Source organism: Melanerpes formicivorus, unplaced genomic scaffold, assembly GCF_026170545.1.
Source record: "Melanerpes formicivorus ecotype bairdi unplaced genomic scaffold, bMelFor1.0.p_v2 SCAF_3, whole genome shotgun sequence".
NCBI classification, from domain to species: Eukaryota; Metazoa; Chordata; class Aves; order Piciformes; family Picidae; genus Melanerpes; species Melanerpes formicivorus.
The window spans coordinates 643,641-715,398 of record NW_027142355.1 but is presented as its reverse complement, the minus strand read 5'-3'; positions in this window follow the sequence as shown (position 1 = coordinate 715,398).

Here is a 71,758-nt window from a genome sequence, read left to right as displayed (position 1 = left end):
ACCCTCCCAGTCAAGAAGTTCCTCCTCATGTTGAGGTGGAACCTCCTGTGCTGGAGTTTCCATCCATTGTCCCTTGTCCTATCCCAGGACACAAGTGAGCAGAGGCTGTCCCTGTCCCTTCCCTCCTGACCCCCAGCCCTCAGCTACTGATAGACATTGATCAGATCCCTCTCAGTCTTCTCCTCTCCAGACTAAACAGCCCCAGGGCTCTCAGCCTCTCCTCCCCAGGCAGTGCTGCAGTCCCTTCAGCATCCTTGGAGCCCTCCCTTGGACTCTCTCCAGCAGATCCCTGTCCCTCCTGAACTGGGGAGCCCAGAACTGGAGGCAATATTCCAGGTGAGGTCTCAGCAGGGCAGAGTAGAGGGGGAGGAGAACCTCCCTGGCTCTGCTGGACACACTCCTCTGAATGCAGCCCAGGATCCCTTTGGCCTTCTTGGCCCCCAGGGCACATTGCTGTCCCATGCAGAACTTGCTGCCCACCAGCACTCCCAGGTCCTTCTCCTTGGGGCTGCCCTCCAGCAGATCCCCTCCCAGCCTGCCCACCTGCAGGACTTTGCACTCATCCTTGCTGAACCTCATCAGGTTCCTGCTGGCACAGTTCCATCATTTGACTCTGTAGTTTCTTTTCCAGATCCTCTGTCTTCCTGCAGAGCCTGGATTCCCTCTGCAGACAAACTGATCCTCTATATGACTTCTTTGTTTGTTTTTCACTCTCCTGCTTATTTTAAAGTGGCCCCTATTAGTTCTGCATTTGTGGTGAAGTTATGATTCCTTCCCAACTCCCTTTATGGTGCTATCATTTTGTGGGCCTATTTCCTCTGATTCATAGAGTTGCTGTTTCTTTTGTTTCCTCATACTTAATATTCTCTGTGCAGATACTGTCAGTGGTGCAATCTGTGCCAGTCAGGCATTGCAGTGAGGACACAGATAGATGCCAGTCATTGAAATTGAATATCTATATAAAATGACAACTGATAAAGAACAGAAATGGAGCAGATGACACCTAAAGAAGTGAAGACAAACTTGGCTCAAGACTAGCAGTGTTTGGAAGTTACTTTGCTGAAGAAAAACAGGCTGTGAAATAGGAGGAAAAAACTGAAGTGTGTCTCAGTTTATGGTCATTTTATCCAGACTTCTGTGTTTGGCTGTGCATGCACAGTCCTTAGAAATACATCAAAATGTTCTCCATTACAATGAAATGTTCCTAATCTTGCGTAGAGCAAATGCAGTAAAAGTCCTTTGTAATCCTGGATGGTTTAGACTTTACTTCTGAAATGTAGCTAGGCTTAAACCCAGCAGTGTTAACGCAGTGGGTTTCATGCTGTCCTCTGGTACAGCAGGGAAAGCTACCTAGAGTTCATAGAATCACAGAACTGGCAGGGGTGGAAGGGACCTCAAGGCTCAGCCAGTCCCAAGCCCCCTGCCATGGGCAGGGACACCTCACACTGCAGCAGGTTGCTCACAGCCACAGCCAGCCTGGCTGCAAACACCTCCAAGGATGTGGCTTCCACCACCTCCCTGGGCAACCTGTGCCAGTCTCTCACCACCCTCATGGGGAACAACTTCTTCCACACATCCAATCTCAATCTCCCCACTTCTAGTTTTGCTCCAAGTTCTCACTGACTGAAAGAAGATAAAGATTTCTGGTTTCTAAACAGAGAGATCTGCCTTCAGTGGAGCAGGATTCCCAGCTTCAACTGAAAAGCAAGTGCCAAACATTGTCAGGTATGTGGAGAGGTGATCCTAATGGGAACTGTTCAGCTGGAGGGGAGGAAGGATGAGATTCTGACCCTGTCTTACTGGAAAGATTTGATTTTAAAGTAACAGCTGGATACAAATTGATAACTCAGCCTCAGCCTCATCAACAGCACACAGCCTGCTCTTAAGGCTGTGCTTTCTTTTCTGCCACTCTGAGCCTGTGACTTGCCTTGCAGTCGCTGCCTGCTCTTAAGAGCTGATTTGCATCTTAGGCCAATGCAATCTGACTCTGCAAATGTCAAAGGGCTAAACCCCCCAAAGGTCAATGATCATTTTCTGAATCCCTTTCTAAATATCAAATAAAGTTCCCTGGAGTCAGCTGTGCCAAGCATTATTCCCTTGTCTTAGGGAAGAATTTCTTGGAAGGAGGCAAGCTCTTAACAGGAATCTCTGGGAGGAAGGGACATTTTATCAGAGACCAAGAAAAAGGCTTTCAGCATAAGGGAGATTAATCAATCACACATGCAGCTCAACAACAGAAAAGCAAAACACACAAAGTGGCAGGCAGACTAGACAAGAGCTGGATGAGTCCTGCTCCTTCCAATATCTGGATAATATGTAATAGAAGGGCAAAATTCCTTCAAGGAAGCACACAAACTGTTTCCAGGTGGTAAAGCCCATAGCAGTAAAATCTAGACAGCCAAAGCCTGCACCATTTCCTTTTTGGCAGGGTTTGGTAGTTAATTAGCACAGAATTGTCAGGGTTGGAAGGGACCTCAAGGATCAGCCAGTTCCAACCTCCCTGCCATGGGCAGGGACACCTCACACTACATAGAATCATAGAATCAATAATGTTAGAAAAGACCTCAAAGATCATTAAGTCCAACCTGTCACCACAGACCTCATGACTACTCAACCATGGCACCAAGTGCCACATCCAATCCCTTTTTGAACACCTCCAGGGATGGTGACTCCACCACCTCCCTGGGCAGCACATTCCAATGGCCAATCTCTCTGTCTGGGAAGAGCTTTCTCCTCACCTCCAGACTAAACTTCCCCTGGCACAGCTTGAGACTGTGTCCTCTTGTTCTGGTGCTGGTTGCCAGGAAGAAGAGACCAACCCCTACCTGGCTACAATCTCCCTTCAGGTAGTTGTAGATCAGGTTGCTCACAGCCACATCGAGCCTGGCCTTCAAAACCTCCAGGGATGAGGCTTCCATCACCTCCAGGGGCAACCTGTGCCAGGTTCTCACCACCCTCATGGGGAACAACTTCTTCCTGACATCCAATCTCAATCTCCCCATTTCTAGTTTTGCTCCATCCCCCCCAGTCCTATCACTCCCTGACACCCCAAAAGTCCCTCCCCAGCTTTCTTGGAGCCCCCTTCAGATACTGGAAGGCCACAATTAGGTCTCCTCAGAGCCTTCTCCTCTCCAGCCTGCACAGCCCCAAGCCCTGTACACAGTGAGGGGTTTTGATTTTGCAGAGCAGGTTGCACTGAATCTGCAATGCTGTGGGAGGCTGCAGCAGGCAAGTTATTTCTCCAGCTGCAGGGTGTCTCTGTGCTCTTGACTTCCTCCCAGACTCCCTCCCATCTGCTGGAAGCACTGTAAGCAGAAGTGGAAGGGCCTGGGGATTGGGTGGTTCTCAGCTCCTCTGCAAGGAAACCACAGAGCCTGGGAGAGGTCTGTGGGCAGATCAGTCAGGCAAAGGCTTAGGTAAACCACTTCCAGGAAATCAATCTGATGGGGCCTATCACCATTTCAGGTTATTTAAAGCAGAGCCAGCTTATCCAAAAGCCTTAATTGCCCTGACAAATGAAAGGAGCGGCAGATTAATCAATATGAGACCTGCTCTGCATTCTGGGCAGCAGTCTTTTATTAGCTTGGGGAGCGTGGAAGGAAGCAGCCCTCAGCCTGCAAATAATTACCGAGAGACTTCTTGCTTACTGCTTTCATTTCTCAGTTTTTTTATTCAAACTCATTTTATATCCCTTTAAAGTTTGATAAAACTGTGTTTGGTGCTTTATCTAAATATTGATCAGGGTGTTTGTAGGGAAATGGCTGTGCTTCCAGCTCCCACAGCCTCAAGTCATCAATTAAGCATTAAAAACACCCAAAACAATTAGATGATGAGAGTCCCATTTTATTTCATGATCTATAATCATTGACTCTGTTACCATTCATTTGCCTAAATGTGCCCAGTAGTTTGATATCATTTATGTGCAGTGCTGCTGGAGCCTGATTCAAGTTATACATATATATATATATATTTGAGTAGATAAGCAAAATAAGAGCAGCAATTACTGTACATTAATCTGATAGGAACCAGCAATAGGGAGGGCTCTGCCTAGTTCAGTGAAAGCCAAGCCTGATATAACTCAGAGAAAGTGGACTTGACATTTTTAGTCCAGTAACTAATGTCAGGACTGAGTAGAGGTTGCATGGTAGTTAGTCTTCATCCCACAGCTTTATTCCTACGTTCCTGTTAATGTCGGTTGAGAAAGCATCACTCACCCACAAAACCAAACAAAAAAGCAGCACCACTCACCTCAACATCTTTTCTTTCTTCCTTCAGAGTAAAGGGTGGGTGAGAAAAGGTATTCAGGATCTTGTATAAGCTCAGTTTCTAGCACTGAGCACACCTGGCTCACAAATACATTGGTTGATTTTGCTACAACTTACCTGCAGCCGCACAACCTTCTCCCAGGAATGTAAGGGATGGGTTTGGAGTTGTAGGGTGTCAGGGAGTGATAGGCCTGGGGGGGATGGAGCCAAACTAGAAACGGGGAGATTCAGATTGGATGTGAGGAAGAAGTTGTTCCCCATGAGGGTGGTGAGAGCCTGGCGCAGGTTGCCCAGGGAGGTGGTGGAAGCCTCATCCCTGGAGGTTTTGAAGGCCAGGCTGGATGTGGCTGTGAGCAACCTGCTGTAGTGTGAGGTGTCCCTGCCCATGGCAGGGGTGTTGGGACTAGCTGATCCTTCCAGTCCTGACAATTCTGTGATTCTATGATCTTAGGAATGGAGATACTAACTTTTGATTTAAATAGAGATCTCTTATTATTTACCAGATTTCTGATTATTTACTACAATAAAACCTCATTGTTAATCCAGTTAAAATCTTCAGCACTTAACTATGTTCCCCGCTGCACATGATGCCCATTCTATGATTCTGTGTCCTCTTGTTCTGCTGCTGGGTGCCTGGGAGAAGAGACCAACCCCCACCTGGCTACAACCTCCCTTCAGGGAGTTTGAGAGAGCAAGAAGGTCTCCCCTGAGCCTCCTCTTCTCCAGGCTAAGCAACCCCAGCTCCCTCAGCCTCTCCTCACAGGGCTGTGCTCCAGACCCCTCCCCAGCCTTGTTGCCCTTCTCTGGACACCTTCCAGCATCTCAATATCTTTCTTGAATTGAGGGCCCCAGAACTGGACACAGGATTCAAAGTGTGACCTAACCAGTGCTGAGCACAGGGCAGAATGACTTCCCTGCTCCTGCTGGCCACACTCTTCCTGATACAGGCCAGGATGCCATTGGCCTTCTTAGCCACCTGGGCACATGCTGGCTCATGTTCAGCCTACTATCAACCAGTACCCCCAGGTCCCTCTCTGCCTGGCCCCTCTCAGCCACTCTGACCCCAGCCTGTAGCTCTGCATGGGGTTGTTGTCACCAAAGTGTAGAACTTGTCATAGAATCATAGAATCATAGATGTGTTCAATCTCATGCCCTTGGACTCTGCCCATGTGTCCAGCCTGTTGAGGTCCCTCTGCAGAGACCTTCTACCCTCTAACAAATCAGCTCCTGCCCCCAGTGTCATCTGCAAACATACTGATGACTGTCTCAATCCCCACCTCCAGATCATATATTGAACAGGATGGGGCCCAACACTGATCCCTGAGGGACACCACTAGTGCCTGGCTGCCAGCTGGATGTGGCACCATTACCCTTGTAGATCCTTCAGTGCTGAACTTCTAGTGCAAATGAATACCACTGCTGAGGTCATTGCTGTATTAAATAGTTAAGTGATGCAGCCTACAATTTCACAGAATCCAGAACAAAGAGCATGAAGAGCATGGTAAGACATCCTCTGCACACCAATTGGGCTGTTTGAACACCTGTGGGTTTGGCTACTTAAAGCAGTAACAGTTTATGGCCCCTCTCTGTCAGCAAAATGAGTCATGGCCAGAAAGAAGCCTTGAGAAAGATTTTTTACTCCAAGGTTGTTTAAACATAAAGGTAAACAAAATAATCTCAGGAAGGTTGGTGCAAACTCTTCTACTAATCTGGCTAAAAGCTGTTGGCATTTTGAGTCTCCTACTCTTGTAGGCATTGTCTTTTGCATCTAAAAACTACATCACTTGACTCATTTGCTCCTGACAAGGCTTATTCTACTCTATGGTTCTTTGGGGCAGTGCTGGTCGTGTGGAGGTGCTGTGTGTTTCCTCCTTGGAGACTACTAAGCTATTCTTCTTCCCTTACTCACTTGTTGCAGGCATGTTGGCTATGTCATGCAGCCAATATTTCACCTGACCTCAAAACCAAAGCACAGGCAGCAGTTTTGACTAGGCATACGAAGGTGCAGGTAGACATCCTGTTTGCCTTTCTGCTCGTGGATTGGAGAAGCCAGTCAGGTGAATCTTTGAAGTCCTCACAGCATTGTTGTCCAATTTGTGCAGACTCATAAAGCTAGAAGGAACCAGAGGCGACCTTCTGGACTGACCTCCTACTTAAGCAGCTGTTGCATTGCAGTAGAGTCTGACAGTGCATGACCCATGCTGGCTAATGCAGTTCTAAGCAGTGTTCCTCCCCTGACACCAAGAGGCCTCAACTTTCTATCTCTTCACCACTGATGAATTGACCACCCTGACTTTTAAATGTGAGTGCTTTAGTCCTAATACATTTTTTTTCCTTCTTCAATTGCTACCCATCATTTCCTGTTTTCCTCAGCTCTATTAAAGAGCCTTCTGTATATTCTTACGCTGGAGGCACCCCTGGTTGAGTTATCCAAGTCATTTTCACAGGAAACTAAACAGAGTGAGTTCTCTAAGGCACCTCTCTAACTTGTGAACCATTCTTCTGGCACTGTCCTATATATGTCCTCTATATATGTCAGTAAAGTGTTTTCCTGTGAGGGTTTAATTCAGTGAACCAGTCAGCCCTGGGATAGGACAAGGGGCAATGGATGGAAACTCCAGCACAGGAGGCTCCACCTCAATGTGAGGAGGAAGTTTTTTACTGTAAGGCTCCCAGAGCCCTGGAGCAGGCTGCCCAGAGAGGTTGTGGAGTCTCCTTCTCTGGAGTCTTTCCAGCCCTGTCTGGATGTGTTCCTGTATGACCTGTGCTGGATTCTACGCTCCTGCTCAGGCAGGAGGTTGGACTGGAAGATCTCCAGAGGTCCCTTTGATGCCCTAATATCCTGGGATCCTGGGATCCAGTGGACACCAAACCAAAAGAGATCTTCAGTCACATCAACCTTGAGTCCCAACAAAGCTAAGAGAGGGCTGCAGAGGCAGAGGAGAAGCACAAGGAGCCATTGGGATGCTCAGCCCTGCACCAGAACCAGTTATCTCACACACTCAGAGATTAGCTGTGGACAAGTTTTTTGCTGGCACCCTGACAAAGAAGAGCTTAACGGAGGGATTTAAAGGAGGGCAATGCTGTAGCTTGACAGCTGTTTACTGGGAGATTCACCCCACTAAGTAATTAGCACTGCTGACTCTTCCTGCCTGCGATGGGCTGGCTGGAGGTTGCGGAGGGTGTCTGAAGGAGCTGACTGTAGTACCCTGGGCAACAGGCAGGTAGGAGTGTGACAGTGCACGGCTACAAACATGCCCAGCTCCTCCCCAGGGCTCATCAGCCGGGCCTCGGCAGCACGCCGCCGCGGTTCCCGTCCTGAGCAGCCCTGTGCAGCGGGAGCGGAGCCGCCTCCCTGCGGGGCAGCGCGCCGGCGCCCGGCAGCCGCTCCCTGAGCTGCCTGCCCAGCTTCTGGACAGTGAAATACAGGCAGGTGGTTTTATTTACTTGCCTCTGAGTCTGGAAGCTTCTTCATAATCCATTGCCCTTTCTGGGTCATATTTAAGAAGTGGAAATAGCATATTGATTTTGTCATGCCCGAGAAGAAATGTGAACCTGTCAACGTCTATGGTCACTCCGTCCAGCAGCCTGATCCTCCATCTCTCTGCCAGCTCTGATGTGCTGACAGAAGAGTTTTATTGGAGGGACAGGGGGGAAAACCCACATAATATTTGGGACAATTAATCAACATTCACTCTGGCTGTAACAGGGGGGTAATAAAATGGCTTTTTCTTTTCACCCAGAAATCTTCTCTTCTAGTCTGAAACTGAACTCTTTTGGCAGCGAGCTCTGGGCAGCTACGTAGCTCAAATCAGTTCAAGGCAGCACAAAAACCTTAAGCAAATAAAATTGTGAAACTGTCTTATTGGATTATGTATATATTATTATTTTTTCCTAATGAAACATTTTGGATTGATCTGTGTCCAGTCTCAGTCTTCATGTCCAAATGTCACAGCTCATGTTTCATTCTGCCTGCTGACCGTGAACTATATCAAAATTCAGCCACCAAACAGCACAGCCCTCAGAAAAAGAAATCACATAAAGGCCTGGGTGCCCTGTTGCAGCCCTCTCTCATGGCTACATTAAAATGTGATATTTCAGAGCTGAGTGTTGCCCCTGCTGTGCCTGCAGAGTTCTTCAAGGTATTGAGAGACCTATGTAGACAAGAGCCAATCTTAGCTTTTGTCCCTAGAGGCTTACTCTTTGCATTCACAGTGTTTGCACACCCAAGCTCAGAACCTCCTAAGAGCTTCTCAGACTTTTCTTGTCAAGGGCAGAGGCCTGGGCCTGAGCCCACAGCAGGAAGAGAAGAGGCAGAAGGAAGAGCTTTATAACAACTGGTGAACTGCTCTTGTGCCACAGAGGAGTGAAGGGAGAGGAGGAAACAAAACATTGATTCTGGGATATCCCTCCCTTACTTTGCAGCAGTTCAAAGCAGCACAACCCCTCTTCAAAGGGCAATATCTGTTGCATGCATGGCTCCATCAGAAATGGCCAAGAAATAGTCTTGTGGGTATGCTGCCACCGTCAGAAAGCTTCCTGCCCTCAGCAACTCCCTTCAGCCAGCTCTGCCTACATACATCAGCAGGACAATGTTATCTTTTATCCATGTCACTGAAACTCTTGCCAGACACCAGTCTGAACCTGGGGAGATAAGAGGAAGCACTACCAAACTCTAATGGGAAAGGCTCACTTCAAAGCCCTCAAGTGGAGTTCAGGTCTGTTGGAAATCAAGGTCTGAGCTGGCAGCAGGGATTTTCCAAGGCAGCAGAATCACAGAATCAGCCAGCTTGGAAAAGACCTTGGAGATCATCCAGTCCAACCTATCACCCAACACCATCTCATCAACTAAACCATGGCACCAAGGGCCTCATCCAGTCTTATTTTAAATGTTCCCAGGGATGGTGACTCCGCCACCTCCCTGGGCAGCACACTCCAATGGCCAATCTCTCTTGCTGGGAAGAATTTCTACCTAACATCCAGCCTGAACCTCCCCTGGTGCAGCTTGAGACTGTGTCTTCTCTTTCTGTCACTGGGTGCCTGGGAGAAGAGACCTCCTATATGCAACAAAATTTCATCCTCCCTTGAAACGCAGTGGCCTTGTGCTCAGAGAGCTTTACCTTTTGTACTGCTGTTGAATAGTTTTGCCTCCTGAACCTCATCAGCCAAACAGAGGCAGCAAGAGGCAGCCATCAGCGGCACTTTGAGGGCAAGGCAGCTTGTGAGATATTTCACCTTAATAGGAACAGTTTTAAAGTCTTTGAGCATGTAAAGAAAAACATTAAATAAATAAATAAATAAATACAGTGATTTGAAAGTAATTAGTGATTGCCCCTTGGAATGGGCTGCCTGGGGAGGTGGTGGAGTCACCATCACTGGAGGTGCTCAGGAGGAGACTTGATGGGGTGCTTGGTGCCATGGTTTAGTTGTTTATGTGGTGTTGGATTGGTTGATGGGTTGGACGCGATGATCTTGAAGGTCACTTCCAACCTGGTTTATTCTATTCTATTCTAATCTAATCTAATCTTACCTGTCTTAACTTTTCTATCCTTAAAGATTAGCTGTTTACTTTTTGACTACATCCTCCCCCTGACTCAGGAATGGCCACTGTCACCACACTGTTCTGCCCTCATTTCCTGAGCTGCAGAGGCTGGTGAGAGATAAGGCAAAAAGATTGGAGTAAGCTATTAAAACATGAAGAATGAAACTAACTCTTTAATGAAACTAACAGAACAATAGTCTGTCTCTCTGCATGACCATCATGCTGAGCAAATCATGGATTGATTTCTAGAAGCAAATAACCAGCAATCTTTGCAGTGCCTTAGGTCATCAGATGTTTCTGAATTACAGCTGGTCCCTGGCGAGAGTTTCCTTGGCCCATATTGCCCAATCATACAGCAAGAGATTGCCTTTCAGCAGATGATTGTCTCTGTATATGATCTGCTACCCACTTATGGTCATTGTCCCATGTTTGCTGATGGAAATAAACAGTAAAGAACAGGCTCTGAACTTCCTCCAGCTAAGGAATAGACTTAAAGGATGTGCTGAGGGTATGGCTCTGGCCAGAGCATCTAATATCAGGCACATGTTCACAAAACACACAGAACTGTCAGGGTTGGAAGGGACCTCAAGGATCAGCCAGTTCCACCTCCCCTGCCATGGGCAGGGACACCTCACACTACAGCAGGTTGCTCATAGCCACATCCAGTCTGGCTGCAAACACCTCCAGGGATGAGGCTTCCACCACCTCCCTGGGCAACCTGTGCCAGTCTCTCACCACCCTCATGGGGAACAACTTCTTCCTAGCATCCAATCTGAATCTCCCCATTTCTAGCTTTGCTCCATTCCCCCCCGTCCTATCACTCCCTGACACCCTAAGAGTCCACCGTGTCCTGCATTGTACACAGCACCTACAGATGGACATTTCCTACCACTCCCTCTGAACTTGCAGAACTTAGATAGTAATGAAGAGAAAATACACAGAAACCTCTGGAACTGATGTAGGGAATTACAGATGGGGTGCTGAGGGACATGGTTTAGTGATGGCTTGACAGTGGTAATGATTGAACTTAAGCTCTCTCTCACCCCAAATGATTCTATGGTTTCATAATTGCAGCCCCTTGGATTTAACCACCTCAGAGGGCTGCTTTCTTTCACTTACTCCTTGAAAACATTTGACATTGTGCTATTTTTCCCCCCCTGCTATCAGCATAAGAAACAAATCTATTTCATCCCTGGTGGTTCTGTACTTTTATTTGAAACAACTTCATATCAGACATTTTTGAGTCTAGAGCATATGTTTTGGTTTGCGGTTGGGGTTTTTTTTCCCCTTCAAGCTCAAGCTGAATTTAGAAAGCTGGCAGAAAGCATTGCAGTGCCTTTCCTTCATGGGAAGCTGACTGACTGCAAACAGAAATTGTAATAAGTTTGGGGGGGGGGGGGGAAAGAATCTTTTTCTAAATCAAATTCACTTTCCTCAAAAGTGTGTTTGGAAACTGAAGGGGAAAAGCTTTTACTTTGTCATGTAAAACTCTGCTGTTGTCTTCAATCAGCTATGACTTTCCCCGAAGGAAAAGTCCCAGCTTACACTGCCTGTAATCGTTCAGTCTTCAGCCCCTCCTGTACCAGCATGAGTTGAAGAGCCAAGCAGGTAGGAATTGTTTCCTTTTTGCTGAAGGACTTGCAATAACTTTGTCTCTTCTTGCAACACCTTGAAGAGAAAGTCTTTTCCCTCTGCTGTCTTCAAGGCAAGAAAAGATCTTAGAAAACCCCAGCAAGAAGGATGCCAGCAGCAAGGGGGAAGGCAGAAAAGAGGGTAGGAACTCGGGGAACAAGCAAGCCAGCAGCCAGGCCTTATGCTTGACTGCCCTTAGCAAGACATTAAATGGGGGCATTAAGACTGCTTCTCCTGTGATCAGAACCTTAGGTTCTACACAAGGCTTGGTTGGGATGCAAACCAGACAAGCTGGAGGAAAGACAAGAAACCAGCATCTGCGAGAGGTGAGAATTGCCACTCACCTGCAAAGGTTAAGCTGATGGTGACAGGATGTTGGCACTGTCTCACTCACATTTCAAAGGAAAGCAGAAACCTGCTAGTGTTGCTCTCATGTCCCTCCTAATTAGGTATGGAACACTGCAAGATCATTTCTTAGGTGGTTTTGTTTTTCCTGCAAGGATATAATTCTATCAAAGGTAATAAAGAATTCTAACTTCACAAACCCAGAGCCCTAATGTGCTCCTTGATACAGGGTTATATGAGGGATGAAATTGTTCTCCTTAATTTGAAGATGGATCAAATCTGTTCACTTTTATGTCTGGTTTTTCTTCCACTTCTGACACTTAAAGCTGTTGCCTACAGAAAGCTTTCTGCTTCCTCAGAGAAATTTAATTTTAAATTCACTATATGCTCACCAGGGAAAAATTACACAGCCTAATAGAGCTCTCTCTGTTCAGCTCTTATAATCCCCTCTCTGTATTAGCAAGTCAATAGCTGTATATGATGTTGTTCCCTTGTGCAGGCTGCATTCTTACTTCAGTGTTCTTCACACTTAGAGTTCAGCATCTTCAGAACACAAATCACAGAACCATCAGGGTTGGAAGGGGCCTCAAGGACCAGTCAGCTCCAACCCCCCTGCCATGGGCAGGGACACCTCACACTACAGCAGGTTGCCCACAGCCACAGCCAGCCTGGCTGCAAACACCTCCAGGCAGGAGGCTTCCACGACCTCCCTGGGCAACCTGTACCAGTCTCTCACCACCCTCATGGGGAACAACTTCTTCCTCACATCCAATCTCAATCTCCCCATTTCTAGTTTTGCTCCATTCCCCCCAGTGCTATCACTCCCTGACACCTCCGAAAGCCTCTCCCCAGCTTTCTTGTAGCCCCCTTTCAGATCCTGGAAGGCCACAATCAGGTCTCCTTGGAGCCTTCTCTTCTCCAGACTGAACAGCCAGTGAAGTGCATCATGATGTTGCAGTCTTCCTAAATGACTTCCAGCTTTCCCTCTCACCATGATGCTGAGGCCAAGGTAATGGGGCTGATCTTGTCAACATTCTACTCAGCATCAGAAGATAAAAAAGCCTGAAAATCCTCAGACAAGAAGGGGATTGGGAAAAGAACTCTCTCTGGAGCTGGGTGGCTCTCCCAATAGGCTTTCTAGAATAGGATTAAAGGGAGGTAGCTGCATGCTGCTGACATTAAAAGCAAGCAGAGAGTCTTGGCCATCAGCTCCTGCTAATTAGCTGCAATTTCATTAGAGATTTATTGGATTTGCTTAGTAAACAGTGCAGGTAATTTTAAAAGATTGTGAGAAAACTGTAGAAATCAATGCAAGTTCTGACATCAGATCGAGGTGCTGGAGAAATCTGGAGCCCCAGGCACAAGGAAGACATAGACCTGTTGGAGTGAGCCTAGAAGAGGGCCACAAACATGGTCAGAAGGCTAGAGAACCTCCCTGGTGATGGTCAGAAGGCCAGAGGCTAGAGAGCCACCCTGGTGATGGTCAGAAGGCTAGAGGCTAGAGAACCTCCCTGGTGATGGTCAGAAGGCTAGAGGCTAGAGAACCTCCCTGGTGATGGTCAGAAGGCTAGAGGATAGAGAACCTCCCTGGTGATGGTCAGAAGGCTAGAGGCTAGAGAGCCTCCCTGGTGAGGCAAGGCTGAGCGAGTTGCAATTGTTCAGCCTGGAAAAGAGAAGGCTCAGGGAGCCATCCTGGTGGCCTTTTGGTACTTTCAAGGGGTCCTACAGGAAAGACAGGGGAAGACTCTTTAACAAGGCAGGTAGTGGTAGGAGGGGTGGTAGTAGTTTCATTGTGAAAAAGAGTAGATTTAGATTAGATATTAGGAGGAAATTCTTTACAGTGAGAGTAGTGAGGCACTGGAAGAGGTTGCCCAGACAAGTTGTGAGTGCCCCCTCCTTGAAAGAACTCAAGGCCAGGTTGGATGGGACTTGGAGCAAGCAGATCTAATGGGAGGGGTTCCTGCCTATGGCAGAAGGCTTGAAACTAGAAGATCTTTAAGGTCTTTTCCAGCCCAAACCATTCTATGAATAGAAAAAGAATAACTGGATGACGTGGAGCATGAAGTGAAACATCTGAAGAGGTTGAAACTCTGCAGGAGTACAGCAGGCGACTGATAAAGGTTGAAGCAAGAGAGCTGTGTCTTTGTGACACCAAAGGGAAACCCTGAAAATAGAAATGGAACAAGGCAGGAGTTTCATTGCAGAGCTGGAGAGTGTGAGATAAATTTGGGAGTCAACAGCAAAATGAGACAGAGGAAGAGAGCTAACATGTGACCCGCCTGAAGTTTTGCAAGCATTGTAACCCAAGAAGAGGATTCCTGTAGTGCATATTTGAGAGTGTTGAGTCAAACACAATGCTCTGAAAGCTCTGACTAATTCTTAGCCTGGAGCTGGTACCAGAATCCTGTCAAAACCTGTAAGGAATCCACAACTAAGGGGAAGGGGGAAAAACAAAACCAAAAGCAAAGAAACAAACAAACAAATTTGAATTACATCCTGGATTCCATTTAGAAAAACAATGTGATGGTGCCAGGCTGCATAACAAACTGATGAGATTAGAATGTCAGAGGGAAAACATCTTCTTGCTGGTATGGCTGTCGTTAGTAGGTGGAGAGAGGTTCTCCTCCCCCTCTGCTCTGCCCTGCTGAGGCCACATCTGGAGTATTGTGTCCAGTTCTGGACCCCTCAGGTCAAGAAGGTCCTCAGGGAACTGCTTGAAAGAGTCCAGCACAGAGCCACAAAAATGATGCAGGGAGTGGAAGATCTTCCTCATGAGGAGAGCCTGAGGGAGCTGAGGGCTCTGTAGCTTGGAGAGGAGGAGCCTGAGGGTGACCTCATTGCTGTTGATGAAGATGTGCAGGGTGAGCCCCCAGAGGCTGGAGCTACAGATGGGCAGATGTAATGCAGAGGTTCTGGGTAAGGATCCTTCATAACAATTATCTGGGCTTGGTTTACTTTCTCAGAGCACACCATCATCATGTAGCAATGGGTGAGAGCTGGGCAGCTGTAGTTAAGGGCTGACTGAAGCCATTCCTGCCTCCAGGTAAGCCTCAATAAAGCACAGGAACACAAACCCCTTTCCTTAGCAAGCCAAGTAGTTATATAAATAAAATTCTACCACAATGGGAGCAATTTTAAAGCATGGCATTTGCAGCAGAGTGGGGCTCAGGACTGCTGCACACACTGCATCTAAGAACAAGAGAGGTTTGTAAATGGTCCCCAGTTCACAGAGGCTGTTTGATGCACTGGGAAGTACAGATCGATCCTGGATGATGATCCCCACTTAGCAGCAGGGTAACGAATCAGGAGCACAACCACTGTACATTTGGTTTCATCTACAAATCAATACTTGCACGATGTGACACGAGCCACAGCAATGACATCTAAGGAGCAAGTTCTAACACATGGCAAAGGTCTATTATTTTAGGGATTATTCTTTCAGGGCCGAGCCAGATGCAGCCACATGGAAACAAACAGCTAGCAGAATCGTTTGAAGGAGGCTTCAGGGCCTGCTCTATTAGCTCAGACCTCCACTTGGCCCTGCTAAGCTGCAGGAGCTCTTGAATCTAAATTCTCAAACACTAAGATGGAAAGATTTGCACCAGTGCTATTTAAAGTAGGAGCATTGAGAATCCTTTTTCTGGGCCCCTCAGTTTAGGAAGGAGGTTGACTTGCTGGAACGAGTCCAGAGAAGGGCAACAAAGTTGGTGAGGGGTTTGGAGCACAGCCCTGTGAGGAGAGGCTGAGGGAGCTGGGGTTGCTTAGCCTGGAGCAGAGGAGGCTCAGGGGAGACCTTATCACTCTCTACAACTACCTGAAGGGAGGTTGTAGACAGGCAGAGGTTGGTCTCTTCTCCAAGGCAACCAGCACCAGAACAAGAGGACACAGTCTCAGGCTGTGCCAGGGGAGGTTTAGGCTGGAGGTTAGGAAGAAGTTCTCCACAGAGAGAGTGATTGCCCATTGGAATGGGCTGCCTGGGGAGGTGGTGGAGTCACCATCACTGGAGGTGTTCAGGAGGAGACTTGATGGGATGCTTGGTGCCATGGGTTAGTTGTTTAGGTAGTGTTGGATTGGTGGATGGGTTGGACACGATGATCTTGAAGGTCTCTTCCAACCTGGTCTGGTCTGGTCTGGTCTATTCTATTCTATTCTATTCTACTCTACTCTACTCTACTCTACTCCTATTCTATTCTATTCTATTCTATTCTATTCTATTCTATTCTATTCTATTCTATTCAGCATGGCAAAAGCAACACCAGACAAGTCCAAAGGTTAAATGTGTCATGACACAACCATCTGCCAATGTCACCTGAAACATGTACCTGTTCCCCACCAAGCCACCTCTTGTGGAAGTGGTTAGACACCAGTGCTTGCTGTCAGAGCAGAACAGAAAGACCAGAGCCAAAGGGAAATCCAGGAAGAAGAGCAGCAGCTGGACTAGGTGTTACCAAGGGAAAGGCCTAAGCAGAGAAATGCAGGGATTGAGCATAGCTCTGTACAGACTGAAATACATGGAACACCTTAGAAAGCTCAAGGACATAAGGAATCAAGTCAAAGACTGGCTGAAAATGCAGGAGTCTGCTGTATTACACATGAGGTGTAGGCAGCAGATGTATTGCATGTGTGCATTTCTTTCCTCTGGAAGGGGCAGTTCTGAGAACATGTTCCCCTTAAAGAGCTCTGAGCATTTTGATACACAGGCTGGAAGAGGCCTCTAAGATCACCAAGTCCAGCTGATCACCCAACCCAACTAGACCATGGCATTAAGTGCCTCACGCAGTCTCTTCTTAAATACCTCCAGGGATGCTGACTCCACCACCTCCCTGGGCAGCACATTCCAATGGCCAATCTCTCTGTCTGGGAAGAACTTCCTTCTAAGATCAAGCCTAAACCTCCCCTGGCACAGCTTCAGACTGTGTCCTCTTGTTCTGGTGCTGGTTGCCTGGGAGAGGAGACCAACCTCCACCTGGCTGCAACCTCCTTTCAGGTAGTTGTGGAGAGCAGTGAGGTCTCCTCTGGGCCTCCTCTTCTCTAGGCTGAACGGCCCCAGCTCCCTCAGCCTCTCCTCACAGGGCTGTGCTCCAGGCCCCTCCCCAACTTTGTTGCCCTGCTTTGTGCCAGGGGAAGTTTATGCTAGAGGTGAAGAGAAAGTTCTTCCCAGAGAGAGTTGTTGGCCCTTGGAGTGTGCTGCCCGGGGAGGTGGTGGAGTCACCATCCCTGGAGGTGTTCAAAGGGGATTGGATGTGGCACTTGGTGTGATAGTTTAGTTAGTCATGAGGTGTTGGGTGACAGGTTGGACTTGATGATCTTTGAGGTCTCTTCCAACATTATTGATTCTATGATTCTATGGTTGCCTGGGAGAAGAGACCAACCCCCACCTGGCTATAACCTCCCTTCAGGGAGAGTTGAAGCCCTGCAGCCTGCAAGGTTGGGACACAAAGCTGTCTCTCTATCTCACACAAAAATTTATTCATCAAAACATCCTTAGCCTCCAAGATCTCAGTTATTACCCCCAGAAGACTCTCTTTGTGACTGCATCACCTTCTGGTGTGATGGTGCCTGTGCCGATGTGTAGCCTTGTGCAGAACCTCTCTGCCTGCCTTGTCCACCAGACCACAATCAGGAAATCAGATGAATACTTCCAAGGAGAGAGCAGAGTTGCTTTTAATTTTCAACTTGAATTCCTCTCTCTTAATCAGGTTTATATGGAAATGATATTTTCATTAATAAAACATCACTGAGATGTTAAGCAGCTCTTTTTCTAATTGTCTGCAGAGTAGTCACTTTTTAACAATGAGTGTAAAATCAAAGAGAGTACAGGAGAACTATCAGCACTTGATTGTAGCTGCAATGAAAGGATTTCAGAGACTTAAAACAGATGCAAACAATACATGGAGCAGGAGTGCAGATCCCAGACACAGTCATCAGGCTGGATCAAAGTGGACCTAGAGGGCTGCAGCACAAGCACAGAACCCTGCCAGCACCCATGTGGTGCAGCCATCCTCCCCAGGGATTTGGTGTTCACTGTGATACTTTATGGTCTCTGTTTCAGCATCAAAGTGCTCAGAGCTGGGTGTTCAGAACTCCAGCCAGAGCAGGGGAGTTTCACATTTGCACTTACAGCACCCATGTGGGGCTGCCCACCTCTGCAGTCGTTCGTCATTGGAATGTGCTACCCAGGGAGGTGGTGGAGTCACCAACCCTGGAGGTGTTCAAGAGGGGATTGGATGTGGCACTTGGTGCCATGGTCTAGTCATGAGGTCTGTGGTGACAGGTTGGACTCGATGATCCTCGAGGTCATTTCCAACCTTAGTGATGCTGTGAGACTGTGATACTGTGGCACAATGACTTCCCTGCTCCCTCCTCCGTCCCTTCTGGCTCAGGATCCATGGCCCTTCAGCCAAGCCCTTGCTAAGTGGAGTACTCAGAGCCAGCCCAGAGAAGCATGCAGAATGAATGATGCTTCCAAGGCTGAAAGCTGAGCCCAGAGTCAGCTGTGCATCATCTCCTGAGGTACTGGATTATTTCTGAGTAACATTGATCTCACAGTGGGAGAGGTCAAGACTTGGAAAGCTCTGAATAGCTTAAATTACCTGCTGGCAAGTGGAGTTTTCCCTGAAGTGGCAGCAAGGGTTGTACGAAGGCGGCAGGAGCCGCAGGGGCCTCCAGCCTTCACACACTGCAACCTGCTGGAAGGGAGAACCAGCCAAACATCCACAGACAGGGAGAATTCCCTTAATCTCTTTGAAAGTCCCATTGTCAGACCAGAAATAGTTCAGCAAGGCTTCTCCTTTAAGCAATTTCTGAGGGTTGTCACTATGATTTAAAGTCTTCCACAGACTCTCTCACGCAAGGAATGCCTGCCCAAATTACTTGGGACCTAATTTCAGATAAACTGCTATGGAGAGTGCTGAATAAATGCATGAGCAAGCAAAGAAAAGCCAAACAGATATCTAACACTTGTGGCTGTTGTTATCTTTGCAGAGTAGTTGAATAGAAGTGGTTTAGGTTTGTTAATTGGGGTTCCACACACACAAAAAATTGCGTTTGGAGACACTGCATTGCATTCATCATCTCTCTGAAAGACTTCTCACTGCTCTGCCACTGGCAAAAGGGCACAGCCTGACACCCAGCAGTGCCAGCTGCACTCCTCTGGAGTATACATTCTTAACCCTTGGCACAACAATGGCACTTGGGAGGGGAAATCCTAGGGCGAGCACACAGAATCCCAGAATCAATAATTGAGGCTGGAACAGACCTCTGAGACCAAGAGCAGCCTACGACCAAACACCACCTCTGGTGTAGGTGCCTCTAAGAGCATGGTAAGAGTTAGGAGCACTTGCACTTTCTATTTAGAAAATGTAAGGGGGAAAGTGAAGTTAAATAGGGACAATGTGCACTAAAGGGAAGAAGCCATGGAAAGAAAAACAAGATGCTATTGTCACCATAAGCCAAGTTTGTTCTGGTCTTCCATTGCACATCACAAAAGGCAGTTTGAGGTTTGGGCCCAGTCTTTGCCTTGAGGGAAGCCAGAAAGCTGTCTGTGCTGGCATAAGGGAGTTAGAGATCCTGGCACAGGTAGTGCAGAGTCACTCCAAAGCAGGAGAGCATTGTCACTGTCCATAGGCTCCAACCCGTCCTGTGCTTGCTGTTCAGATCTCTGCTCAGTAAAGCAAATTCCATCCCAAGCCTGAAAAGCAAACTGTAGAGGTTGACAGAGTCACAGAATGATTGAGGCTGGGACAGAGCTCTGAGCTCCTCCAGCCCAGCCTGGGACCTAACCCCACCACACCAACCAGCCCATGGCACTGAGTGCCACATCCAATCTTGCCTTAAACACCTCCAGGGACAGCAACTCCACCACCTCGCTGGGCAGCCCATCCCAGTCTCTCATTCCCCTTTCCATCAGGAAGTGCTTCCTGATATCCAACCTAACCCTCCCCTGGCACAGCTTCAGGAAATGCCCTCTTGTGCTGTCACAAGTTGCCTGGCACAAGAATCTGACCCCCAGCTGACTACAGCTTCCCTTCAGGGACTTGTAGGGAGTGATTAGGCGGTGTTGGATGATAGTTTGGATGCGATGATCTTGAAGACCTCTTCCAACCTGGTTTATTCTGTTCTATAAGGTCCCCCCTGAGTCTCCTCTTCTCCAGGCTGAAACCCCCCCCCCAGCTCCCTCAGCCTCTCCTCATCACTTTCCCTCCAGTCCCTTCCCCAGGCTGGTTGCTCTCCTCTGGACATGCTCCAGCACCTCAAGATCTCTCTTGCAGGGAGGGCCCAGAGCTGCACACAGTGCTCCAGGTGAGGCCTCACCAGTGTCCAGCACACAGCAGAACTCCATCCCTGGTCCTGCTGCCCACACTATTCCTGATGCAAATCCCCTGGGCTCACTGCATCATTTTACTGGGGAGGGGAAATCTCACTCAGATAAAAAAGATGCAGTGTTAGAACAATGTAATTACTGCATCGTGTGTGTGTTGAGACTGCCCTTGTGAGGTGTTCTCTGGTGGTCTTCTTGTTAGTAAAACTTTGAGCAGACTGTTCTGTGACAGCTGTTTATCAATGCCTTTGAACTTAAAAGAAAATAGATTGAAAGTGACAAACAAATTTCTGCTCTTGCATCTTTTAATATGAGAAATGATGTGCAGAATCAAGCAAGGACAGAGACACCCTGGGCCCTGAGGTCTTTGCACACACAGGCTCCATAACTGGAACCCTCACTTAGGGGAGCAGGGACTCAGCTCAAGGCTCCCATGGCACTGGAAAAGGACATTCCTAGACCAAACACCTATGCCCTAAAAGGGAACTATGAAGGACTCGGCTTCAGTTACAGGGTCCCAGAGAGATATTATTCCTCTTACTTTCATTGTCAGTTTGATTTCAACCCTTTTTTACCCAGTCCAGGCTTAACAATCCCATTGTTTGTACTGGAAATCATAGAACTGCTTCAGTCGGGAGAGACCTCTCCCTAAGGTCCCCAAGTCCAGTGTTGGATGGTAGGTTGGATTTGATGATCTCAAAGGTCTTTTCCAACCTGGTCTGGTCTATTCTATTCTACTCCACTCTACTCTACTCTACTCTACTCTACTCTACTCTACTCTACTCTACTCTACTCTACTCTACTCTACTCTACTCTACCACATCCCAAGTGCCATGCCTGCATGCTTTTTTGACTGTCTCCAGGGACAGCAGCTCTACTGCCTCTCTGGGCAGCCTGTTCCAGTGCCTGACCACTCTTTCTGTCAATCAGTGTTTCCTAGTATCCAACCTAACCCTCCTCTGGCACAGCTTCAGGCCATTTCCTCTCATTCTATCACCTGATGCTAGGGAGAAGACCCTGACCTCCATCTCCCTCCAACCTCCTTTCAGGGAGCTGTGGAGAGCAGTGAGATCTCCCCTCAGCCTCCTCTTCTCCAGACTAAACAATCCCAGTTCCCTCAGATCTTTCTCATAAGACATGTTTCCCAGGCCCTTCAACAGCTTTGTTGCCCTTCCCTGGACATGCTCCAGCACCTCAAAGTCTTTCTTGCAGTGAGGGAGGCCAAAACTGAACACAGTATTTGAGGTGTGGCCCTACCAGTGCCAAATAGATGGAGGCAATCACATCCATACTCCTGCTCACCACACTGCTCCTCATACAAGCCAAGACCCTGGTGGCCTTCTGGGCCACCTGAGCACACTGATGGCTCATGTTCAGCCAGCTGTCACCCAGCATCCTTCAGGTCTTTTCCTGCTGGGCAGCTTTCCAGCCTCTCCCCCAAGCCTGTAACATTGTGTGGGGTGGTTGTGACCCAAGTGCAGGATCCAGCACCTGGCCTTGCTCAGGCTCATACCACTGACCTCAGTCCCTTCATCCAGCCTGTCCAGATGCCTCTGCAGAGCCTTCCTGGCTTCCAGCAGATCAACACTCCCACCCTATTTAGCATCATCTGCAAGCTTACTGAGGGAGCCCTCAACCCCCTCATTCAAATCATTGATAGAGATATTGAACGAGGCTGGCTCACAAACTGATCCCTGGGGACCACACAACCACACAGCATCTGACTTCATCTAACTTTTGCCAGCCACTGCAAACTGTTTTTAGAGCTATCCTTCTGCCCAGCCAAATCCCTTTGAAATCATTGGGATTTCCAGAGCAGCATGATTGACAGGTGGAGCCCCTAATCAATAGGGAGGGTAAAGTCTGAATACAGACTGCAGATACAAACATCACAGGCCACAAGATAAACAAGATTAAAGACTCTGCTGCAAGCATTTATTTCATGTATAATACGTTCCCCCAAGATCAATGAAGTGCAGCAAGGGCTGCCTCTGCTCTCTGAGCCACGGCTCTCCTTTGGCTGAGCCGAGCTGCAGCTCAGCTCACATTGTGCAGACACCTGTGGGTCATGGGAATGATACAGACCTCCCCTCCTGACTCCTTGTCAGGAGCCTGTTTCTGATCATTATCAATTTAAGCCTCCCCAGAGCTGCTGTGATGCTGGCTGCCTGTGCCTGCACAGCTTCTAATGACAACCCCGGATCAGCAAGCCTGGGGGGAGCTCCATCCCTGGCCTTGCAGCCTGGCTTGTGAGGAGAGCAGTGGATAAGGAAGGAAATGACTCAGCAGGGCAGAAGTGAGCTCTGCACTGAGAGAAGATTGCTTTCATCCACATCCTCTTGTCACAGTGCCCCTGTAAGTACCCCTAGTGCCAAACAGTGTCCCAGAAGCACTGTTTGTCCTTTGGAGTGTTTTCCTGGCTGTCCTGAGTGCACTTCAGTGGGGACTGAAGTCTGACTGGCAGGATACCTCCCTTCTGTGGGTGACCAGCATCAGCAACAGCATAGCTCAGAGCAGCCAAGCTCAGGCAACCCACACTCCACAACACCATGGGGATGACATGCCCCAGTGACCCACTCATGGATACCCTGAGGCCATGGGGATGACATGCCCCAGTCACCCACTCATGGGTACCCTGAGGCCATGGGGATGACATGCCTCAGTCACCCACTCATGGGTACCCTGAGGCCATGGGGATGACATGCCTCAGTCACCCACTCATGGATACCCTGAGGCCATGGGGATGACATGCCTCAGTCACCCACTCATGGATACCCTGAGGCCATGGGGATGACATGCCTCAGTCACCCACTCATGGATACCCTGAGGCCATGGGGATGACATGCCCCAGTGACCCACTCATGGGTACCCTGAGGCCTTTGGGGCCATACCCAAACTCAACAGACCCTAATCAAGGCTCAGCTGGGGGGACCAGTCTTCTGCAGCCTCCCTGCCTGGAACATTATTACTGCTCTTGCTCATAGTGAAACATACCAATGAGACAACCATGTAACCATCTAGCTGGGAATTCCTGTGCCACTCAAAAGGCAATGGAGATCAGCCTGCTGAGTGATCAGTGATGTGCAGCTGGTTTTGCACAATCAGGGAGATGACGGTTTTGCCAACACTAGCCTCAATCGGACAGCAATGTGCCCTGGTGGCCAAGAGAGCCAAGGGGGTCCTGGGTTGCAGCAAGCAAAGTGTGGCCAGCAGGGCTGGGGAGGTTCTGCTCCCCCTCTGCTCTGCCCTGCTCAGACCACTCCTGCAATCCTGGGTCCAGTTCTGGGCTCCCCAGGTCAAGACAGACAGAGACCTGATGGAGAGAGTCCAAGGCAGAGCCAGGAGGATGCTTAGGGGACTTGAGCATCTCCCCTGGGAAGAGAGACTGAGAGCCCTGGGGCTGTTGAGTCTGGAGAAGAGAAGGCTGAGAGGGATCTGATCAATGCCTATCAATAGCTGAGGGCTGGGGGTCAAGTGGAGGGGGCCAAGCTCTTGTGGGTGGTGCACAGCAATAAGACAAGGAGCAATGCAGACAAACTTGACCAGAGAAGGTTTCAGCTCAGCATGAGGAGAAACTTCTTTGGTGTGAGGGTGTTGGAGCCCTGGAGCAAGCTGCCCAGAGAGGTTGTGGAGTCTCCTTCTCTGGAGCCTTTCCAACCCCACCTGGATGCATTCCTGTGTGGACTCCCTGGGTGCTGCTGCTCTGGCAGGGGGTTGGCCTGGATGATCTCTGGAGGTCCCTTCCAACCTCTACTGTACTGTGGTACTTTGTCCTCTTTAATTACAAACCATTGAGATTACCTGGATGTGCATAGTGGACAAGAAACACGTGTCCTGGGAAAAGCATTCATCTCCCAGGCATGCATCAGGCTGAACAAATATCCTTTGGTGCACAAAAGCTCCATTTACCACAGCCACTGACCTGTAGATTTCACTTGCTATGCTATGATCTATAGCAAGCCGTTTTTTCCAGCTCCAGGGGAAGAGCACTACCAACCTCTGAACCAAGGTGCAGCCTCCCTGCCAGACTGATACAAGCTCCTAATAGCACAACCAAAGCAGCCTCTTGCTTCTTGCAAATAACTGCCACGAGAGCTGGGATGACCCCACCAGGGAAGCAAGTGCTGTGCATCCATAAGGTTGTAGCCTTCAGAGGCATGCCTGTAGGGGCAGTGCCCCTGGCTGTTCAGCCAAGCCCTGGGAGTTTCAGGGACCTGAACCATTGGGGCTTTCACCTTGATCAAGCTTTGGAATCAATGAGAAGAGCAAGAGACAGCCAGCACAGGCTTTTGATGGAGCTGTGTGGAATGTGTGTACCAGGAGCAGGCAGGGAGGATGAAAGACAAGTGCTGTGGCAAGGCTTGTGGGTAAGAGGCATCCTTGCTGTTAAGAGCACTCCTGGAAGCAGGTAGGGTCATAGCTTTCCACCAGCGTGCTGGCAGCCTGTGGTGCGCAGGGAGAGCCCCAGGCAGTGGGGAGCTGCAGGGAGCTGCAGAGGACAGCAGAGTGCTTGTGGCCAGCCCCCCCTGCGCAGGAGCCATGCTCTGGCAGATGAAGGCACTTCCCAGTCAGGGCTGTGCTGCTGCCACAGAACATTCCCCTCTCAACACAGCCATGGGGAGCGTGTCATAATGAGCGCTCACACAAGGAAATGCTCTCTCTGACAAGCTGATCAGACCTCCCTCGGGGGGCTGGGACCTGATTCATCACTCTCTGCTGCTCTACCTTTGCAACAGAGCAGCTTTAATTTAAAACAGTTTAATTCCACGTGGAAAACCAGTGCAATGCAGAAATAAATCAAGCCCTCTGTATTTACATAAGGACCAATATCCTCAGCCAACAAAGGCTGGAGCAGCTCTGCTGCAGTCAATGGAGTCCTACTGATTTACACCAGTTCAGGCTCTGCTCTAATAGTTTAGAAATAATGGTCTAAACCCTCAGATAATACATGCCAGAGCACCTCTGTCAAACCTGTACATTGACTGAGATCTGACCTTTCACTGAAATGGCTGTGCTGGAGCTCCCCTTGGGTCTGTGTGAAACAGTGAAAAACAGGAACCACATTGCTGATTGCTCTGCCACTAACCCAGAGGCACAGAGCTTCACATGCTGCTTGCTGTGTGGCTGCAGTGTGTTTAGGACTGTACCCAGCAACACAGTAGAAATGTTCCAGAGCAGTGAGGGAATGGGGAGTAAGGAGGGAAATCTGCCCTGGGGCAACCCTTCATCACTCTGCCCAGGTTCAGAGTGAAGGATTTTGCCCTTTGGAGCATGGGCTCCCATCTTTGTTGCTTTCTTTATTAATCATAGAGTCACAGAACTGTCAGGGCTGGAAGGGACCTCAAGGCTCAGCCAGTTCCAACCCCCCTGCCATGGGCAGGGACACCTCACACTACAGCAGGTTGCTCACAGCCACATCCAGCCTGGCTGCAAACACCTCCAGGGATGAGGCTTCCACCATCTCCCTGGGCAACCTGTGCCAGTCTCTCACTACCCTCACAGGGAAGAACTTCTTCCTAACATCCAATCTCAATCTCCCCATTTCTAGTTTTGCTCCATCTCCCCCAGTTCTATCACTCCCTGACATCCTCAAAAGTCCCTCCCCAGCTTTCTTGTAGCCCCCTTCAGATACTGGAAGGCCACAATTAGGTCTCCTGGGAGCCTTCTCTTCTCCAGACTGCACAACCCCAACTCCCTCAGTCTGTCCTCATAGCAGAGCAGCTCCAGCCCTCTGCTCCTCCTCGTGGCCCTTCTCTGGACACCTTCCAGCACCTCCAGATCCTTACTGGCACAGAGGCTCCAGCACTGGATCCAGAGTTCCAGCTGTGGTCTCAGCAGAGTGGAGCAGAGGGGCAGAATCCCCTCCCTAGACCTTATCTTCAGTATGTCTTTGGCTCAGGTGCTCAGTAAAGGATGGGGGGTGGGAAATGTGCAAATCTGAAATGGAAGGTTCGACGACATCCATAAGCTTTGGGCTTTTTTGGGGGTTTCTGGGTTGGGTCAGCTGCTGAGCAGAAGATGCTTTGCATCACGGGCAGAATAAGCATTCACTTTTTCAGCCTCTGCAGACAAGCTGCATGTGCACAGGGCTGAGGAAGCTGTCAACTGCACAGCACATTTCCCCTCCCTCTGCACTCCTGCAATGTGTTAGTGAGGATGACTGTCAACTGAATTAGTGCAGAGTCTTTACCAGCACAAGAGGCACTCTGCAACAGTGCCAGCCCTGTTCACAAGCAGCACACAGCCTCAGGCCTGCTTCCTACCAGTGCTCATGCACTGGGGTAAGTGGGACCACATCACTCAAAAGATCAAGGTCTATGTTCTGTTCAGGTGAGAGGAGTCTGTAGGGAGTTCTGCTATACCACAGAATGTTAGAGGTTGAAAGGGACCTCCAGAGATCATCCAGTCCAGCCCCCCTGCCAGAGCAGCAGCACCCAGGGCAGTCCACACAGGAATGCATCCAGCTGGGGTTGGAAAGGCTCCACAGAAGGAGACTCCACAGCCTCTCTGGGCAGCCTGCTCCAGGGCTCCAACACCCTCACACCAAAGAAGTCTCTCCTCATGCTGAGCTGAAACCTTCTTTGTTCGTCTCCATTGCTCCTTGGCTTATTGCTGTGCACCACCCACAAGAGCTTGGCCCCCTCCACTTGCCCCCCAGCCCTCAGCTATTGATAGACATTGATCAGATCCCTCTCAGCCTTCTCTTCTCCAGACTCAACAGCCCCAGGGCTCTCAGTCTCTCTTCCCAGGGGAGATGCTCAAGTCCCCTCAGCATCCTCCTGGCTCTGCCTTGGACTCTCTCCATCAGGTCTGTAATGGGTTGGGGCAGGCCCCCTCCCCACCACGCGCAGAAATAACAACTCAGACAAACAGATTGCAAAAGTGATGGAAAGTTTAAATAGAACAGTGAGTGCGTGCAGAGAACTAGAGATACAGTGACAAGAGAAAAGAACCCAAAACAGACCCAGGGAAATCCCATCCCTACCTGAGGGTACACCCGAGACCCCCAGGGCTCCTTCTTCCCCCTCCCATTGCTAGGCTAGTCTCAGCTGGCCAGCTCTGAGACTGCCCATCCCCCTGTGGCCTTGGGCCTAGCAAGGCCCAAAGCCAGGAGATCTCTCCCCCATGTTACCGGCTGACGGAGGAGGAAGGAAAGAGGAAGTGCCAGACCCCGCCGTGAAACTTATAGTGGTGCAAGGGATCATGGTAGAAAATAACCTAATTTCCTGTGTCCACCCACTGGGCTGGACTTCTGGACACAGGAAACACCCCTGTAGCAGAAGGCACCCAGCCCAAACTATGACAAGGTCTCTGTCTCTCTTGAGCTGGGGAGCCCAGAACTGGACCCAGGATTGCAGGAGTGTCTCAGCAGGGCAGAGCAGAGGGGGAGCAGAACCTCCCCAGCCCTGCTGGCCGCAATTTTCTTGCTGCACCCTAGAATCCTGCTGGCTCTCCTGGCCAATATACTGCAGAGGATGGCAGCATTGAGAAATCTTCAAAGATGTGAAAGGAGAGCTAGGAACAGCAAAGCTGCTGTGCCATCCACACTTTTTAAGGACTCTGTTCTCTGTCTCTTACCTCCCCACCCATCCCCCCCCTTTAACACTGCTGGTGTCTGTATTTTTCTTTCTTTTCACTCTCTAGTCAGTGGCTCCTTAATTTTAATTTCCTGGTGAAGCAAAGAAGGAAAATAGAAGGGGAAAAAAAAACACCAACAAACCACAGCCAATATAGTGACATCAAAAAGAAAACCATTCCCTTGTTCTCAGTTCTGCAGGTGCAAGAGCAGCAATTAGAATATAATCCTCAGTTGTTCCCTCCTCTGACAGGCTGAAATGTGTGTGGATTTAGTCTGTGGAGAATGGAAGTACCACACTTCGCTTTAGGCTTTGTTCTCCAGAGCTGAGTGTGAGGTGATCTGATGGCTCACAGGGCTGGTTTAGGGTTATCACAGTCATCTTCAATCCCTGGCCTCCCAAAGGCTTGCTGGAGGCCCCACAGCACAAAGTGTTCTCTATGCTCCCTTTCACTGCTGCCTGTCACCCTGGAACTAGTATTGAGAAAAGGATACTTGAAGAAAGTTATGAAAGTTTATTTGCTTGTGTCTTGATAGCATATTCATTAGAGACCAATGAGGAAACAAAGCAGAACTGCAACAAAAGCCAAACCAACCAAGCAAGCAAAACCAAAACCAAGTATAACTTTGTTTTGGAAGGGGGAGAAAGGAAGTTACAGCATCACAAAATGTCAGAGGCTGGAAGGGACTTCCAAAGCTCATCCAGTCCAACCCTCTGCCAGAGCAGGAGCACCTAGAGCAGATCACACAGCAACACATCCAGGCAGGGCTTGAATATAGAATAGAATAGAATAGAATAGAATAGAATAGAATAGAATAGAATAGAATAGAATAGAATAGAATAGAATAGAATAGAATAGAATAGAATAGAATAGACCAGGTTGGAAGAGACCTTCAAGATCATTGCGTCCAACCCATCAACCAATCCAACACTGCCTAATCAACTAACCCATGGCACCAAGCACCCCATCAAGTCTCCTCCTGAACACCTCCAGTGATGGTGACTCCACCACCTCCCCAGGCAGCCCATTCCAATGGGCAATCACTCTCTCTGTATAGAACTTCTTCCTAACCTCCAACCTAAACTTCCCCTGGCACATCCTGAGACTGTGTCCTCTTGTTCTGGTGCTGCTTGCCTGGGAGAAGAGAACAGACCATCATCCACCTGTCTACAACCTCCCTTCAGGTAGTTGTGAGAGACTAAACTTTGGCTCTCCTGGTGTGACTCAACAAAGATAAAATCACTTGCTGCTTGCCCAGACAGTATGTGTTGGGCAGAGCCACTGGAAGGAAGGTGCAAAGATCATGTAGGAATCCTGTCTACCAATCCTGGATGCACATCACCTTGCGATTGCATCGTGATAACACTGGACTGCAGCTGGCCTACAACAATCGACCAAGGACCCAGCCATCACGCCTTCAGGACAAGATTTCCTGGCCCCTGAATTCCTGAGGGACAATACTAAAAACTGTATAAAAGACTTGAACAACTACTGGCTTGGAGAAGAAAAATGTGGGGGACTGTGCCCCCTGGACTGAATGATTAAAGGGAGAAGAAAAGCGCAGGAGAAAAATGAAAACACAGGAGAAGGAGCATGGTGCTGAGAAGGAAAAGCCCAGGACAGTGCTGCTCCAGAGAAAAGAGGCTGTGGAGCCTGGAAGGAGCAGACTGAACCCTTTCTCTGTGTCCTAAGTTCCGCCTGCTGCAACTCATGGAGCTGAAGAGGCTGCCCAGAGGACCACAGCTCTTCTCCAGCCAAAACCTCAGCACCCTTTCTCTACAGACCCAACATCTCCTGCAGCACCTTTCCTCCACAGACTCAAACTGTCTTGGGGGGGTGAGGGGTGTGGTAATATAATTCCTTTCCTCTTCTCTCTCTCTTCTCTCTCTGCCTCTCTATTTTCTCCCTCTCCCCTTCTTATTCCCACTTTATTTATGTAATAAATAGCCTAGCTGTTGATATTTTGGCCTCGTTTGTGCCTCTCATTTCACATCATGGGAATATTCAAAAGAACTGAGTCTCTTTCCCTCTCTGGACCGAGACAGTTGTAGAGAGTAATAAGGTCACCAGAGAGAGGGAGACTCCACAACCCCCCTGGGCAGCCTGCTCCAGGGCTCTGGCACCCTCACAGGGAAAACATTTGCCTCCTGTTTCCATGGCACTTCCTCTGCCTCAGCTTCCACCACTGCCCCTTGTGCTGGCATTGGGCAGCCCCCAGCAGAGCGTGGCTCCAGCCTTTGGGCACTCACCCTGCACATCTTTAGCAACAGCAATGAGGACACCTCTCAGGCTCCTCCTCTCCAAGCTACAGAGCCCTCAGGTCCCTCAGGCTCTCCTCATGAGGAAGATCTTCCACTCCCTTCATCACTTTTGTGGCTCTGCACTGGACTCTCTCTAGTAGCTCCGTGTCCCTCTTGAACAGATTCCCCTCTTGCTGCTCAGCTTAGATGGCTGCTTTAGGTTGCAGAGCACAGACACATCAGCTTGCATAACCACTGAGCATGACCTACAGTTGACTCAAAGCTAGGGAAGCATTTCTCCTAGGACAAAAAAGGAATGGTCATTGCTTTCCCAGGTCTCTTTTAGTACAGTTTAGATACGTCTCACACATACAGGACTAGTAGCAAAAGACATCTTTTCCCCTAATAACCCTGGCTCTGTGAGTAATTAGAACTGTCCAGATTTGGAATGTTACTCATATTGTGCCTCCAGCAGAAAGCAGAACTCCAGCTCTGCAAACATATGCCCAAGCCTCACTTTACATAAGCTCACATATGCCCTGATTCACACAACTCCGCTGTGCCGCCAAGCGTGAGGCTTCTGGGAGAAAGACTAATGATGAATATCAGCATGTTGGGGAGCAGGCTTCTTCAGAGTCAGACCAGGAATCAACTCAAAGTGAAGGTAAGATATCCCAAGGGTTGGTCAGTGTTTTTGGAAGAGCATGCCTGAGCTATTGTCCAAAAGGCAGGCTCACAGGATCTGATCATAGAAGCACAGAATCATAGAACCAACCAGGTTGGAAAAGACCTCAGAGATCATCAAGTCCAACCTGTGACCTAACACCTAACACCTCCTGACTACTAAACCATGGCTCCAAGTGCCACATCCAAGCCATTTTTGAACACCTCCAGGGATGGTGACTCCACCACTGCCCTTAGCAGCACATCCCAATGGCCAATTACTCTTGCTGGGAAGAACTTTCTCCTTGCCTCCAGCCTAACCCTCCCCTGGCACAGCCTGAGACTGTGTCCTCTTGTTCTGGTGCTGCTTGCCTGGGTGAAGAGACCAACCCCCAGCTGGCTACAACCTCCCTTCAGGGAGTTGTAGAGAGCAATGAGGTCTCCCCTGAGCCTCCTCTTCTGCAGGCTAAGCAACCCCAGCTCCCTCAGCCTCTCCTCACAGGGCTGTGCTCCAGACCCCTCCCCAACTTTGTTGCCCTTCTCTTGACACCTTCCAACATCTCAACATCTTTCCTAAACTGAGGAGCCCAGAACTGGACACAGGACTCAAGGTGTGGCCTCACCAGTGCTGAGTACAGGGCAGAATGATCTCCCTGCTCCTGCTGGCCACAGGTAGCTTTGCCGACAAAGATCATCCAACAACATTAGGTGGAAAAGTCTGCAGGGCTGAAGCAGTGTGACGGCAAAATAGAAGAAGAGAGAAAGGAAAGGAAGGGACAGATCCAGTGTGCTCTGTTTGGCAAATTGTTTGGGAGCAAGTAATCTTTTCCCACCTGTCAGGGCTGGATCAAACACAACAAGCTTGCAGCTCTGACGCTGCTTTCAAGTCTGCAGATAAACATTCCCCCACACAGTTGCCAAAATTATTACTGGGGAAGGAAATGGAGGCAAGAGCAATAACACAATTATGGCTGCTCCCTCTGCACTGACAAATAACAGCCATCTAATTGCCAGCACTGAGCTCCAACAAAGCAGAGACTTGCTGAGCAGAGTGTCAGCTGCGTGGCTGGGGCACACCGGCCTGGCAAGCCCTGCTGCCACTCTCCACGCCTCTGCCTAGGGTCATGGGCAGATGATTTATCTATGCACAACTTGTCTGCACCACTGGAGCTGCTGAGCTGGGAAAAAATGACAGACAGACACTGAGGGGTTTAAAGTATGGACATCTCCTCTACGGTACCTTAGGCAGCCTTGTGTGAGCTGATCTCCAAAGCTATGAGAGAGCTGCTGCTGACTGTCTGGGGCAGTCAGTGTGTTCTCATCCTGCTTCTGCCTTTAGAATTTCATTTCTTCATTTATTTTGCATTTGGGACAGCAAATCATCTTCTGCCAGGGCAGCACAACCTCAGTGACATGTCCTTCCCCAACGTTAATGGCTTCCTCTTAAGGAAGCAGTACACAAAAGCATCCAAAGGTTATGTGGGAATTAGTGCAAAACAAATCTGCATCTTTGAGCCAAATCCTCAAAGGTATCCACAGACCAGAAGGAACTGATGCTGAAGATTCTGTAGGAGCTGAGGCACAGGCCCCATTAAAGCAGAACAAAGCTACCTTTTTCAGCCATCAGTACTACTGTGGCCATCATTGGAATGTGCTGCCCAAGGAGGTGGTGGAGTCACCATCACTGGAGGTGTTTAGGAGGAGACTTGATGGGGTGCTTGGTGCCATGGGTTAGTTGATTAGGTGGTGTTGGATGATAGATTGGACACGATGATCTTGAAGGTCTCTTCCAACCTGGTCTATTCTATTCTATTCTATTCTATTCTATTCTATTCTATTCTATTCTATTCTATTCTATTCTATTCTATTCTTCTAGTCTAGTCTAGTCTAGTCTAGTCTAGTCTAGTCTACCATGAACCCTCTACCCCACAAAACAGGAGGGGAAAAATGTGATGAATGTGTCTCTCTAGAGCAGTAGAAGGTTTTTGTAGGTGGATTCACATCTAGCAATCTCCAATTGCTACATGTGGAACATGTCCAGAGAAGGGCCATGAGGATGAGCAGAGGGCTGGACCTGCTCTGCTGTGAGGACAGACTGAGGGAGTTGGGGTTGTGCAGGCTGGAAAGGAGAAGGCTCTGAGGAGACCTCATTGTGGCCTTCCAGGATCTGAAGGAGGCTACAAGAAAGCTGGGGAGGGACTTTGGAGGGTGTCAGGGAGTGATAGGACTGGGGGGGATGGAGAAAAACTAGAAATGGGTAGATTGAGATTGGATGTCAGGAAGAAGTTGTTCCCCATAAGGGTGGTGAGAGCCTGGCACAGGCTGCCCAGGGAGGTGGTGGAAGCCTCCTGCCTGGAGGTGTTTGCAGCCAGGCTGGCTGTGGCTGTGAGCAACCTGCTGTAGTGTGAGGTGTCCCTGCCCATGGCAGGGGGGTTGGGACTGGCTGAGCCTTGAGGTCCCCTCCAACCCTGACAGTTCTGTGAGTTCTGAGATTCTGTGATTCTGTAACTATTACAGGTTTTAAAGGCTGCTCATGATTCCTGTTTTCTTTGTAGTGTGAGCAGTGGTCCTGAGAGGTCTTCAGAATGCTGCTAAATGAAGCACTTGAAATCCTGTAGGACAATAAAACTAAAGCAAGCTCACAGTGTCCATAAAGGGACTTTGATTTGAATATTTCATTATTCATTTAGTGATTTGGGTAGCAGTGTTTGTCTTTAGAAGGCTTGGCTGCAATGCATTTTGCCATTGTTGACTTTCCCCTCCACATTTTCTCAGCTCCTGTGCTGCTTCATGCTTAATGATGAAAATTATATTGCACAGAACATTAATTGCCTTATTTGCTATTAGTTGGATTGCTTCTCTCTCAGCTGTGAAATGCTGCACTCCGCTTCCTCACATGGATGGAAGAGATACCACTGGGAGGACAATATAGACTCTTACCTCGGCAAAGGTGTTTCAAAGTATGGTGGCTTTGAGAAACATTCAGCTAAACTATCCTAACATTGCTGATAGAGAAAGCTACAAACTCGATGCTGGAAGTGTTCACTAAAATGAGATAGAATAGAATAGAATAGAATAGAATAGAATAGAATAGAATAGAATAGAATAGAATAGAATAGAATAGAATAGAATAGAATAGAATAGAATAGAATAGAATAGAATAGGATAGAATAGAATAGAATAGACCAGACCAGGTTGGAAGAGACCTTCAAGATCATCGTGTCCAACCTATCATCCAACACCACCTAATCAACTAACCCATGGCACCAAGCTCCCTGTCAAGTCTCCTCCTGAAGATGGTTTGCTGTTAGCCTTGCGCTTAATACGCGCCACAAGACGGTTGCAAATCTCAGCTTAAAAGCTTGTGCATTTGGAAAGATCACAGAGGTTAGGGGTTGGAAGGGACCTCTGGAGAGCTTCCATTCCAACCCCTCTGCCAGAGCAGGAGCATAGAATCCAGCACAGGGCACACAGGAACACATTCAGACAGGGCTGGAAAGGCTCCAGAGAAGGAGACTCCACAACCTCTCTGGGCAGCCTGCTCCAGGGCTCTGGGACCCTCCCAGTGCAGAAGTTCCTCCTCATGTTGTGGTGGAATCTCCTGTGCTGGAGTTTCCATCCATTGTCTCTTGTCCTACCAGAGGGTGCAAGTGAGCAGTGCAAGTGTCCCCTCCCTATTGACCCCCAGCCCTCAGCTATTGATAGACATTGATCAGATCCCCTCTCAGTCTTCTCCTCTCTCTCCTCCCCAGGCAGTGCTGCAGTCCCTTCAGCATCCTTGTAGCCCTCCCTTGGACTCTCTCCAGCAGATCCCTGTCCCTCCTGAACTGAGGAGCTCAGAGCTGGATGCAATATTCCAGGTGAGGTCTCAGCAGGGGAGAGTAGAGGGGGAGGAGAACCTCCTTGGATCTGCTGGACACACAGTTGCACTCTTCCATCATGAAGGTGCAGAAGGGACAGAGGAGACAACTTGCAGGTGGTTTGCTAAGCCCCTCAGAAAGCCTGTTGGCAATGCCAGGAGAAAGCAGCCACTCTGCTGCTGAACGGACTGTTGTCTGGCTGAGCAGGAGGAGTCTATAGCCAGGAGTTTCACACATTGCCTGGAAGTTTGATTAGTTGCTGCTAAATTTGCTCAGTCCTCACTTTCTAAATGCATCAAAATCACAGACCCACAGAAGCATTCAGCTTGGAAAAGAGCCTCAGGATCACCAAGGCCAACCCAGAACCCTGCTCTACAAGGCTCACCCCTAAACCACAGCCCCAAGCACCACAGCCAAACCACCTGCAAACACAGCCAGCCTTGGGGACTCCACCACCTCCCTGGGCAGCACATTCCAAGCCCTCACCACTCTTCCCTGAAAAAAAGGTTTCCAATGTCCACTCTGAACCTCCCCGGTGGCAGCTTGAGGCCAAAAGCAGTCCCAAGGTTGCCATCATGCTATTGGCTGCTGCTTGCTCTCTGATTGTGTAAATCACAACTGGATACACCGTGCATGAATTCCAGATATCCCAGGCACTCCTGGCATATCCAAAACATCTGGAGCTACCTCCATGGCTGGCAATGCAACAACCCTCATCAGTCAGCAGCGTTACAATAGTGCCTGGTTAATCATCCCCCTGATTTTAATAGAGGAATAGGATAGGATAGGATAGGATAGGATAGGATAGGATAGGATAGGATAGGATAGGATAGGATAGGATAGGATAGGATAGGATAGGATAGGATAGGATAGACCAGGTTGGAAGAGACCTTCAAGATCATCGTGTCCAACCTATCATCCAACACCACCCAACCAACTAAATCATGGCACCAAGCACCCCATCAAGTCTACCTCCTGAACACCTCCAGTGATGGTGACTCCACCACCTCCCTGGGCAGCCCATTCCAATGGGCAATCACTCTGTCTAGAACTTCTTCCTGACATCCAACCTAAACCTCCCCTGGCACAGCCTGAGACTGTGTGCTCTTGTTCTGGTGCTGGCTGCCTGGGAGAAGAGACCAACCTCTGCCTGTCTACAACCTCCCTTCAGGTAGCTGTAGAGAGCAAGAAGGTCACCCCTGAGTCTCCTCTTCTCCAGGCTAAGCAACCCCAGCTCCCTCAGTCTCTCCTCATAGGGCTGTGCTCCAAACTCCTCACCAACTTCGTTGCATTTCTTTTAGCCTGCTGGCTGCTGTTCGAACAATTGCCTGTGGGAATCGCTGAGCCTTAGCCTGACAACTCAGCTGAAAGGTCCTGGAAGGATTGGCACTGAATGTGAAGGATGATTGCTGCAGATTTTGACTTAGTGATCACCTGCCTTCAGAGCAGAAGCACAGCCAGGTTTGCTGGGTGGGTGGCCCTTATACCAGCAGTCTTTTCCACCTGTATTTACATGGAGCAATAGAGATGCAGTGTGGTTGGCTGTGGTGTTCCATTTGGATCAAAGAGAGAGCGATGCCCACCAAAGAGGAGCAGCCTGAGACTGCAATGACCCTTCCAGCAGGCTGCCACTCCTCAGATAAAGACAATTTTGGTTACATCTCTACCTTTCTCTGGAAATCTCACTTCTTTCTTGCTCTCCTACTTACAGGATAGCTTTATTGCTATCCTTTGTGAGGAAGGCAATGCCCACAGTCATTCCCTGACGATTTTTAAGCAAGGAGCTTTGTCACAATTTCTTTCCTCGGTACAGAGCCAACCAGAGAATGAAAATTCCATTTGACAACAATTTCTGAGGTTTTTAACATCTGTTTTCCTGTCTGACTCCAATAAAAATCAATTCTGCAAGCATTTTTAGGGGGGAAAAAAAAGGAGAGAAGAAAAAAAACCCTAGTTATTCAGGCTGTCTTCCTGCCTCAATGCTTGAAAGTTCTCTGTTTCTTTAGCTGAAGCTCTTCACTTTGAACTGACAGAAGGATAAATCATAAAATCCTCAGATGAAATCCCATTTGAAATAGCTGTAAAACCTTATGCTGCTATTTCCCCCCCCCCCCCCCCCCATCCTCTTCCTCAAACCTATCCCTGTGAAAAAGTTCAAATATTCTCCTGAAGGATGCAGCTGGCCTGAATTTCTGGCTGAAGGTTTTCATCACAGTAAGCAGGCTGAGTGTTGAACGTGGAAAGTTTGAGGCTGAACAGGACAGGAACTGCTTTGGATGACCTTAGAGCATGTTATCAGGGAAATCTCCATGGACAGCTCAGCTTAATGGAAGGTCTACAGGTCTGAAGTTGGTTTCCTTCCCAAATATGCACCCCAGGAGCCAACACGGGGGCAAATCACTTTCAAGACCTTGATTAATCACCTGGCTGATGGGACAGAGTACATCCTCAGCAAGTCGGCAAGGGATACACAGCTGGAAGGAGCAGTTGATATGCCAGGGGATCATGATGCCATCCAAAGGGATCTTGACAGGCTGGAGAAATGGGCTGCCAAGTGCCTCATGAAGGTCATCAATAAGGGCAAAGCTCTGTGCCTAGACAGGAGTAACCTCAGGTACCACAGCAGCTGGGGGGCAGATAGGCTTGAAAGCAACTTGGAAGAAAAAGCCCTGGGACTCCTGGAGGACACCAAGATGACCATGAGGCAGTAGCTTGCCCTAGTGACAGAGAAGGCCATTAGGAGGACTCTTGGCAGCAAGTTGAGAGAGGTGATTCCTCTACTCTTGTCAGCCCTGGTGAGACTTAGCTGAAGTGCTGGGTCCAGTTATGGCCTCTCCAGTACAAGAGACATGGAGCTACTGAAGGCAGACCAGTCCATGGCTGCTGGGAGAGTTAAGGGTCAGAAGGAGGTCTCTTATGAGGAAAGGCTGAGAGAGCAGGGTCTGATCAGCCTGGGAAAAAGAAAGCTCAGGGGGATCTTTGCAATGGGTACAAATTCCTGGTGGAGGCAAGAAAAGAGTATACAGCCAGACTCTTCCCAGTGGTGCCTAGCAGCAGCATGAGAGGCAACAAGTACAGACTGAAACAGGCAATTCCATGTAAACAGAAGAAATTCCTTCACTCATGTGGTGATTGAGCACTGGCACAGTTTTTCCAGAGAGGCTGTGAAGTCTCCATGCTTGCTCTCTACAACTACCTGAAGGGAGGTTGTAGACAGGCGGATATTGGTCTCTTCTCCCAGGCAGCCAGCACCAGAACAAGAGGACACAGTCTCAAGCTGCACCAGGGGAGGTTTAGGCTGAAGGTTAGGAGGAAGTTCTACACAGAGAGAGTGATTGCGCACTGGAATGGGCTGCCTGGGGAGGTGGTGGAGTCACCATCACTGGAGGTGTTCAGGAGGAGACTTGATGGGATGCTTGGTGCCATGGGTTAGTTGTTTAGGTGGTGTTGGATTGGTTGATGGGTTGGACACAATGATCTTGAAGGTCTCTTCCAACCTGGTCTGGTCTATTCTATTCTATTCTATTCTATTCTATTCTATTCTATTCTATTCTATTCTATTCTATTCTATTCTATTCTATTCTATCCCATCCTATCCTATCCTATCCTATCCTATCCTCTAGGATGAAGCAATATTCAAACACTGAGCAGACCTGCTCTACATGATTCCTTTCCGGGCAGAGGTGTTGGACCAGATGGCTTCCAGAGCTCCTCCCCCGCCCCCGCCACTACTTTATGGCTTTAAAGTGCACTGGATTGTGTGTCAAGTGCAGTGCTGTGTGACTGTCCATAACAGAAGCAGAGCTGCAAACCAGGCCCTCTGTCTTTCAACACGTGACACTCATCTCTTTCCCCTTCTGATCTTCAGAGCTGTGCTCTTTCTCCAGTCTCGGGGTGCTCCTGCCAGTGCATCAGGGACAGGTGCTTTTGTTTGTCTAAACGACAGACTGTTGTTTAGACTTTCTCAATTAGCAGACCTGTTGCTTCTCACTCTGCAGCAGCAGCAGAGCATTAGTTAGCAAGCAGCCAACGGGCAGGAAGCTCGACCCCTTTGTCCTCTCACCTGCATCAATTGGTTCAGCTGGAAGCTGTCCACTGAAGTCAATCCACTGCCTTTGCAAGCTGCATGCAGCCCCTGAATTGTTTCCTCCGAGGATGCTGCAGCTAGCAAACAAATTGGAATGAAGCTTAGTCACCTGTGGGCCATTAAAACAACAGTGGCAGCTTGGTAGGGAAGAGACACGCAGCCAATTCCATCTGCAGCTGGCTGGCTGAGTCTGTTTGCCATGGGAGAGAAAGGGAAAAAACCCAACCAACCCACCCAAGAAACCAACCCACCCACCCAGGAGCTAAGGATTAAAGAAAGAAGTGTCTCATAGGGAAAGCATTCCTATCTCTGGCTCTAAGAAGCAGACCCATCTTCATTTCTGGTGGTTTGGGTTTATTTATTTTCCCCCTTTTGCTCCCTGCAGGGCTCTGCTTGCCTTGCCCCACTATGCTGGCTGAATTGACTTCCAGCAGTGTCTGAAGGCTCTGAACACTTCTTCTTTATCTGCAGGATGTCAAGGTGTATGCAGGCTCCCTCTAGGCTACCTGGAGGGAAAAGGCAGTGGCCTGTGCAAGAAGCAGACATCCACTGAAATACTTTAGGCCTTCGTGATCCTCTGGAGGGGAAGAAAAGCTGCAGGCTGCTTCAGCCTGGAAGAAAAGCAGACAGGTAGATAGATTCAGGCCTCAGCAGCTCTGCTCCAAATCCTGCATAGAAAGGGAGATGCTTTCAGAAATGTCAGGGCAGAATTAGAGGGAAAGATGAAAATCACTGGGAGCTCTGCTGTGGATCTGCAGTTACCCTGTGGCTAGCTGTGATGACTCCTGCTCCAGACTGCCACAAAAAGCTTGACTGGCATCTAGCAGAGCAGCACAACTCTGCAGGGATGCTTCCCAACTTTTGTCCTGACCAGCCTGATTGCTCTGATGGGAAGTGTCCACGCACTGCTTTGCACTTCTCCCTGCCTAACAAGATCTATTTTTAGTGCAGCGCAGCCTGCCTTGCTGCAGGGGTGAATCGAATGAGCGTATTCTACCCCACGGGAAGCGGGAGAAGAGGAACATCACCTCTGGCATGTGATCTGCTTTGACACATTGCTTTGGCACCTATTTGCTCACCTGTATCCTGTCATCCATCCAGCACAGCAGGAATTTTCCACTTCCTTTCACCTCTCCTGGCTGCCCTCAGCTACATATGTTAAAAATAAAAGGTGCATCGCTGCACTTTCCTTCTTTTAATGGCATCCCTTGGCTCTTACTGACATCAAAGCAACAACTTTGCTACAGGAGGAGAGCCAGGGAGAGCTTGAGCCTGAGCAAACTGGTACCAACCCAAAGAAGAATGCTGGAGCTTGTGCTTTGGAGTTAAATCACACCTTCTCAGGCTGGTGTAGGGCCATCTGTAATGAGAAAGGCAGGGCTACACGCAACACTTCTGTTTAAGTGGACCTTGACCATTCCCATGTGCTCTGAACATCACCTTTCAAAAGTATTTCTCGTTTCTGAGTCTGTTTCCACTGAAAAGGACTGAGTGAAATGTCCCATGGGGCACGCAGGTACTGCTCCCATTAAAGGGGAGCACTCTCGAGTGACATCAGACTGGTTTTGATTTCCATCCCTTCTATCTTCTTTGTAGTGAACTATTCTTCCCCTGAGACTCTGTACTGGGTAGCCTGAAACTACCACAGACTCTGCAGCACGTTTAAGGAGCTAGGTGTCTGGGATGTTTAGCACCCCAGCTGCTTTGGCCTGTGCAGTGCCAGCTGCTCCTGCAATCTCACTGGGACTTTGCTTTATTCTTCAGTGCCTTCGCTTGGTCTCTTGCATTGCTTCCAAAACGCTTCCAATGTTTATCATGTGGAATACCAACAACTCCCCTCCTTACAGTCACTGTACAGATCTCTGTTGCTCACTGCAATACTCTGTTTGCTACCATGTAGGATATGACTTGTTTGCAGAATGTTGTGGGAAGCATTGAATCCACCTTTCTCAAGATTCAGCTGTGTGCTTTGCAGAGCATATCCCTGAGCTCTCACTGGAGATGTTGCTGAGGCACTCCTTTGGCAACCTGCTTCTGGTACACCTCTTTGGGCTTCTGGTGCCTTGTGTGGAAATGCTTCTGACATAAATAGAATAGAATAGAGTTGACCAGGTTGGAAAAGACTTTCATGATCATCAAGTCCAACCTATCACCCAACACCATCTCATCAACTAAACCGTGGCACCAAGTGCCTCGTCCAGGCTCTTCCTAAAGACCTCCAGGGATGGTGACTCCACCAACTCCCTGGGCAGCACATTCCAGTGGCCAAGCTCTCCTTCTATGAAGAACTTCTTCCTAACATCCAGCTTGAGACTGTGTCCTCTTGTTCTGGTGCTGGTTGCCTGGGTGAAGAGACCAACCCCCACCTTGTTACAAACCTCCCTTCAGGTAGTTGTAGAGAGCAATAAGGTCTCCCCTGAGCCTCCTCCTCTCCAGGCTAAGCAACCCCAGCTCCCTCAGCCTCTCCTCACAGGGCTGTGCTCCAGACCCCTCACCAAACCCCTTCTGGTGCTTGTGTGGAAATGCTAATAACCTCTGAGTGAGATCTTTACATTTAAGAGTACAGGAGCCTCCTATAAATCAAATTAAATATCTTCTCAATTATCTTCCTCAAAACCTGTCTGCAGTTTAGGAAAAGAAAAGAATGTCATTTAGAAGTAATGTTGTAGCTGATAATAATAATACAGAAGATCCACAGCTCCTTTTGGACTAATAGGTACAAATTACCTGTCATGCCACACTTGCTATTCATACTGCTATTGGTATCACACCTCTGAGATGAACCCTCTGCTCCTGCAGTGTTATGGTAGCAGACATCTGGCAAATAGCTTGTTAGCTTCTCACCCAATTGATGTGCTTTTTATTATTGCAGTATTCCCCCTGGACAAAAGCAGTGCCCATTTCCCAGTGATGAACCTTTTGAATGGCTTTATGGAGAAATACAGCTAATGAAAAATAATGGCAAGGGACTTCTGAATTCATTTCTTCTTTTATTCCCCATCCCAGCAGCCCTCATTAGGCTAACATGAAATGAAGTCTTGTGGCGATGACACGCAGGTAGGCTGCAGGTCCTGCTTCAGGCTGCCTGCAATAAACAGGGGAAATTGAGCTGGCATGGGGAGAAGGCCCTGCAATGCTTGGGTTGCCCAGCAAATAGAAGCATTAGGCTAATTTATTCTTTCTATTACATTTGGCATATGCATTACCTGAAGCATTCATCTTCCCCAGTTACTGCTGTCCCTTGATATGAGCATCCAGATGAGGAAATGAGAGCCCTAACTTAGCCTAAACTTAAAAATCAGGCTAATACTACTTCTGGGCTTAAGAATATGCATAAAACATCAAAAGCACAACTGCAGACTCTTATGCCTGTCACTCTAGTGTGTTTCTTTCTTGAACAGCAGCAACTGACAGCCATTAAAGAATTCAATGGAATATGGTAAGTATCATGGGTTGAATGTTTGCTGCTGGTATTCAAAACCATCGTGCCTCATCCCAGCTTCAAAACAAGAGGCATCCTGGCTGGGATCAGCAATGCTGTGTCCAGCAGGAGCAGGGAGGGGATTGTCCCCTGGCACTCAGCTCTGGGCAGGCCACACCTCCAGTGCTGTGTCCAGCTTTGGGCACCTCAGGACAAGACAGATGTGGAGGTGCTGGAGCCAGGGCAGAGGAGGGCAAGGAAGCTGGGAAGGGCCCAGAGAAGAAAGCTGATGAAGAGCAAGTGAAGGAGCTGGGGCTGGTTAGTGGGAAAGAGAGGAGGCTGAGGGGAGACCTCCTGGCTCTCTACAGCTCCCTGCAAGGAGGTTGTGGAGAGGTTGCTGCTGGGCTCTGCTCCTAGGTCATTAGTGACAGAAAAAGAGGGAATGGCCTCAAGCTGCCACTGGGGAGGTTCAGACTGGACATCAGGAAACCTTTTTTTCAGGCAAGAGTGGTGAGGGCTTGGAATGTGCTGGGCAAGGAGGTGGTGGAGTCCCCAAGGCTGGCTGTGTTTGCAGGTGGTTTGGCTGTGGTGCTTGGGGCTGTGGTTTAGGGGTGAGGCTTGCAGAGCAGGATTCTGGGCTAGACTTGGTGATCCTGAGGCTCTTTCACACCCTGAATGCTTCTGTGGTTCTGTGACTCATTTTACAGCAGTGTGCAGCACTGTGAAGCTTGCCAGTTGTAAGTTAGATTATCTAAGCTTTTCTTGTGATGCTTCATGTGTTGATGGATTGGAGGTGTGCAGTTAATTCCCAAGAACTCTTTTGGCAGCATCAAAGAAATCCTCACTCTAATCAATTGCCATATGGAAATGCTCTGGTTCTAGCATGCAGGGAAAGACACTGGCTGCTGTTTACTCCACCTGCATCATGTTTATTTTCCAGCAGGTGGCTGATAATTAACCTTTTTATTTTATTTCACCTAATTTAACTGATTCCAAAGTATGGTTCAGTGATCTGCTACATCTTGGACGCAACCCCCATGGTTTCAAGACAGAGACACATTTACCACTTTCCAGTCCCAAAGGATGGGAACTGATTTTATTGAGCCTTTTGAAACCTTTTCCTCATTAGGTCAGTGTTTAGGCTGGGGTTGGTTGTTTTTTAAGCCCTTGCAAACATTCAGTCTTTGAACTTACAACTTCATTTAACAATTTGTTCCAGCGTGTCTCACCGGAGAGTCTGCAGCACTCTCAACAGAGGAGGGGGAAAGGAAAACAAACAAAAAAAGCCCTGCATGATGATGAAGTCCAGCACTTGACTAAATAGGCTTTGTAAATTCAATAAGACCTGAAACAAAGTGCTCCTGCAAAGTGTACAATTCATCCACGCTCCAGGGAGCGAGCACTGGAGCCCAGCAACAGCATTAAGTGGCATATGGCTCTGCACTGAAAGAACACCAGAACCTCACAGCTGTCTGCTGGGGGCCTGGGATAAATGTGGTAGGAGAGCTGTGATTTAAAGAGGAGGAAAGTCTAGGAAAGAGAGAAAGCCAAGGGAAATCCATCTTGCAACACACTATGGATGAAATCTCCATTTGGGGAGGACTGGGAAGGGCTGAAACTTTCCATTGGAGCCCTCAGATTGTAAATAGAATTTCTTAGCTGCCACCTGCTGCAGAAAGGGACCTGGGGGTGCTGATGGACAAGCAGCTGAAGAGGAGCCAGCAGTGTGCCCAGGGGGGCAAGAAATCCAAAGGCCTCCTGACTGGGATCAGCAATGCTGTGTCCAGCAGGAGCAGGGAGGGGATTGTCCCCTGGCACTCAGCTCTGGGGAGGCCACACCTCCAGTGCTGTGTCCAGTTTTGGGCACCTCAGGACAAGAGAGATGTGGAGGTGCTGGAGCCAGGGCAGAGGAGGGCAAGGAAGCTGGGAAGGGCCTGGAGAAGAAATCTGATGAGGAGCAACTGAAGGAGCTGGGGCTGGTTAGTGTGAAAGAGAGGAGGCTGAGGGGAGACCTCCTGGCTCTCTACAGCTCTCTGCAAGGAGGTTGTGGAGAGGTTGCTGCTGGTCTCTTCTCCCAGGTCATTAGTGACAGAAAAAGAGGGAATGGCCTCAACCTGCCACCGGGGATGTTCAGACTGGACATTAGGAAAGCTTTTTTCAGGGCAAGGAATTGGTCAGGGCTTGGAATGTGCTGGGCAGGGAGGTGGTGGGGTCCCCAAGGCTGGCTGTGTTTGCAGGTGGTTTGGCTGTGGTGCTTGGGGCTGTGGTTTAGGGGTGAGGCTTGCAGAGCAGGGCTCTGGGTTGGCCTTGGTGATCTCTTTGGGCATTTTCCAAGCTGAATGTTTCTGTGGGTGTGCAATTCCAGGCCATTCCATTCAACCCATGGCATGGAAGGAAATGTTTCTTTGTGGAAAGCTAAGTGCAACTGTTTTCATCTTGGTATGGGGGACACAGTCAGTTATGTTAAGCTCAGTCACAGTAACTCAAGTGTTGTTTTCCTGTACCATCAGTAACAGGAAGGCTGCGTTGGAAACCCAATTATTTGTCTTTGGTTTGTCAAATGAATTGACATAATTCTATTTGGGATAATGCAGCAGTTAAAGTTTAGTTGATACAGGCAAGATTAGCATAAAAGCAGTGTTCTGTGCTTGCTGTGACAGAACACAGGACTAACAACATTCAAATGTGCACTAAATGTCATCTGTTCCTCTTTTTATGCCATCACCCTGCCCTGCTGACTAGCAAGTCCTCTACCACCAGATCTTAAATCACACATAGCTGAGGCAAATCCCCTCCAGTCTAAGCCATGACATCTATATGCAATGAATTCTATTAAGCTGTATCATGTTCCTCTGAGGATAAATATCACCACAACATCAATCTTCTACTAAATAGACATTTCAGAATTGCCAGGAAGGAGTCAACATTCTGAATCAGCCAGGACTACATTAGGAATTGTGATACACTTCATTACTTGTGAGATGCTAAATGACATTAGAGCCCTCCCCAGGCTTAATTCCACACAAAGCCATCAAACTGTGTCAAATAAACTCCAAGCAAACAAACCTCAAACACATTTACCTTTCAAACTGATCTGAATTTCCCACACATGTTTTCTTGCTCAGCCTGCAGAGGTTCAAGCTGATGACAGATGGAAGTTTTGAGACAACACAGAGAAATCTCAGCATTAACCTTTATTTTTTCCCTACTCATTGAACTCATAACTAAGTGTGAAGAAATAAATACTGCTCTGGGCAACCTGGGATGGGACTGGGCAGGGGATGGACCAAAACTAAAAATGGGGAGATTGAGATTGGATGTTAGGAAGAAGTTATTCCCCATGAGGGTGGTGAGAGACTGGCACAGGTTGCCCAGGGAGGTGGTGGAAGCCTCCTGCCTGGAGGTGTTTGCAGCCAGGCTGGATGTGGCTGTGAGCAACCTGCTGTAGTGTGAGGCGTCCCTGGCCATGGCAGGGGGGCTGGAACTGGCTGATCCTTGAGGTCCCTTCCAACCCTGACAATTCTATGCAGTATAGCAGTTACTGCTGCTGAAAAGTGCCAGCACTCTTGAATACATATATGATATGATATGATATGATATGATATGATATGATATGATATGATATGATATGATATGATATGATATGATAGAATTAACCAGGTTGGAAGAGACCTTTGAGATCATCGAGTCCAACCTATCACCCAACACCATCTCATCAACTCAACCATGGCTCCAAGTGCCTCATCCAGCCTCTTCCTAAACACCTCCAGTGATGGTGACTCCACCTCCCCCCTGGGCAGCACATCCCAATGGCCAATTTCTCTTATATCCTATTTATTTATTTGTTTATATTTTAAATGTAAAGCTTTCAGTAAGGCAGTACACACTGTGTGCTATAGTTAGAATAGAATAGAATAGAATAGAATAGAATAGAATAGAATAGAATAGAATAGAATAGAATAGAATAGAATAGAATAGAATAGAATAGACCAGGTTGGAAGAGACCTTCAAGATCACTGTGTCCAACCTATCAACCAATCCAACATCACCTAATCAACTAAACCATGGCATCAAGCACCCCATCAAGTCTCCTCCTGAACACCTCCAATGATGGTGACTCCACCACCTCCCCAGGCAGCCCATTCCAATGGGCAATCACTCTCTCTGTGTAGAACTTCTTCCTAACATCCAACCTAAACCTCCCCTGGCGCAGCCTGAGACTGTGTCCTCTTGTTCTGGTGCTGGTTGCCTCGGAGAAGAGACCAACCTCTGCCTGTCTACAACCTCCCTTCAGGTAGTTGTAGAGAGTAATAAGGTCACCCCTCAGTCTCCTATTCTCCAGGCTAAAAAAAAGTTGTTTAGTTGGAGAATTTTGTGCTTTCTCTTGTCCACACATTACTGTGGGGGAAAAACTATAACCAAATCAGGATGTTTCAGTCCTTTATCCAGATGCATTTTAGCCTTTACAAGCTGTGTTTGTGCTTGACCCATTCTGTCTGCTAAAGCCTACTTGGGGGGGTCATTTTCTGTAAACTTTTGAAGCATTAACTGTCCTCTGAGTATCTTCAAAACCACAACAGAGACAGCTCAAAATATCTCCTTTCCCCCCCAGTTTCAAAAAGGGACCATCATAAGAGTCATCTTCAGCACTCACTGAAAGACCAAATGATGCACATAGGACACAGAGACGCAGTAATGCCCAAACCATGCTGCAAGACAGCTCTTAGGTGTCTATGAAGAGAAGTACAAAGAGCAGGGAATGAAGCTGGAGCCCTCCCTAATTCCCCTGGTTATGCACAGGCATGGCCCCTGCATGCTCAGGTCAGTTGATGAACAGAGGATGGGACGCAAAGATGAAAAGCAACCTGCTGAAAGCCAGCCTGCTGTTCCTAACAGCTGGAAACAGATCATCATAACTTAAGGTACATAGATTCCTACTGGCAGCATCTCAGAGCTGTTTTAAACACCCAGCCTTTATTCTTCTTCATTGGAACCCTTTCATTTTGCTTCAATTAATGCCCTGGTCAGGCAAAACTTGCAGAACAATCACAGAATCACAGAACATTACAGTTTGGAAGAGACCCTCAAAACCCACCCAGTGCACCCCTCCTGCCAGGGCAGGATCACCTAAGGCAGGCAAGATAAGTACATGTCCAGCTGGGTTTTTAAAGTCTTCAGAAAAGACTCCACAACCTCTCTGGACAGCCTGTTCCAGTGTTTTGTCTCTCTCACAGTGAAGTTTGTCTTCCTAAGTCACCCTTAGTCTCCTCTTCTCCAAGCCCAAGACCCCCAGCTCCCTCAGCCTTTCCTCATCAGGGAGATGTTCCACTGCCTTCAGCAGCTCTGTGGCTCTGTGTTGGACTCTTTCAAGCAGTTCCCTGTCCTTGAACTGACCCAGAACTGGGCACAGTACTCCAGATGCAGCCTCACCAGGGCAGAGTAGAGGGGGAGGAGAATTTCTCTCGACCGAACCACAGCCCTGATAATCCACCCCAGGATCCCACTGGCCTTCTTGGCCACCAGAGCACATTGCTGGCTCATGGTCAGCCTTCCATCCAGCAAGACCCCCAGGTCCCTCTCCTCTGCACTGCTCTCCAAGGGGCCAATCCCCAGCCTATCCTGGTACACGGGGTTGTTCTCTCCCACATGCAAAACTGTCTTGAATGTTAAACCTTGTCAGGGGTCTCAGTCACCTCAGTGGCCCTCTGCTTCCTGAAGTGAAAGGCATTTTTGATCTTCAAAAGCCTGAGACTATGAATGTATGCAGTGTGAAGCAGGGGCTTCACTTCTGCTGCAGACTGAGCACTGCTGTAACCAACCACAGACAGACACGATAGAGCATGATATGATCTAAAAATATAACTGCTCAGATGAAGGGTTACAGACCTCTGCTCAAGGAGCTGAAGGTGAAAAACTCCCCAAACAGTCCTTCAGGTTGGTCCTTTGCCAGGGGACTGAGTAGGGGTTTGCCTGTAGTGTATAGAAGGGGCTGGGAAGGGACAGTTTGGAGGGTCAGCAGGGCACAGGAGTAGCTGCAGCAGAGCTCAGGCTACCTGGTTCAGTTCCAATCTATTGCAGATCTCCCAGCAGGCTGGGATTTCACCTCCTGAATTAATGGGAACAGAATGAAAACAAAGTGCCCTGCCAGAATCCTCCCACTCCTACCTGCTCATCTGGATTGCTGCAGTCTGGAAAAGAATTAAAGGAGAAAACTTCTTTCAGGTAGAGCCTCCAAGAGCTACATGTCATCATGCTGAGATGGAATTGTTTGCACATGGCTTCTATCTTCTCTTTTTGGTGTCATTTAAAGGACAACAGAGTCCTGAAGGTAGCTTTCCTATATTTATGAATATTCCCTTTCCCCTCCTCTGCAAGGGAGTGCTCTTGGAATAAAAAGGACCTGCTCAAGGAAGGCCATTTGCAGTGCCGTCCCTGAGTTACTCTGCCAATGAAGATTCACTCCTTCATGGAAAGGAAACCTCCCTCCTCTTCACCTTCTGCCAACATTAGTCTTCATCAGGCCTCTCTGCATGTACCTGCCTGGCTTTGTGAGGAGGAATGTGCCCTTCACTGAAGGAATGAGGAGATCTGCTGTTTTTTCTGCCAGTAGCTTGCTAACCCACCACACACTTCCTCATAACCTACCAGAGAACCCATGGGCAGTAGGATGAGCTGTGGAAATGGTCTAGATGGAGGATTGGAAAGCCCTTGTAAGGAGAAGTGCCAAGAAGCAGCCAAGCCCCTGAAGGCAAGGCTGCCAAAGCAGCAGAGGAGCTCCTCTGCAGGAAGGTGGCTGCCTACTTTCTGAGAATTAGTATACACAACACCCTGTCCCTGGGAAGTGTAGAAACCAGCCTGGGCCATACAAACAGGAGGACACTGCACACACACAATACAGGAGGTACATTTTCTCTTCCATTCAGCACTGGTAGGGCTGCAGCTGAAAGCTCATGGCCCACTCTTCCATACAGATGTGCACTAATTTGAGAGGCTGTCCAGGGCAGATAACAGACAAACCACAACAGCAATGAAACAATTAGTGGCCCAAAAAGCACAACTTCCAGGAGAGCTTGGAGAAAACCTTTCTATTTCCTCTGCAGGATGAAAGTGAGGGCTTGGAGAATGACATTTATCCAACTTGGGAGAGGCTGCAGAAACTAAGGAGCAGTCTGCTTGCTGTACCTGTGAGAAAGGGATAAGAAGCAATTGGGAACTCGAGAGATTGAGGTTAGTGCTCAGAAAGATTTTCTGCTCAGAAAAGAATTGATCCTTCCTGGAACATTCCACTGCCATCAGTTTTTGAGTGCTCATGGCAGACAGGTGTCTGTCCAGCACACCAGAGCAAGTACAGGGAACCTGGAGGAAGGTCTCTGTTCCATTTAACTCTCATGGATGTGTTTATTTGTTTCATTTCTGATTTTGTATTTTAAGGTAACTCTATCAACCTTGACTAAGCAGTGTTAGCTAAAAATTAGAGCAAAACTAGGAGTGGTAGAACCAAATTGGATGTGAGGAAGTTGTTGCCCATGAGGGTGGTGAGAGCCTGGCACAGGTTGCCCAGGGAGGTGGTGGAAGCCCCATGCCTGGAGGTGTTTGCAGCCAGGCTGGATGTGGCTGTGAGCAACCTGCTGTAGTGTGAGGTGTCCCTGCCCATGGCAGGGGGGTTGGGACTGGCTGAGCCTTGAGGTCCCTTCCAGCCCTGACAATTCTGTGGTTCTAAAGAGGCACAGGCTGAAGCCCTAGTTCAGCAAAACAGATTGAAGGAAGCATCTGTACTTCACAAAGCTAAATGCTCAGATGCTAACCAGACCTAAGTTTGATAAAAGTAGGGTAAAAGCCCAGGTAGTGATTACAGAGCAGCTGACAGGCTGGAAAACAAACATGAGCACCAATTCTCTTTATGTCAGATGAGCAAGGACTCAGTTCTGTCCTTATTGCTATCCTTGAATAAATTATTAGTGAAAACCAGAGCCAGAGGCAACAGCAGAGAGTATTGTGGGGAGGTGTAGTGCCACAGTAATTAGGACTCCATGCTGACTGTTTTGCCTTGTGCCTACAGCATGAGATCTAAGCTGTGGCCACTTAGAGAGTTTGTTGCTCTGCACCTCCTTCACAGCATCATTCTCCCCACAAACAAATTGGTTTGAAACTGCAAACAGGGAGGCAACATCATCTTCACTTTGCTCAAATAAATAAACCAATCTATAAGACCAATTCACTTACTGATGTTGCTGGGAGGATGTTCAGTGGGTAAGGAATCAGGTGGAAGGTGATGTCCAGAGGGCAGTGCTCAGTGGCTTGAAGTCTGGAAGGAGAGCAGTGACAGTGCTGTCCCTCAGGGGCCTGTACTGGGACCTGTGCTGTTCAATATTTTCATCAATGCTAAAGGGAGCAGGATCCAGGCACCATCAGCAGTGAGCAGATGACACCAACCTGAGTGGTGCTGCCAATACACCTGAGGGACAGGATGGCATCCAGAGGGACCTGGACAAGCTGCAGAGGTGGTGCCCAAGTGAACCTCATGAAGTTCAACAGGAGCAAGAGCAAGGTCCTGCACCTGGGCTGGAACAATCCTCACTGTCAATACAGGCTGGGGGAGGAGGGGATAGAAAGCAGCCCTGAGGAGAAGGACCTGGGGGTGCTGATGGATGAGAAGCTGAACAGGAGCAGGCAGTGTGAGCTTGCAGCATAGAAGGCCAAGGGCAGACTGGGCTGCATCCAAAGCAGCATTGCCAGCAGAGCCAGAGAGGTGACTCTGACACTTTGCTCTGCTGAGATGTCACCTGGAGTATTGCATCCAGGTCTGGAATCCTCAATCCAGGAAGGACATGGGGCTGATGGAGAGTGTCCAGAAGAGGGCCACAAAAATGCTCAGGGGGTTGGAGCAGCTCTGCTACGAGGACAGGCTGAAGGAGCTGGGGGTGTTCAGCCTAGAGAAGAGAAGGCTCCAGGGGGACCTAATAGCAGCCTGCCAGTACCTGAAGGGGACTACAGGAAAAATGGAGAGACTGTTTGCAAAGGCCTGCAGGGACAGGACCAGGGACAGCGGCTTGAAACTAGAGCAGAGCAGATTGAGATTGGATGTGAGAAACAAGTTCTTTACTCTGAGGGTGGTGGAACACTGAAACAGGTTGCCCAGGGAGGTGGTGGAAGCCTCATCCCTGCAGGCTTAAGGCCAGGCTGGATGTGGCTGTGAGCAGCCTGCTGTAGTGTGGGGTGTACCTGGCCCTGGCAGGGGGTTGGGACTGAATGATCCTTGAGGTCCCTTCCAACCCTGACAGCTCTGTGATTCATGAAGTGTTGACAGCTGCTGCACGAAAGGTGTAGGCTGTGCTGCAGCAGGCAGGGTGTGCTCACACTGACCATGGGCTGAGGAATTCACTTGGAAGCCACATTAGCAACAACAACAACAACAAAACCAAATGAAATATGAACTCAGATATTCCTCTGGAACTTCTAGCTTGGGATTCTTGCTTTATTCTTGTTGTTTTCAATGCACAGCAGTCCATAGATCTGGGGATTAACCCAGGTTATCATTTAGCCTACTACTAATAGGATGCTAAATGTGCTCTTACTTTTCATCCTCGCAGAAGTCATTGCAAATTGCATATAATTTACATAACAATTGACACAGCAATTCACATGAGAATAGCTGCTGCCACAAAGCATAAACACCCTCATCCTTTGTTCCAGTAGTGATAGGTACCTGGCCACATTAGGCATTGATACATACTCCTTAATGCCTGATTGGAAATGCTGAGGCATGAGGTCCAAAAAGGGCAGGTTTGGAGCTGTACAGCTATCACCTGGGTTAGCCTGGGACTGCTCCTGGGCTTTGTGTTAAAAGTATTCATCTCTGCAAAAGAACATTGCTTCACTTTGTATCAAGGGGGAAATGACACAACTGTGCCAAATCCCTCCAAGAATCAGAATCATAGAATGGGCTGGGCTGGAAGGGACCTCTGAAGGTCATCTGGTCCAACCCCCTCTGCAGTCATCAGGGGAATCCCCAGCTAGATCACTACTGTGTGATATAGTTAAGCTATTAATGGACTACAGTGCCAGGGAAAAAAGACTACTAAAGAGGGTCTGGCTAGCAGGCTGGGAAGCAGGACTATTGCTTATGCTGCTTTGGCTGTGCAAAACTTCCTGGACACAAACAAAGAGCTTGAGGACAGAGAAACTACCCCAGCAAATCTGAGAGACACCTGAAGAGGCTTCTGACATCAGGATCAAACAACAGCCAGGGCAAAGGCAAAGAGAAGAGGTTTCTTTGAGCCTGGAAAGAACAATAAAGATTTACTCCATCCCCAAAGGCCACAGGGAGCTTTCAGATGGGAGAGCGTGAGAAAAGGACCAGCAGGCAGAGGAGATGCTCTGCAGAAGGCACAACTGGAAGTGTTCTGTCTCATGTGCCACCTAACAGATCCATTTTCCCCCTTCACAGCAGCCCTTTTTCTGGGTTATCAATTGTACCCTGCCAAAACAGAGGGTCAGAACTCCTTTTGGTGGCTCTTGGCAACCGACATCAATGAAAGAGGCAGGGCAGGGTTCCAGCCCAGAGCTCTCTGCCAGCAGGGGTTTCAGCCACAGCTTGGATTTCCTGGGGACCCTTAGTGCCTCAGAAAAGCCCATCCACCTCTCCTGTGCCCAGGAAAACAGTGGCAGCCCTGAACACTGAAAGAAATAAGGCAAGGCCACAAATTAAGAGAACACTACAGAAAGCAGGCAGTTTAAAATGAAACATATGCCTTAGCCTCTGCCTCCAGCCTCTGGCTTTAACACTTTCACTCATGCTTTTTCTTTTTTAAGACACTTAGAACCATCTTGTGGTTGTGGTGGGTTTTGGGATTTGTTTTGGTTGGTTGGTTGCTTGCTTGCTTTGGGCTTTTTGCTTCTTTCTTTGTTTTGGTTTTGTTTTCCAGCAGCCAGATGTCTAAGAAACTTCAGTTTAAAATGAAATTGTAAGCAACCCTGGCTAATTTTCATTTGGGTGGTGCACAGCAATAAGCCAAGGAGCAAGGGAGGCAAACTTGAACAGAGAAGGTTTCTGCTCAGCATGAGGAGAAATTTCTTTGTTGTGAGGGTGGCAGAGCCCTGGAGCAGGCTGCCCAGAGAGGTTGTGGAGTCTCCTTCTCTAGAGCCTTTCCAACCCCAGCTGGATGCATTCCTGTGTGGACTCCCCTGGGTGCTGCTGCTCTGGCAGGGGGTTGGCCTGGATGATCTCTGGAGGTCCCTTCCAACCTGATTCTGATTCCAACTGCTTAGGACTCAACATTCCCATTAAACAAAAAAATCTCCCCACTTCCAGTTTTGCTCCATCCCCCCAGTCCTATCACTCCCTGACACCCTCAAAAGTCCCTCCCCAGCTTTCTTGGAGCCCCCTACAGATACTGGAAGGCCACAATTATGTCTCCTTGGAGGCTTCTCTTCTCCAGCCTGCACAACCCCAACTCCCTCAGTCTGTCCTCAGAGCAGAGCAGCTCCAGCCCTCTGCTCATCCTCATGGCCCTGCTCTGGACACCTTCCAGCACCTCCAGATCCTTCCTGGCACAGGGGCTCCAGAACTGGACACAGAGCTCCAGCTGTGGTCTTGGCAGAGTGGAGCAGAGGGGCAGAATCCCCTCCCTGGCCCTGCTGGCCACACTTCTCTTGCTGCAGCCCAGGCTCTGCTTGGCTCTCTGGGCTGCATGTTGGAACAAAAGGTATCATATGTTTTGGTGGGTTATAATGGGAGAAGGCAATGCTATCTGACTTGACTCCTGAGTTCAGACTGGGTTTGAAGGACTGAAAGCTGAAAGGATGTCTTGTTTTTCTCACAGTTAACACAAGCACTTCCAATTTGGAATCGATTCCAAGGCAATAAATGCAGAGCATTAAGATGCTACATCTACAGAGCTGATTTCCCAGCCTGGAACTGCACTTTGAAGTAAAACTTGTCAAAACACATCAAGAAAGTGATGAATTGCCAGTGGAGTCTGTAGAGCAGAGACTGAGGTGAGCCATATCGCAGCATCACAGTACACTAGAGGTTAGAAGGGACGTCGAGAGATTCTCAGGTCCAACTCCCTGCCAAAGCAGGATCAATCCTGGTCATATCCTTGCAGCAAGCCACTCTCAGAGGCTCAACCTCTTCCCTGCCCAGAGAATGGCAGGATCTGAGTGAACTTCAATACCAATCCTGGCCTGCCTCAGGAACAGTGTGGCCAGCAGGAGCAGGGAGGTCATTCTGCCCCTGTACACTGCACTGGTTAGGCCACACCTTGAGTCTTGTGTCCAGTTCTGGGCCCCTCAGTTTGGGAAGGAGGTTGACTTACTGGAGAGTGTCCAGAGAAGGGCAACAAAGTTGGTGAGGGGTTTGGAACACATGCCCTATGAGGAGAGGCTGAGGGAACTGGGGTTGCTTAGCCTGGAGAAGAGGAGACTCAGGGGTGACCTTCTTGCTCTCTACAACTCCCTGAAGGGAGGTTGTAGACAGGCAGAGGTTGGTCTCTTCTCCCAGGCAGCCAGCACCAGAACAAGAGGACACAGTCTCAGGCTGTGCCAGGGGAGGTTTAGGTTGGATGTTAGGAAGAAGTTCTATACAGAGAGAGTGATTGCCCTTTGGAATGGGCTGCCTGGGGAGGTGGTGGAGTCACCATCATTGGAGGTGTTCAGGAGGAGACTTGATGGGGTGCTTGGTGCCATGGTTTAGTTGATGAGTTGGTGTTGGATGATAGGTTGGACATGATGATCTTGAAGGTCTCTTCCAACCTGGTCTGGTCTATTCTATTCTATTCTATTCTATTCTATTCTATTCTATTCTATTCTATTCTATTCTTCCAGCAGCACTCCCTACCTAGGGCAACACCCGGGCTCAGTTTCTCTTGCCTTGCTGCTCAGAAACTCTAACAGCAAAGCTGTTCCATGCATACTGCTCCCCTGGCTGTGGGAGCAGAAAGAAAGAACTCTATTCAATTTCACATCTATTGGATAATGCTAAGTGTACAAGACAGCCCTTGATTGCATAGTGGTTCCTCTGGTTTCATTGCTGGCTCCTAACAAGCTCTGGAGATAACTTCTGGGTAAGTTGTGCTCGTATCAAAGTAGAGGGCTAAAATGAAGTGGGGAGGGGAAACACACTAACCCCCCCTAAACAACAAATAGTGCAGCTGGTGCTGGGTAAGATATTTCCCATTGTGAAATATATATGTATAGAGAGAGAGAATTAGATGCAACTTAGACTGGTTGAGAGTTTCTCAGTCATGGTCAACAGCTCAGAGAGCTGAGAGATATATCAGCAGCTGTGTAAGAGCTCTCCAGCAAAGGGTAGGGGTGATGATTGCTCATCTGAATGAGAAGCAGACTTGTCATCATAGTTTTCATTTACTAAAATCCAGAGGTGGTTTATTTCAGTTTTCTGTGAGAATAGCTGAAGTTATCCAAAGAATTAAATGCTGAATGCATTTCAAGCTTCCTTTGCTCACTTGGGACAGATTAGAGCTGAACATTAGTGCCATTTATACTTCAGTTTCTCTATTTCTAGCACTACTGGGGGGGGGGGGGGGGGGGGGGGGGGCGGTGAAGGGGGAAAACAACAACCACCTTCATAAGAATAGGAGCAATGTGAGTTCCAGATGGCAGCACAAAACAAACCTGTGTGACCAATCTTCCCAGAGCCATGTGCAAGTGTTCCTGTTTAAGGAGGGCTTCAGGAGTGTATAATGCACTTCCTTGTGTGAGCTGATGCCTGGTTTAAAGCACAAATTCTGTGCAATGCTAGAACAAATGGATGCCACAAACTGCTAGAAAATGAACTGCTAATCACGAGCCACCTCTTTTTAAAGTGGTGGTTACCAGAGGAGGCAGAGCATGGCCCACCCCAACTGTTAGGACTAAAAGGCAGTTCTGTGTTAGCCTTCATAATCTCTTGAGAAAAGAGAGAAATGGAGAGCAGATGGCAAAAGAGAGGGATGAATCCTACTCACAGATACCAGGTTCAGGCAGGGATGAAGAGACATTTGCATGGAAGCCTACGGCTTGACTGGAAGCAGCAGCAGCAGACCGCCCTCCTATGTGGAACTGTAAAGGTGGGGGAACAACCCAAGAGTTCCATGAGCTGCCCACCAGCTTCCACACAGCACACAGCATGCCCTGGAAGGTCCTTGTTCTCTCACATTGACTGAGAAGGCAGTTTACAGTGGGAGGAACAGAAACATCTCTCACACAAGCTAGGGTTAAAAGTGTCATGCTGGGGCTGCACTCCATCTGTTTATACAGCAGTTGTAAGCAAGGCACCTGCTGTGTGCTACAGCTCCTTCACTTCTCTCATGCTGAGTGTTTCCTGGACAACCCCAAGGTGCACTGACACGAGTGCCATCATCCACCACAGCACCCCGGGCCTGCAAGCCCCCACACAAGGGATGCTTTGGCAGTCCCTGTCACTGAATTCAGAAACAGAAGGGTCAGAAGTGTGATCTGAAGTCATCATGAGAAGAATCCTAGAGATAATCACTCATGCCCAAACCCCAGCCCATCTCTTTCCTTCTCATCTTGCCTTCCCCCAAAGGCAAGAGTGTTGTGCAAATTATACACAAATCCAAACAGTTGTTTCATGCTTCCCTTGCAATATTTACACATACATTCAGTGCTGGATGAGAAAACCAGCTGTGAAACTCTTCCCAGGGGTGACTGCAGGAGCACTATTCTGTAGGCAAAGGTTCATGGCTGCCACTTGGATTTCCTGCAGCACAGATGTAAAGAGTGACACCATACAGTGAAGTGTTCTGAAAGAATCACAGACCTCTCAGGCCTGGAAGGGACCTCAAGGATCAGCCAGTCCCAGCCCCCCTGCCATGGCCAGGGACACCTCACACTACAGCAGGTTGCTCACAGCCACAGCCAGCCTGGCTGCAAACACCTCCAGGCAGGAGGCTTCCACCACCTCCCTGGGCAACCTGTGTCAGTCTCTCGCCACCCTCATGGGGAACAACTTCTTCCTAGCATCCCATCTCAATCTCCCCATTTCTAGTTTTGCTCCACCCCCTGCCCAGTCCTATCACTCCCTGACACCCTCAAAAATCCCTCCCCAGCTTTCTTGGAGCCCCCTGCAGATCCTGGAAGGCCACAATTAGGTCTCCTCAGAGCCTTCCCCTCTCCAGACTGCACAACCCCAACTCCCTCAGTCTGTCCTCATAGCCGAGCAGCTCCAGCCCTCTGCTCATCCTCATGGCCCTTCTCTGGACACCTTCCAGCACCTCCAGATCCTTCCTGGCACAGAGGCTCCAGAAGTACTCTGGCAGCAATGTGGGGAGGTGAATGGCAGTGCTGAGTGTTTCCTCTGCATACATATTTTTAGAGGCTTGCCCTAGCTGGTGTTTCATCCTTTGCCTCTTGAAAGGTTGTTTGTTGCTTTGTGCATCACAGTGACAGCAGAGAAGGAATAGGAGCTCTCAGTAAAAGCATAAGAAGCAGCTATAAATTGTAGCTAGAATTCTAGCCCTGCTCCTGCTGTTTTAAAGGAAGTTTCTTATCTGCTTGGGTCAGGCTCCCCTTGCTGCCAGCCATATTTAGCAGCTGGTCTGTATTACATGTTTTGAAGGTAAGGATTTAGGAAGGGCAGGTCCTGCCTGACCAACCTGATCTCCTTACATGATCAGGTGACTGCCTGGTGGATGTGGGGAGGCCTGTGGATGTGGTCTACCTGGACTTCAGCAAGGCCTTTGACACCATCCCCCACAGCAAACTCCTGGCCAAGCTGTCAGCCCATGGCTTGGACAGGAGCACACTGCGATGGGTTAGGAACTGGCTGGAGGCTGAGCCCAGAGAGTGGTGGTGAATGGTGCCACATCCAGCTGGCAGCCAGGCACCAGTGGTGTGCCCCAAGGATCAGTGCTGGGCCCTGTGCTCTTTAACATCTTTATTGATGATCTGGATGAGGACATTGAGTCCATCATCAGTAAATTTGCTGACGACACCAAGCTGGGGACAGGAGTTGATCTGCTGGAGGGTAGAGAGGCTTTGCAGAGGGACCTCGACAGGCTGGACAGATGGGCAGAATCCAAGGGCAGGAGATTGAACACATCCAAGTGCCAGGTTCTGCACATTGGCCACAGCAACCCCATGCAGTGCTACAGGCTGGGGTTAGAGTGGCTGAGAGCAGCCAGGCAGAGAGGGACCTGGGGGTACTGGTCGATGGTAGGCTGAACATGAGCCTGCAGTGTGCCCAGGCAGCCAGGAGGGCCAATGGCATCCTGGCCTGCATCAAGAAGAGTGTGGCCAGCAGGAGCAGGGAGGTCATTCTGCCCCTGGACACTGCACTGGTTAGGCCACACCTCGAGTCCTGTGTCCAGTTCTGGGCCCCTCAGTTTAGGAAGGAGGTTGACTTGCTGGAACGAGTCCAGAGAAGGGCAAAGAAGTTGGTGAGGGGTTTGGAACACAGCCCTATGAGGAGAGGCTGAGGGAGCTGGGGTTGCTTAGCCTGGAGAAGAGGAGACTCAGGGGTGACCTTATTGCTCTCTCCAACTCCCTGAAGGGAGGTTGTAGACAGGCAGAGGTTGGTCTCTTCTCCCAGGCAGCCATCACCAGAACAAGAGGACACAGTCTCAGGCTGCACCAGGGGAGGATTAGGCTGGAGGTTAGGAAGAAGTTCTACACAGAGAGAGTGATTGCCCATTGGAATGGGCTGCCTGGGGAGGTGGTGGAGTCACCCTCACTGGAGGTGTTCAGGAGACTTGATGGGGTGCTTGGTGCCATGGGTTAGTTGTTTAGGTGGTGTTGGATGATAGGTTGGATGCGATGATCTTGAAGGTCTCTTCCAACCTGGTCTGGTCTATTCTATTCTATTCTATTCTATTCTATTCTATTCTATTCTATTCTATTCTATTCTATTCTACTGTAATTCTATTCTATTCTATTCTATTCTATTCTATTCTATTCTATTCTATTCTATTCTATTCTATTCTATTCTATTCTATTCTATTCTATTCCTTTCTATTATCTTCTATTCCAGACTTTGAACCTGCTCCTGCAAAGCCATTTGCAAATGTTGATGCTGTCTCTCCTTACTCCACACTTTTGCCTTTGAAATTATCACCCTGTGAAGCTCCCACAATGAGCTGCAAGACACTGTAAGGATCCTGACATTTAAATACAAGGCACATTTGGCATGGGAGGATATGAAGTTTGAGGAGAAGTTGGAAAGAAAGGGGGGAAAAAATGTGAAGCCTCAGATATTAACTGAATCTGAATATAAACCCATGGCATCCCTCTAATGTAGCATGGGATTGGATAGCAGGGTGGCATATCAGCAGCCTTCTGTGGTCTCTGATAATAGAAATCATTGCACCTTTTATACAATTGGAGACTGTAACAAAGTTAAGACTTGGGAAGGGAATTGCCTGCATGTGTTGATAACACAGCTCTGCTCTGTTTGTCTGGGGTTAACTCTTTCACAAAAGAATTCAATCAGGTAGCAAAGTAAAGCAAGCATGGATTTGAAATTCAGCCTGGAACTGTAACAGGCATGCAACAAAGTGTCTGAGATAAAGAAAACCCAAGAGTGAACTCGAACATTTCATTAGTGAATGGACCCAAATGGAAACATGGCATATCTGAGTTCTGAGTGCGTGGTAAAGATGAAATGGGTGGCAATAAAGACAGCAAAACCAGGGCTGGTTACCCTGGCTCTGCGCTGTGTACCCCTGTACAAACCAACACCTGTGTTTGTGAATAGAGCTTCGTGAGGGGGCTGGAGGGAAAGTGTTGAGGAGAGGCTGAGGGAGCTGGGGGTGTTCAGCCTGGAGAAGAGGAGGCTCAGGGGGGACCTGATCACTCTCTCTACCTGAAGGGAAGTTGTAGTCAGGTGGGGGTCAGGCACTGCTCCCAGGCAACTTGTGACAGGAGGAGAGGGCATGGCCTGAAGGTATGCCAGGGGAGGGTTAGGTTGGATGTCAGGAAGCACTTCCTGATGGAAAGGGGAATGAGAGACTGGGATGGGCTGCCCAGGGAGGTGGTGGAGTCGCTGTCCCTGGAGGTGTTTAAGAAAAGCTTGGATGTGGCACTCAGTGCCATGGTTTAGCTGATGTGGTGGTGATAGATGGTAGTCTGGGCCTGATCATCTCAGAGGTCTGTGCCAGCCTCAATAATTCTGTGGTTCTGTATGCACTCACTGCTGTCTGCCTCTTCCAGCCTGTACTGCACAGCAGATCGAGCTGTGATCCTGGTGAAACTGGTCAAGCAATGGCAAGTACTTCAGCAGGGCCATAGTTTGCTGATATTAAGAATGAACCAAATAGGGGCCTCTAAGCAACTCTGCTACATTTGCATTTCAAACAGGGTTTTGGGGTTTGTGGAAAGAAAACCAGAGGCACCAACACGGTTCTGAACTTTGCTCTCAGGGCTTCTTCTCTAACAGGAACGTCATGTAAGAGATCGATAATGGCAAGGTGTAAGGCAGGAATGATCAATGATTCTTCCTCCCAGATAAGAAAGAGAAAAAAAAAAACAAACAGAGGAAAGGAAAGGAAAGGGAGGAAAGGAGAGGAAAGGAGAGGAAAGGAGAGGAAAGGAGAGGAAAGGAGAGGAAAGGAGAGGAAAGGAGAGGAAAGGAGAGGAAAGGAGAGGAAAGGAGAGGAAAGGAGAGGAAAGGAAAGGAAAGGAAAGGAAAGGAAAGGAAAGGAAAGGAAAGGAAAGGAAAGGAAAGGAAAGGAAAGGAAAGGAAAGGAAAGGAGAAAGGAGAAAGGGAGAGAGGAAGGAAGGAAGGAAGGAAGGAAGGAAGGAAGGAAGGAAGGAAGGAAGGAAGGAAGGAAGGAAGGAAGGAAGGAAGGAAGGAAGGAAGGGAAGGAAAGAAGGAAGGAGGGAAGGAAGGAGGGAAGGAAGGAAGGAAGGAAGAGAGAGAGAAAAAGAGAAGGAAGGAAGAAATAGCGAGAGAGAAGAAAGAGAGAAGAAAGAAAGAAGAAGAAAGAAGAAAGAGAGAGAAAGAAAGAAGGGAGAGAGGGAATAGGGGAGGAAAGGAAGGAAGGAAGAAAGCAATCACATGCCATATTTCAGCAAGGGCATGGCATGGACTCTAAGCAAAGCATGGAGCCAGTGCCTCCTGTCTCCTTTTCTATCCTGCTGAAGAAAAAGTAGAGGATTTCTGCCTTCTCTGTTAATTCACAAAGCAGTCATACCCCAAAGTACACTTCCACTTCTGGCAGCAGAGGCCTGTGGATACTCCTGATCAGGTAACAAAGCAATCCTGGTGCCTCCTTAGTTGCCTGAAACTTGTCTCTGTCCAAAGGCAAAACCTAAAACCATTGCCAGAGCTTAGCAGGCTCCACTGCAAGCTGCAGGCCAGGCCCTGTGCTTGCTCACATCCACATGCTTGCACTGAAGCAAAGGACTAACTGTACCCCTCCTGAGATACTATTGGGCAGAATTTGCCACTTGTCTTTCTCTTCCTCTAATAGAGTCTGGAGAGGAGTAAAATAAAACCCAACCAACCAAAAACACACCTAAAAAACCAACCAACCAAAAAAAAAACAACCCAGAAAAAACCCTCTCAAAAGCTGAATGAACAAAACCTCCCTAAGTGCAAAGAGCCAAAGATGCTTGATCAAAGCAAGCAGGTCCATAAGCATTATGTCAGCCTGGGGCTGTTGCTGGCATCTACTAATTCAGATGCTCAGACCAAAGCTTTTTACTCAGGTAGGTGGCTAACAGGAGCCTCACTGCTCCCTCTTCAGATCCTTCTCCTAAGTTCTTCCCCATGAGGGTGGTGAGAGCCTGGCACAGGTTGCCCAGGGAGGTGGTGGAAGCCTCATCCCTGGAGGTGTTTGCAGCCAGGCTGGATGTGGCTGTGAGCAACCTGCTGTAGTGTGAAGTGTCTCTGGCCATGGCAGGGGGGTTGGAACTGGCTGATCCTTGAGGTCCCTTCTAACCCTGACAGTTCCATGACTCTGTGTTACAGTATCCAATCTGTTTCAAGCCAGTCACGACATCAGGTCGCTGCCATAGAAGCACACTGCCCCCTCAGAGATGGTTTATGCTGTCTAGAGGGGCAGGGTATGAGATCAGAAGCTCCCCACTGTGCAGGCTCCTGCCTTCCCCAGCTGCCTACAGTAAATCTTGCTGTTTGATAAGTTTAATAATTTTTATGGTGCTCCACCTTCAAAGTTCTTCCTTTAGAAAAGGGCAGCATAAAATTTATAGGAAATAAAGATATGCTGAGCAGAGTTTTCTTACAGAGCAGAAGAATGATTAGTCTTCTGCACTACAAATTACTGCCAGACTGAGTGTGTAATTAAAGACAGAAATAATAATTGCCAAAGAGGGACCTGGACAGGCTGGAGAGGTGGGCACAAGCCAACCTCATGAAGTTCAATAAGAGCAAGGGCAGGGTCCTGCAGCTGGGTCGAGGCAATCCCAGGCACAAATACAGGCTGGGCAGGGACTGGATGGAAAGTAGCCCTGAGGAGAGAGACTTGGGGGTGCTGGTGGAGGAGAAGCTCAACAGGAGCTCTCAGTGTGCACTTGCAGCCCGCAAAGCCAATCAGATCCTGGGCTGCATGAGGAGAAGTGTGGCCAGCAGGGCAAGGGAGGTGATCCTCCCCCTCTGCTCAGCTCTGCTGAGACCCCACCTGGAGTACTGCATCCAGTTCTGGAGCCCCTATTACAAGAGGGATGTGGAGGTGCTGGAATGTGTCCAGAGAAGGGCCACATGGATGATCAGAGGGCTGGAGCACCTCTCCTATGAGGACAGACTGAAGGAGTTGGGGCTGTTCAGTCTGCAGAAGAGAAGGCTCCCAGGTGACCTCATTGTGGCCTTCCAGTATCTGAAGGGGGCCTACAGGAAGGCTGGGGAAGGACTCAGGATGTCAGGTAGTGCTAGGACTAGGGGGAATGGAATGAAGCTGGAGGTGGGGAGATTCAGGCTAGATGTGAGGAGGAAGTTCTTCCCCATGAGAGTGGTGAAACCCTGGAATATGTTGTCCAGGGAGGTGGTCGAGGCCCCGTCCCTGGGGGTGTTTAAGAGCAGGCTGGATGAGGCTCTGTCCAGCCTGATCTAGTGTGGGGTGTCCCTGCCCATGGCAGGGGGGCTGGAACTAGATGATCCTTGTGGTCCCTTCCAACCCTGAATGAAACTATGAAACTATGAAACTATAATGGAGAAGCAGCCATCCTGCTCTGCTCCAGAGGTCTCCTGATACAGCCTCTCAGTGATCAAGAAAACTCCATAAAGATCAGAACCTTCCACCCAGTTTCAGCGAAGCTTTCCTTCGTGGTAGAGCTTTGCTGTGCTCCCTGTGTTTGCTTGGCTGCAGCAGCAAGGCACAGAGCACACGTTAGCTGCTTGGGAACTGTCATCTCCAGGACGAGCTGAGCACACTCCCTTTGTTTCTCTTCCAGGCATCATTGACGACAGGCTCTGTGTCCAGCTGTGATAATATCCTGTGTTCAGAGCACACACATCTCTGGGCGAGCCGAACAACAGGCAATTGACATCTTGATGGCTTCCCTGTGCTCCGTGAGGGGGTAAACAAACACATGCATATGCAGCCCCTCTGCAAACGGAGAGAAAACTCCTTCTGACTAGCAGGGCTTCCGTACACCTGTTCTATGGAAAGCATATGTCAGGCACCATCTGTTTAAAAGGCTCTTTCCCCCCTCCCTGTGCCTTAGAGAAGCCTCACAAATGCAGTGCTGAGAAGCTCAGATGTGGCAGAAGTGAAGAGCCCCCTGCTCATGGCTGTCCAGCACAGCCTGGGGTGTCAACAAGAACACCACAGCAGAGAAATCCAAATCAGAGAATCACAGAAGGGACCAGGCAGGAAGGGACATCCAAAGCTCAGCCAGTCCAACCCCTCTGCATTCAGCAGGGACATCCCCAACTAGATCAGGCTGCTCAGAGCCCTTTTGAGGCTCACCTTGAATATCTCCAGGGATGGGGCTCAACCACCTCCCTGGGCAACCTGTTCCAGTGTTCCACCACCCTCATGGTGCAGAACTTGTTCCTAACATCCAATCTCAATCTGCCCTGCTCTAGTTTCAAGCCATTGCCCCTGGTCCTGTCCCTGCAGGCCTTTGCAAACAGTCTCTCTGCAGCCTCCTTGTAGCCCCCTTCAGGTACTGCCAGGCTGCTATTAGGTCTCTCTGGAGCCTCCTCTTCTCCAGGCTGAACACCCCCAGCTCCCTCAGCCTGTCCTCATAGCAGAGCTGCTCCAACCCCCTGATCATTTTCGTGGCCCTCCTCTGGACCTGCTCCATCAGGTCCAGGTCCTTTCTATACTGAGGGCTCCAGACCTGGATGCCGTACTCCAGGTGAGGTCTCAGCAGAGCAGAGCAAAGTGTCAGAATCACCTCTCTGGCTCTGCTGGCAAGGCTGCTTTGGAAGCAGCCCAGGATGGGATTTGCCTTCTGGATCTGCCCATCTGTCAGGGAGTGATAGGACTGGGGGGAATGGAGCAAAACTAGAAATGGGAAGATTGAGATTGGATGTTAGGAAGAAGCTGCAAGCTCACACTGCCTGCTCCTGCCCAGGAGCACTGGACTGCTCTGTTTCCTAGCTGCTTGCATTACTCACACAATGCATGTATTTGCAGTGACCTCAGTCTGCTGTGACAAAGCACTAATTGCCTTCCCAAATGTTGTGATCAAATATTCACTGGGGAGCTGCTGCTGGAATGAACATTGGCTTTAAAAAATTGCAGTCCTCTTATCTTTTTGATCTGGTGATTGATATGCAGCCATCCCTTAATTGCAGCTAATTATGGCAGCTCCTGCCTGTATTTAAAACACTCCTGTTGTATTTGCCCAACTACCTGGATGATTAGAGAACTTAAAAGTATCCCAAAAACCAATTACTAAGCCTAATTTGGGGGGGAGATTGGGGGGGAGAATTTCTTTATGGGCTGTAGCTTGTTTCAGCAAATGGATCCATTGCCTCCCAGCCATCTTTGAGCCATTGCAGATCTTCACAGTATCACAGTATCACTAAGGTGGGAAGAGACCTCGAGGATCATCGAGTCCAACCTGTCACCACAGACCCCATGACTAGACCATGGCACCAAGTGCCACATCCAATCCCCTCTTGAACACCTCCAGGGATGGTGACTCCACCACCTCCCTGGGCAGCACATTCCAATGACGAATGACTCTCTCGGTGAAGAACTTTCTCCTCACCTTGAGTCTAAACCTCCCCTGGCACAGCTTGAGACTGTGTCCCCTTGTTCTGGTGCTGGTTGCCTGGGAGAAGAGACCAACCCCTTCCTGGCTACAACCTCCCTTCAGGTAGTTGTAGAGGGCAATAAAGTCTCCCCTGAGCCTCCTCTTCTCCAGGCTAAGCAACCCCAGCTCCCTCAGCCTCCCCTCATAGGGCTGTGCTCAAGGCCTCTCCCCAGCCTTGTTGCCCTTCTCTGGACACATTCAAGTGTTTCAATGTCCTTCTTAAACTGAGGGGCCCAGAACTGGACACAGGACTCAAGGTGCAGCCTAACCAAAGGAGAGTACAGGGGCACAATGACCTTCCTGCTCCTGCTGGCCACACTATTCCTAATGCAGGCCAGGATGCCATTGGCCCTCTTGGCCACCTGGGCACACTGCTGGCTCATGTTCAGGGGCTGTTGATCAGCACTCCCAGGTCCCTCTCTGTTTGGCAGCTCTCAGCCACTCTGACCCCAGTCTGTAGCTCTGCATGGGGTTGCTGTGGCCAAAGTGCAGCACTCGGCACTTGGACTTGTTGAATGCCATCCCATTGGACTCTGCCCATCTGTCCAGTTGGTTGGAGTCCCTCTGCAGAGCCTTTCTACCCTCTAACTGACTAACATCTGCTCCTAACTTGGTGTCATCTGCAAACTTGCTGATGACTGACTCGACCCCCTCATCCAGATCATCAATGAAGATGTTAAAGAGCACAGGGCCCAGCACTGATCCCTGGGGGATGCCACTGGTGCCTGGCTGCCAGCTGGATGTGGCACCATTCACCACCACCCTCTGGGCTTAGCCCTCCAGCCAGTTCCTAACCCCGCACAGAGTGTAATGGTCCAAGCCACGAGCTGACAGCTTAGCCAGCAGTTTGCTGTGGGGGACGGTGTCAAAGGCCTTGCTGAAGTCCAGGTAGACCACATCCACAGGCCTCCGCACATCCACCACACTTACTTTGAATAAACCTAAATTCATTAAACTCTCTGGGTCTTTCTCTGAAAACCACTGGTTTCTGTCCCAGGAATCCCTCCAGAGAGAGGGTTCCCTTCCTTGACAGCTTTTCTACAGCCACTTATGTTGAGTGGCCTTCTCTGTGAGGCAAGTTTGGAACCTGGAAACAGTTTGGATGGCAGATCTCTGTGTGAGCTAGAGAAACCTCCGGTTCTCATCCAATGCAAGTGCAGCAGCTCTCATGACATCCTCGTTGCTCCCAAAGACCCAACTCATCTTTCACTCTGTCTGATGCTGTAGTCAGGAGAATGCCTGAAGGAAGCATACATGGAAGAACTATGAAAGGGAGTTTAAATCAACATTTTGTCTGTATACACATCAAGACACACCAAGATTGCAGTGACTGCTGACCCCAAAGGGCAACTGGCATCATCTGCCTGCACTTCACAGTGTCCTCCCAGCAGCCCTGTCTCTGAGATACAGAGACATGGACTCGATGGATGGGCCACCCAAGGGATAAGGAGCTGCCTGGATGGACAGGCTCAAAGGCTGTGATCAACAGCAAGCTGTCCAGGTGGAGAACAGTGACAGAGTCCTCAGGATGTGTTCTGAATCCACTGCTGTTTAACATCCCTGACTAGTGAGAGGTTCCTCAGGATGTGTTCTGAATCCAGTGCTGTTTACATCCCTGACCAGGGAGAGGTTCCTCAGGATGTGTTCTGAATCCACTGCTGTTTAACATCCCTGACCAGGGAGAGGTTCCTCAGGATGTGTTCTGAATCCACTGCTGTTTAACATCCCTGACCAGGGAGAGGTTCCACAGGATGTGTTCTGAATCCACTGCTGTTTAACATCCCTGACCAGTGAGAGGTTCCTCAGGATGTGTTCTGAATCCACTGCTGTTTAACATCCCTGACCAGGGAGAGGTTCCTCAGGATGTGTTCTGAATCCAGCGCTGTTTACATCCCTGACCAGTGAGAGGTTCCTCAGGATGTGTTCTGAATCCAGCGCTGTTTACATCCCTGACCAGGGAGAGGTTCCTCAGGCCTTCAGCAGCTGATTCTAGTTGTGAGGTGTCCCTGCCCATGGCAAGAAGGTTGATGACCTCTGAGGTCATTTCTAACCTGAGCCATTCTATGACTCTGTGAAATGCTGTTACCAAATGAGGTTTTGAACTGACTTTGTAAATGTCTGAAGCTATGAAGATCAATGTGAGGCCTGACTGGTTTATTAAAGCAGGTGAAGAATGGTTTTGTTCTAAAATATCTTTCCTGCACTTAAGCCTAGACAAAAATGGAGCAATTATTCAGCTTAATTTGTTTTCTCCTTATCTCTGATGTGCTGAGTTGTATGACTGCACTATCTGATAGGCAGCAGAGTGGGAATATGCTCAGCACTCTAACTGCAAAGAGTGAAGATCATGCTGACTGATGGTGTTGCAGCTATCACAAGGATCTGGAACCTATCCAGGAATATTCCTATCCCAATTAACCACAGAATAATGCCATACAAACTTGCTTGGCTGAAGTTACTTTGTCTTGTGAAACCAGCCCATACCTGGTAGAGTTGAGTCAGGTACCATGGTCAGGGCTCAGCTGCCCTGACAGTAGGAGGCAGATTAACACAACCTGTAAAAAACAGTCAAGACTGCCTCATTTGGCACCTGAATATATGGGGATATGATCAATGTCTATCAATAGGTGAGGGCTGGGGGTCAAGAGGGAGGGGACAGCCTCCGCTCAGTTGCACCCTGGGGATAGGACAAGGGGCAATGGATGGAAACTCCAGCACAGGAGGTTCTACCTCAACATGAGGAGAAACTTGACTGTGAGGGTCCCAGACCCCTGGAGCAGGCTGCCCAGAGAGGTTGTGGAGTCTCCTTCTCTGGAGCCTTTCCAGCCCTGTCTGGATGTGTTCCTGTGTGCCCTGTGCTGGGTCCTATGCTCCTGCTCTGGCAGGGGGATTGGATTGAAAGATCTCCAGACGTCCCTTCCAACCCCTAACATCCTATGGTCCTGTGAGATCCACCTGGACCTCTAACAGAGATCTTCTTTCCAGCTTCCATGAAAATGTTCTGAGCTGCTCTGCATGGAGAGCAGTGTCTGTCCTGGCCTGTGTGCTCTGTCACCATCCTGATTTAAAGCTTTGTTTAGATCTCACTGTAGGTGGACAGCTACCAAAGCTCTGCATGAGCCCTCATGGCTACCAAGGGTCCTGAGCAAAACCCATGCCAGCAGTGATGGAGGCTGCCTCTCTCCCTGTGTGCCTGTAATGAGAGCACATTTGAAGGAGGTGCTGTACCTCTCTTCTGGGCACTGCCATCCCAGGTGTGCTTCAAGCCAAATGGCTGCTCCCAAGCCCTGAATCACAGTAATTGAGAGTAAGAACATTTGACACTTTCTGCTAATGCAGAGCCACTCTGCTGCCAGGAAACTGAAGTTCATGAGACCAAACAGAGCTAGAAATAAACAACCTAACTCAAGAATAATGATTAAGTGCTTGTCCAACTCTTCTGGGCTCTGGTCCCAGGGCTTCCTGTAGCAGAGTTTCTTCCAAACATGGCCAAGAGAGCTGTGCTAATGCTGTATGAAAATGGCCCCGGAGGTAAAGAGGCAGAGAGCCTTCTGCTCACTCCTGGGTGAGTATCCAGCATACAAGGTTAATTTGAAAAGGATACAAGCAAGATGCTGCCAGAAGGGTTTAGGTTTTGTCTGGTTTATGTTTGAGACCAAAAGGTATGCAATGGTCTCTTACAAGCAGATAAGTGGGTCCTGGGTTCTGCAAGGAGGTAGGGGTCCAACATTTTCCCCTCACACAGCAGCGAGGGAGCTCAGCCCCCGCTTGGAGGCAATGTCTGATTGCTGGAACTTTTGCCATGTGCTCTCCAATGACATTGATCTGAGGATGCCTGCAGTGTTCCCAGGACTAGGTTCTCAAATCTAGACATGAGTGTGATAGAGTCAGGTCCAAGAATACTCTAGTCATGGGGTCTGTGTTGATAGGTTGGACTCGATGATCCTCGAGGTCCTTTCCAACCTAAATGATACTGTGATACTGTGATACTCTTCAGGGGAAGATTTGCAGGTTAACTAAAGCCAGAAGCTGGCCTTTTACACAAGGTCTATTAAACACCATACTTCTGTGAATTTGCTTTGCTCTGAGGGGTAGATTCCACTGCTCAGCAAGTGGTGAACAGAGGTGAGTGGCACAAGGTTTTGCTTACCTTTTATTCTTAGCCAGATGAAGCCTTCCAACGTTCAGTGGTAAGCCCTGCAATTATGATCACTTGTTGAGAAACACAGAGCATTTCCTGTGGCCATGTCTCCTGCTTGTCTTGGAAGAAAAAATCAGCATTCAGCCCTCTGTTGCCAGGCTCCAGAGAAGGAGACTCTGAAACCTCTCTGGGCAGCCTGCTCCAGGGCTCTGGGACCCTCACAGTCTAGAAGTTCCTCCTCATGTTGAGGTGGAACCTCCTGTGCTGGAGTTTATATCCCTTGCCCCTTGGCCTATCCCAGGGTGCAACTGAGCAGAGGCTGTCCCTGTCCCCTCCCTCAGCCCTCTGCTCATCCCCGTGGCCCTTCTCTGGACACCTTCCAGCACCTCCAGATCCTTCCTGGAACAGAGGCTCCAGAACTGGACCCAGAGCTCCAGGTGGAGTCTCTCTCTAGAGTGAAGACTCCCTTTATTCCGGCAGAGCAGCACAGGTTGTGAGTGTGCTGTCAGTGTGGCTGGGTGTGAGTGCTTAACAAACTTCTGTGAAGGTTCTCACTGGTCACTGGCAGCACTGCCATGGTTACTGGTTCAGCTAGCCCAGGTGGCCTCTCTATCTCATCTTGTGGTTTCTCATCCTCAACCATCCAGTCCAGGGACGCTGCAGATTCTCCAGGGCACACAGTGATGTTTTGGGGGTTCAGCTCTCCCTGGCTCATCAGGGGATCTGCAGATTGTAAATTTGCTGACGACACCAAGCTGGGGACAGGAGTAGATCTGCTGGAGGGTAGAGAGGCTCTGCAGAGGGACCTCGACAGGCTGGACAGATGGGCAGAGGCCAAGGGCAGGAGACTGAACACATCCAAGTGCCAGGTTCTGCACATTGGCCACAACAAACCCATGCAGTGCTACAGGCTGGGGTCAGAGTGGCTGGAGAGCAGCCAGGCAGAGAGGGACCTGGGGGTACTGGTTGATGGTAGGCTGAACATGAGCCTGCAGTGTGCCCAGGCAGCCAAGAGGGCCAATGGCATCCTGGCCTGCATCAGGAAGAGTGTGGCCAGCAGGAGCAGGGAGGTCATTCTGCCCCTGTCTACTGCACTGGTTAGGCCACACCTCGAGTCCTGTGTCCAGTTCTGGGCCACTCAGTTTAGGAAGGAGGTTGACTTGCTGGAATGAGTCCAGAGAAGGGCAACGAAGTTGGTGAGGGGTTTGGAACACAGCCCTGTGAGGAGAGACTGAGGGAGCTGGGGTTGCTTAGCCTGGAGACGAGGAGACTCAGGGGAGACCTTATTGCTCTCTATAACTCCCTGAAGGGAGGTTGTAGCCAGGCAGAGGTTGGTCTCTTCTCCCAGGCAGCCAGCACCAGAACAAGAGGACACAATCTCAGGCTGTGCCAGGGGAGGTTTAGGCTGGAGGTTAGGAGGAAGTTCTACACAGAGAGAGTGATTGCCCATTGGAATGGGCTGCCTGGGGAGGTGGTGGAGTCACCATCACTGGAGGTGTTCAGGAGGAGACTTGATAGGATGCTTGGTGCCATGGGTTAGTTGTTTAGGTGGTGTTTGATGATAGGTCGGATGCGATGATCTTGAAGGTCTCTTCCAACCTGGTCTGGTCTATTCTATTCTATTCTATTCTATTCTATTCTATTCTATTCTATTCTATTCTATTCTTCTGTTCATCACAGTTTCCCACACTTACCTTTTACAGCTACTGCTCAGGTCTGAGTGTCCATGAGCATGTGCCCATGGGCAGGGCGTGCATTCCCTCCTCGTGAGCCCTGCTGTCGGGATGCAGCTCATGTGGCACCGTGCTTCCTGCTCTGGCTTTTGATTTGCTCTGTGCTGCAGTGTTGATTTTGTTTGCTACCTGCTTTGGGGATGTATTTGCATGTTGTTAGTGCTGTGCCCAGCTCCCCTGCATTGTGGATTTTTCATAAACAGCTCCCCAGCTCAATCCCCCTGGTGTGTGACTGCTTGGGCAATAATAAATAGAGATAGCAACTTCAAAGCCCAGATTTTAATTGTAAATGAATACACAAAATTGATTATCTCAAGGGCTCGGTGATGCAGCACTTTAATGTTGGGCTCCTGTTATCTCAGCACCTAAGATCTGAATCACTCCTAGGAAGTGCCTATCTCCCTTGTAAATACAGACTGCCTAGGGCAAGCAGCCTACAAATGGAGGCACTTCAGCTGTGTGCCTAGCTCTCAGCTGCAGCCTCATGGACCGAAGCCAAGAGCAAGGCCTCAGATCAGCACAGCATTGTCATCTTCAGAGGAGACTTAGTGTGCCTTCATGGAATCTTTCACCTCTTACCTGTGTAAAGGATGGGTTAGCTTCTATGGGGCTAATCTGTCAGCTCACAGAATGACGATGGAGCGCTCTGGGCCCTTGCCCTGAGCTGAGCTGACTGAGACTCGTGCTAGAGGTTGGAATGGTTATCAAAATCCAGTGGCAGGAATGACTGAAAATGTTTTTTTC